The 72089-nt window shown below is 43.4% G+C and overlaps 1 protein-coding gene across 1 annotated transcript; it reads right to left on the reverse strand.

Moving 5' to 3' along the window:
* Positions 1-12374: 12374 nt before the first annotated feature.
* Slc26a4 (solute carrier family 26 member 4) lies at positions 12375-56383 on the reverse strand. The gene is made up of 21 exons (XM_051144651.1): positions 55975-56383; positions 55197-55386; positions 53020-53159; positions 46734-46844; positions 44701-44885; positions 43940-44104; positions 41042-41194; positions 40848-40930; positions 35620-35767; positions 34311-34424; positions 31174-31251; positions 30949-31044; positions 30593-30699; positions 26485-26554; positions 24468-24560; positions 21977-22072; positions 20925-21155; positions 18945-18999; positions 17805-17950; positions 14593-14676; positions 12375-12456 (listed from the first exon to the last, which is right to left on the reverse strand). The coding sequence occupies exons 2-21, from the start codon at positions 55358-55360 to the stop codon at positions 12433-12435; spliced, it is 2343 nt and encodes a 780-aa protein (XP_051000608.1). The 5' UTR covers positions 55361-55386; positions 55975-56383; the 3' UTR covers positions 12375-12432.
* Positions 56384-72089: the final 15706 nt, after the last annotated feature.

Here is a 72089-nt window from a genome sequence, read left to right on the forward strand (position 1 = left end):
GCTTGAATTAGGAGATGCCTGCTGCTGTAATTAGGATAAACTAGAACAACACCGCAGCTACCCTCCAATGTGTAGATATGAAGACGAGGGTATAGGTAAGGCCAACACGGCCATGTGTTCATAGTGGCCGTACTAGTGTCCTGTTCTCTCAAGTTTTCTGCTGTCTAAAATACTGTGTAATAAAACCATCTCAAGCCGGGCGTGGTGGCGCATGCCTTTAATCCCAGCACTTGGGAGGCAGAGGCAGGCGGATTGCTGTGAGTTCGAGGCCAGCCTGGTCTACAAAGTGAGTCTGGGACGGTCAAGGCTACACAGAGAAACTCTGTCTCAAAAAGCCATAAAAAAAAAAAAAATAAAAAAATAAAACTTTCTCATATTAAAGACTGAATTTATATGTTTTCCCCAAATCTGAATGTTGACATCGTCACCTCCAGTTTAAAAAGGTTACTATTAAATGTGTGCATGAGCCACGGGTCACGTGTGGAGGCTGGAGAACCTTGGAGTAAGTTGGCTCTCTTTCCACCCTAATGTGGCTTCTAGGGATCAAAGCCTGGTCCCCAGGGTTGAAAGGCTAGTAAGTGCCTTTATCCACCAAGCCACCATGCTGTCCTCCAGTGCTCATGGTGTCAGGAGCGAGGGCCTTCGGTGGGTGACTAGAATTAGATGAGGGCATTCATGTGGAGATAATCAAGTGGCTTCCTATAAACCTGTTGACATTTGAGTCTCATTATCTCCAGGGCACAGCACCGTCTGCTCACATCCCATACACAGACACACAGCACTGATTTCTTTAATTGCTCAGGTGGCTTCGCGTTTTGGAACTAGTTACAGGGTAACGCACCAAATGATTGGCGCTGCAGTTTCTCTATGACTGGCCTTGGAAACTTTCCCAGCCTCTCCTTGTCTTAGTCTCCTTAGTTTTCAAATAGGGATGCTTGTCCAGCGAAACTAACTAACCTCTAACTCAGCACTTTTAACAACCACCCTCACCATCCTGTCCAGGTAGGTAAAAAAAATCCTAGACTCAAGCCTGTTTAAGGAGACAATGTCCACTAGGGGGCAGCAGTCAACGGGTAAATGAAATACCCCAAGTATCCTTAGAAAAATTGAAGTTGGCCGGGCATGGCAGGGCCTTTAATCCCACCACTCCGGGAGGCAGAGGCAGGCCTGGTTTACAGCTAAGGCTACACAGAGAGACCCTGTCTCGAAAACAAACCAATGAGCTTTAATTTTGCAGAAATCTTCTTGGGGTTTGGTTTAGGGTTTTTTGTTTGTTTTGTGTGGGGGTAGGGTTTGTTGTTTTGTTTTTTGCTGATAGGATGTGATTTGGAAAAGTGCCCTCTTGAAAACCAAAGGTTTTGTACAACCATTGTCTTCATCAGACTGTTCCTTTGTGCAGCCTGTCTTTCAGTCAGTAATTACTGAGTATCTGCTGTGTGTCTGACACTGTTGTGGGCGCTGGGATAGTACTCTGTATAGGTGAGTGGCTGCTCCAGATGGATAGACAGGTTGTAACAACAGTTCCCAGGCCTCTTCCACCAGGACAAGTGGGTGGGGGGAGAAGTCATAAAAGCACCCCCTTTGACTATGCTGTTTGTGTCACAGACCCTTGCCTGCTTACTCAAATGGTATTTTTATCATGGTGTCCACAACCCTTCTGCCAACATACCACCTCAGAACTGCTGAAATGGAGACACCCACCCCACCTCCCATCCTGCTGGGAGAAAACGACTACTCACATTCCCCCTCTACCCACAATTAAGCTTTACAGCCTCTTGGAACTTGCTTTCGTTTTTGTTTCTGTTTGAGACAGGATCTCATTGTGTAGCCCCAAAGCTGACCTCAGACTCACGGTTCTCCTGCCTTCACCTGCCTCGTTTTGAGATTGCGGGTATACAGTAGCATACCTACCTTGGAACTTGCTTTATAATGGGGTAAAACTGACAGTACACACAGAGCAGTTTAACAGTCATTTCAGACAGTTGCAATGCTCTGAAGTGCTTAGAGCAGGCATGTGGTATAAAGCACCGTGTTAGGGCAGGCATTGGTATAAAGCACCGTGTTAGGGCAGGCATTGGTATAAAGCACCGTGTTAGGGCAGGCATGGGTATAAAGCACCGTGTTAGGGTAGGCATTGGTATAAAGTACCATGTTAGGGCAGGCATTGGTATAAAGCACTGTGTTAGGGCAGGCATGGGTATAAAGTACCATGTGACGGCAGGCATTGGTATAAAGTACTGTGTTAGGGCAGGCATGTGGTATAAAGCACCCGTGGGCCCAGGAGGAAAGAGAGGGGACTACAATCAAGATATAAAGCGAACAATTATTTTTTTAAAAACTTGGGAAGGTTAGGCAAGAAAAAGAGCTGAGTGCAAAGCTGCTGAAGAACGTGGGATGGTGAAAGGATTGATTGGCCCCCATGTGCTTAGAGTTGTTTGATTTGCTGATGCTTAGCAGGGAAATATGGGCCTTGTTTTACAGGAGGAGAGAGATACCTAAATACTAAGAGATTGATTCAATAGAGTAGAATGAGTTGAGACAGGAAAGGAGGAAGTCCTCTTAGACAGACGGGTCCTTTCACAGAACTAAAACACACCTGTTCCTGTCCCTCGGTTTTAATTCTTTTCTTGATCCTCTCATTGCATCTGATCCTTCCTTCCTCTCCTTCTCTCACCACCCTTTAGTTAACTTGTCTGCAGGGCTCTGTGCAGCGTACTCTTCTAATTACCTGCTGCATGTTTCCCCGTAGCAGCCTTATTCAGCCTAGAGCACTAAACTTCACACCCTGCTCTCCAACTCCAGATAGATTTTTAGTCTCCTGAATTCGTATCTCCACTGCCTTTTTTATCTAGCTGCTGTGATAGTTTGAATAGGTTTGAATGCTGGGCCCATAGGGAGCAGCACTATCGGGAGGTGTGGCCTTGCTGGAGGAAGTATGTCACCATGGGGGTGGAGTTTGAGGTCTCCTATGCTGGAGCTCTGACCGGTGTGACACACAGTCTCCTTCTGCTTCCTGTGGCTCAAGATGCCATAGTACCCACTCCCAGCTCTGCCTCCAGCAGGAGTCTGCCTGCATACTGCCATGCTTACTGCCATGATGCTGACGGACTAGAGCTCTGAACTGTAAGGCAGCCCCAGTGAAATGTTTTCCTATGTAAGTGTTGCCATGGTCATGGTGTCTCCTCACAGCAATGGAAACCCTAACTAAGGCAGGTGCTTTTTTTGTTTGTTTTTGTTTTTCAAGACAAGGTTTTTTCTGTTAGCCCCGGCCGTCCTGGACCTTACTTTGTAAACCAGGTTAGTCTTGAGCTCAGAGATCCACCTGCCTGTGCATTCTGAGTGTTGGGATTATGGCACGCGACACCATTACCCAGGTCTTTTAGCTGCTTATTTGACACTTCATTTGTATAAATGCATCTTAACACATCCAAAGTTGCAATTTAGGGTTTTGGTTCCCCGAGCCCCTCTGTAACACACAGGTTGAAGCATGGGGCTCTGCAGAGATGATCATAATCTCTGCTTTGTTCCTCAATAATAAAGTATCATGGCTCACATTATCTGTGCTCACTAAGATTAAAATAGTCTGGAGTGCTGAGGCATGACATGAGGAAACCCACCCCAACAGTCACTTGTATACACCAGCTGTGAACTTGCAGCAAGGATACAACAAATCTCTCTGTGTCTCTGATGTCGCTGTCTCTTCTCTCTCTCTCTCTCTCTCTCTCTCTCTCTCTCTCTCTCTCTCTCTCTCTCTCTCTCTCTCTCTCTCTGTGTGTGTGTGTGTTCAATGCTGCAACCTAATCAAACCCATTCTGACTGCTACAGTTGCCATGTGACAACATATTTAAGACAACTCTCTTTCAGCTTTTATTTCTAACTAACTGGCCATTCATGCATCTCCCTAAAGAGAAAGTCTGGAACTGCAGTGTCCCACGCCGTCCTTCCCCAATGTCCTCATTTCAGTAATTATCATCATGCATTTTGTTACTGAGTCAGAATCCCAAAACAAGGAGCAATTATCCTAATTCCTCTTTCTCAACATTAAGCTGATCAGTAAGAACTTCTGAGTGTGCCTCTCATACATCCTGAACCTCTGCAATAGTCTCTTCCTGTTCCTGCCTTCAGACTTGATCCACAGGAATCCAGTCCCCTTCCCTTTCCCCTTGCCATCTAGTTTCGTCTTCTGTTAATTAAAATGATAGGTTCTTTTGTAGCCTTGGGGGGAAATGCCCTATACATAAAAATAAACAAACCCCATTTCTCAGAAAAACCTTTTTTAAATGTAAATGTGGCCAGATGTGATGGCCCCAGCACTCAGGAGGTGCTCCGAGTTCAAGGCCAGACTGGTCTACAGAATGAATGTCAGGCCAGCCAGGGCCACGCAGAGATACCTTGTCTCAAAAAACAAAAATAAATAAATTGGAAATATGATTGTATTTTTTTCCTTTTTAAAGCACTTCCTGTAGCCAAGGGTGGTGGTGCTCAGCTGTAATCCCTGCACTTGAGCAGCAGAGATAGACAGAATTCATGAGTTCAAGGCCAGCCTGCTCTACAGAGTGAGACCCAAGACAGCCAAGGCTACACAGAGAAACCCTATCTTTAAAAATATGCCTTTGGGTGTTATGAGCCCTATTCTGGCAACCTTCTTGACTTCCTTGTCTCTGGCTACACACCAGTTAGACAGCACCCACCTGTCCCAAATTGAGTTATTTCACGCCTTCAAAGCCCATGCTATTTGCTCTGCTTAAAATACTGTGTACATCAACTCTCCTCATTAATCTCTTCTCTGAGGTGTGTGACCAGCTTTGATACTTCATACTTTTGGGGGTTGGTCTGGTGCTATGTATTCTGATGTTGGTTATTGTCCACTAAGATCTGGCTGCTGCCCAAAGGAGCAGACACTCACCCCAAAATGATGTTTGTAACCTTGACCAATAAAAACCTGATTACTGGGCAGGGCCAGAAGAAGGTAGGCATGACACATGACAAAGGTTCACAGGCTGGGGCAGTGAAGGATCTTGGGAAGGAGAAGGAGAGACAGAAAGGAAGAGGAGAAGAAAGGCCGCCACCATGGATAAGGTGGAGAAGAAACACATGGCTGGCATGGATAGAGGAGTTGGCCCAGATGAAGAACATTAGCAAGGATTATATATGGGAGGTAGCTCACTAGAAACTATTGAGGCAGATGGCATGGGATTGGGGCAGGGAGATACGGGAGGTAGTTTACCTGCCCTGCCTCAGGTGAACCAAGGCTATTTTAAAATATAACAGGTATCTGTGTTTTCATTGATTGCTAGTGGGTTAGAAAATGGCACCGTAATAATAATTAGCCTAATACAAACATTTATTAGGCTATACTTCTAAATTAACCATAACATTTTATCGTTGCCCACATATATCAGCATCAAAAGCACTTTCACAAATAACCACTCTGACCTCCACGTCCATGGCTTCTGCAGCTACGGATTCACTGAACCACAGGTGTAAAATATTTGAAAACTTGACATTGCATGGAAGTATCACTGACAACAATTAATTCATTATATTACCTCAGGGGGTTTATATTTCTTTTGTTTTTTACTATGCTGGAGATCCAACCCAGGGCCTTATATATGCATAGCATTTGCTGAGTCAACCCCTAGCCTGTCCAGAGAGGAATTTGAACATTTTCAACACAAAGAAACTGTGTTTGAAGTGATTGTATATGCCATGTGCCATGATCTGATTGCTATATATTCTTTACACATATTAAAATATACTTTATCTTCTAAACATGTACAATTATGTCAATTAAACATTTTTAATGTTTGAAAAGTGTTGTATCTGCATTCAACCTGAAGACTTGTCAGTATTTCTTTAAAATGTAGTGTAAATTAATCTCACAATATATACACTGTGTTGGGTACTGTCATTAACACAGAGATATCCTGAAAGATATCGGACTTCCAGGTATGGTGGTACACACCTGTAATTTCTGGGACCGATCCCCTGTGGCTACAGAAGATTCTCTGTTAATCATTTTCCACATTAAACTATGAATTTCATTAGAACAGAGAGTGTATCTTTCTTGTTTACCGTTCGCTGGATGTCCTGTCCCTAGTCTTTGTGCCAACTATAAAATAGGTGTACAATGAAGGTTTGATGAATAAACAAATGAGGAACAGATGGAAAATCTAGTGCCTTGCCCTAAGGGTGGGGAGAAGCTGATGAAACAAGAAGGAAAGTAGCCTGGACTTCTTCAGCAGACAAAGTAGCTCTCCACATTTCCCCTGCATTGCTCTGAGTTTCCTCCTACCATGTGACTAGCTGTCTGGATACCCGGGCACCCAATGTGGAGGAGAGCAGAGACACCACACTCCCATAGTTCCAAGGGCTTTAACTCCTGGGGAGGAGGTGGCAGAAGCATAGAGCCCTCATTTACTAAAGCTTGTTATTTTGCCACAGACATTTAATAACTGGTTTAAACAAAAATATTAAGCAATGTCTTCTTTGTTTTAGAGACTGAATGTTCCCTTTTTTACGAGCAAATAAAACCACAAAAAGTCAGTAAAATCCAAGCTCACATATTTATAAAAGAATAACCTTATGATCTAAACTCAGTATCTACTCTCTTCCATGTCTTAAAATAACACATATTTCTTTTCTTGATCATAGAAGTAAGGCTTCCTATAATCATATATAATACTGAAATCCTGAAAGGATAAGCTATGGAAACAATCACATCAATGGAACTGGCTTTTATTTCTAAATCACAAAAGCTACTATGTCTCCTTTCATCTCTTACTCTCTCCTTGGGGAGGAAAAAAAAAAAAAAGAAGAAACAAAAACAAAAGCTTCATTCATCTCTACTTTAATTTCCTCTGAGTCTATTTCTAGGTACTTAGGTCAGCTGATTGGATTAGCCAGGTAATGTAACCTACCATTTTGCCTTTATCTCTTACCAGATAGGATTAAAATCCAAGCTCCTTAATACAGTCTGTGAGGCCCTTCATTACCTGGCCCCTGTCCACCTTCCAGCCTTTCTCACCACTTCCTTCCCTGACTCATCTGAGAGCTTACAGGAAAAGGCCACGGACTCAGAAGTCCTGAATGTGTCTAGACCTTTCCTACTCTAACCAGAAACTTTGGAGTGCCGCGTGCTACCAGTCGTGTTGAGAGCCTCTCTCAGGATTCCTAGTCTTGCTAATGAAAGAATGTAAGAGTTGACTCTGAAGAAGGTTTAAGGACACTTCTGCTAGAGTTTAAAAGAAAAACCCTGAGGCAGGCAAGCTTAAATGTCAGCAGCTGTCCCAAGGAGGAAGATGAGGAAGAGAAAGAGAGAAAAGTATACAAATTGAATTAGCAATGAAGTAATTAGTAGTGACTAAGGGAGGTCAAGCCACAGGGTGGGCAGGAGGCCACCTGACAAATGGTTGTGGGATGCTTCAGCAAAGAAGCAAGGAAGCCCACAATGCCATCCTTAGAAAGAAAAAAGAAGTTTGCTTTTCAGACTAAGTACTTAGAAAAGCAGATATGCTCCATAAGCAACTACACCAGGTATAGAATTTCTGTGAAAGAAAAGTACATTATTTCAAAACAAACAACAACAACAACAAAATCTCATTAAAGTGATAATTTTTCCTCCCATGTCTTTAGCTTTAGCATTAAGTAACTTGATCTTCCCAAGGAATGGTCCCTTAGTCCAGTGATTAACTAGTCCAGCTGGATTAACCTTTATATTTGTGGTAGCAACACACAGTTACACACACACACACACACACACACACTTCAGGAAACCTTTCATGCTTTATACTCTTAACACCTCACACAATCAGGGCCTCTTAGAATTAAGTGCAGAATTACATCAAAGTGAACAAAAATTCAGGTGAGGGTCCAATAATCTTCCCTACCCTCTTCTGTGTGGAAACATCAACATGTAACACCCAATCTCGAGGGTCAAGTGGTCAAGCTGTTCTGACAAAGATGGATGTTATGCTGAAGATGTTCTACAGCAAAGGCCAGCGCCACTGTCATCTACAGCAAAGGCCAGCGCCACTGTCATCTACAGCAAAGGCCAGCGCCACTGTCATCTACAGCAAAGGCCAGTGCCACTGTCATCTACAGCAAAGGCCAGTGCCACTGTCATCTACAGCAAAGGCCAGCGCCACTGTCATCTACAGCAAAGCCCAGCGCCACTGTCATCTACAGCAAAGGCCAGTGCCACTGTCATCTACAGCAAAGGCCAGCGCCACTGTCATCTACAGCAAAGGCCAGCCTCACTGGTAAGGCTCCTTGGCTAAGGATTCACAATATTCTTTCAGATTAAAGAGCACTGTAGATGCTCCTGCTGTGTGGTGTAGAGCCCCTTATGCCCAGGATGATACTAGGTAGAAATGAAGCTGCAGAAGAAAAGTATTTTCTCTTTGGAGGCTCCCTGAAAGTCAATGCAAACAAGACTAAGCGTTCGACTCATCATGATGACTAAAGGTTAACATCAGCTGTGCCCCTCCAACTCCAGAAGTCCGAGGGTGATGCCATGTAGTAATGGTTACCTAAACCCAGAGCACCTTTTCCAAGGGACTGTATTGGTCTCAATCTCATGCTATGGCAAAACTGACCCAAAGCACCTTGGGGAGAAAGGAGATTTGGTTTATACTTCTTAGTAGCAGTCCATCATCAAGGGAAGCCAGGGCGGGAGCGCAGGGAGGCAGGAACTGAAGCAGAGGCCATGGAGGAACACTGCTTGGTTGTGTGTCCCCAGGCTCACATTCTGCTGCCTTTCTCACAGGTCCACAGACCACAGTGGGCCAGGCCTTCCCACATTAATCACTAGTTAAGAAAGCACCACGTAGGCATACCCATAGCCCACTCTAGTGGAGGCATTTCCTCAACCGAGTTTTCTTTCTCCCAGGTGACTCTCATTTGCTGTCAAGTTGACAAAACTAACCAACCCGGGGACCGACCATCAGAAGGAGTCTTAGGTTGAGGGGATAATTAAGCTTGATTTTGGTGGGGTTTATATGAATCTGTACACGAGACAAAACTGTATAGAGCTGTATGTACACATGAGCGTGCACGTGCAGCCGCGACTGGTGAAGTGTGAACACGCTCAATGCTCTGTTAGCACTACTTGTACTGTAGTTGTGTAAGATGCTCACGTTTGGGGACACTGGATGATGGGCGCTTGAGACTATTTCTTCACAAATTCCTGTGAATTTATGATCATTCCAATATAAATGCTTTAAATGAAGGTTAAAAAGAGCTCCAAGGAGCACTCAGTTTCCAACAGTGCATTGTGATTGGCTTCAAGCTACAAGAGCTTACACAAAAACAGTGAGGCCAACCGTACCCCCAAATGCAGGCTGCCTCAGCTGCTATACTCAAGAGTACAGAAGCTGGGATCCTCAGCTACTGGAACAGAAGGAGTGCTCGATTAGCATCAAAGTCAGTCTCCTGCTATTTTCCTGGAGACCAGGTAAGCAAGCAGTTGAGTTGTGGTAGAACTTACCTATAGTCCTGACAGTTCAGAAAACACTGTCTTGGAAGACTGCTGTTTCTCTACTCAGGTTAGCCTTAGTCGGCGTTACTAACTGCCACTTCACTGAGTCATCTAGAAATACTTACTGAATATCTACAGTGTGTGAGCCCTCATTCTCCTGGGTGCCGGAAAGGTGTGCAGGAACAAAAGAGAGAACCCTGCTATGGTAGGCTTTATATCCTAGCATGGCCGAAGGAGAAAACAAACAGTGTATGTGAATTATATTACATACTCTTCCAGGAAAAGAACATGGGGCCAAGGAAGGAGGCCCAAGACCTCAGGAGATGTCACAGTGTGTAGTACAGGAGCGACTCTGGCTGAGATCGGAGTTCTAAAGGATGTGCATAGAGATCAATCCTTGGTTGGCTCTCAGCTGCCGATGCTCCCAGTTTCACATTATCCCAGCATTTCTCTCTGCTCTCCTATCTCTGTCTTCTTCCCTCCAGCCTTCTTTTAGCTTTTCCCTTTGCTCCTGCCTGTCGGTTCTCTGCCATTTCTCTCCATCAGTGCCATTTTCTCCATTGTGGTTCTGTCACTTTTTAAACTATCTCTTTTGTTCCTTCCTCCCCTAACTATACCTATTTCTGTCTCTTTATAGACATTTTTTATTATCTTTATGCGGCTTGCTGGTGGGTGAAGTTCATATAATTAAACGAAAGTGCCTGGGATTTTACTGTTTATGTGATATCTGCACGGTAAGTGTGTCCTGAAACCACACACTTCGTGCAGCTTGCCTGACACAGATGTAGAATAACTTTAATTTTATTGACTGTCACCTTGGAGACCTAAGTCCCCAATAGAACACCCCAATATTTATGAAAGATGGATAAATACTTCATAGGAATATCCATAGCACAGCATTATTCATGAAAACCAAAACTGCAAACAGCACAAATCATCAAAGCCAGTTAAGGAGACTTTATATTTGAACAGCAGCACATTACATGCCAGGAGAACCAGTGAGTGGCTGCTGATGCAAAGACAGACGGATCCTCATGATTCTAGCAATCAAGTAAGACAAATACAAAAGGGAAATGAAATGTTAGTTATATTTATTGCAGTTCAAACACAACAGGCTTTAGCAGGCATCGTGGTAAACACCCATAATCCCAGCACTCAAAAGAGTGAGATGGGAAACTCTAGTTCGAAGACAGCCTTTGGGACACCAAGCACATTTAGGAATCCCAGGCATCTCTGCCAGAGCGCACTGTGGTTCTGAAGCTCAATGCCTCGGCCAAGGCTGAGACTTGTTTTTCTCTAGATATGAAGTACAATATGAACTAGGTAGTTAGTGCAGAAGACAAAAATCCACATATTACATGGATTTCTAAAAGTTGTTGGTACTCAGAAAATGTGAAGTTTTAAAAAAAAGTGGCAAATATTCTGGCTTAATATTTTTTTTTGAGACAGGGTTTCTCTGTGTAGCTTTGGTTATCCTGGATTGCCTTTGTAGACTAGGCTGGCCTGGAACTCACAGCTATCTGCCTGCCTCTGCCTCCCTAGTGCTGGGATTAAAGGCACCTGACTGCATATTTTTTCATACACATTTCCAATGTATATATTCCAAACCAATTTTTTTGTATTGACTCTATTTAGAATGCTTTGTCTCCAAAATCTTACTTTATAAACAGGCTACTATGAATAGTTTACTTTTTAGATTGTTTTAAAAGTGGTTAGAATTCCATTTCTGACTGTTTTCCCCAGTACTATTAAACAGAAAAGAGCTCATTCTCATCACTCTGGTCCTCTGTCAAAAAGGATTTGGTCAAAACTGTGTTTTTATTTTTAAAAATATGGTCTCACTATGTTGCCCAACAGACCACGAACCCTTGCTCCTCCTGCCTTAGCCTCTCGTGGGCTAAGAACACAGTAGGAGTACAGGCAAGTGCCACCATGCCTGACTTTCATGTCAAAAGAGAGCTTATCTGCCATTACACACAGAACACTTGCACACAAAAAGGTAAACTAATGGTGCATTTTAAAAATAGAGATCATAGCAGGGCAATGGTGCTGCAGGCCATGAATGGCAGCACTTGTCTGAGGCCAGCCTGGTTTACAGAGCAAATTCCAGGGCAGCCAGGGCTACACAGAGAAACCCTGCCCTGAAGAAAACAAAAGCAAACAAACAGAAACAGGCAGATTATAGGGACTGGAGAGATGGCTCAGTGATTAAGAGCATGTGTTGCTTTTGCAGAGGACCCAAGTTCGATTCCCAGCACCTATCTGGCAGCCTGCAGCCATCTATCACTCCACTTCTAGGAAATCTGATGCCCTTTTCTCACATCTTGGGTACTAGCCACACATATTCTTATATATGGCACAGACATATGTAAGAAACACTCATACACAAAATAAATCTAAACAAAAATGTTTTTAAAAAGATTGGTTTTATTTTTTTAAGCTCATTAAGGAGTGCACAGTAACTCTGTTTTACCTTTCTCACTGTGATCAAGACAACGCATAGATTTCCAGGTCAGTCGGGAATCTCTGTGACTAGTCCTTCCAAACTCACCTGCCCATGGAGGCTGTTGGGCCAACACTTACTGCAGCTTAACAGAAATAGATGCCCTTGTGAACCCAGACAGCACACCCGCCATGGCATCCGCAGCCCATGCTGAGGAACTGAGGAACATCAGCACATCTCGGACATGGCTGCTTCTCGGGGATAATTCTCGGGGGGGGGGCGGTATTTTAGAGCGGAGCTGTTTGTGTCTGCATTAAAACGTAGAGAAATGACAACTGTTTCTTGTGCAATGCCTAAGGAGTTTTAAAATGTATATATTTTTAACATAGCAGTAAAAGGATGGCTGTGTAAGTGCAAAGAACTAGTCAGTGCAGAGAACACTTGCGGAGAATGGCCTCCTGGCCAGCTTCCGTCTAGCGGTCCTTGCCGATAGCGACACCTGAACCCACTCTCAGGAAGCAAGTCTGCGCATGGCCTGTGGAAGAAAGGGGGAAGCAAAACACTGGTCAGCTTAGTTCTTAGAGTTATGTTGTCTTTTTTAAAAACATGTTTTTCTAGCATTGGTTGCTTACTTTTACTCAGGTGTGTGTCATCAAATAAAGGAAAGACAAATTTCAACACTCACCATGCTTCTAATTGGATTTATGTAAAGCAGTGATTACTGGTCATTGGGCACTAACTACACAATGCTGCTTTTCACATACATCCTTGAATTGTCACCACTCTGTGTATTGTCGCCTCTACTTTACACGCAGATACCAAAACAAAACAAGATTGTGCTGGCTGAACAGTAAGTACCAGATTCAGGAGTAGCTCAGAGATCTGTCTGGTCTCAAATCTCAAACTGCTACAATGCTTCATGACCCTAGAGGCCACCGCAGAATGATCATTTTATGTGGATATTAGTAGCTATTCCGGGGTGACAGCGACTCGAGTTCCTTTGCATTTCTTTGTTTGTTGTGGGTAAGATCTCTAGCCCAGGTAGCATAGAGCCCCAGATGTACCTGAGGATACCCTTCAACCTTTGCTCTTCCTTGCCTCCACCTCCAAAGTGCTGGGGTCACAGGTGCACATGATTCTGTGCTGGGAATTGAACCCAGGACCCCAGAGGGTCATAAATTACCAAAGCCTTCAGGACTTGCTGGTTTAATAATGACTTTCACAGGCTCATTAATCTGGTGGTCCAAGACACCAGGCTTGTGGTTTTTATTCTGACATTTCTTTCCTCCACAAAAGTCTCTGCCTGATTTTATTTACTACAGGGGTTTGAATGCTACCTAGTGCTTTTCTCATCAGGACCTGGAAAGTCATAGCTTTCTTGTCAGACTTGTCTGCCCACAGCTTAGAAAGTAAACAGGAGAGATGACAGAGTCAACCCAAAACTGTTAACACGCTAGAACTAAGATGCAATCTAGCCAAGCTGCATGTGACCTTGCATTTGAGGCAGAAGCCAATTGCCTATGCATGAAAAGAGAACCCAGAATCATCATAGTTTGTGTGAATATACACATGTCTTTTTTTTACTCCTGTTCAGTAGAGCCCAAGATTTTTATATAGCAATAATAAAAACAGACAGACATCTTTTAAATATCTTGATGAGCTCAGAATGGTTTCCATGGCACCCTCACTACTTCTAGGCCCCCTTTTGGTCCTGCAAAACAGTGATAGGCTGCATGTCTGTAAAGAATTACAGAAAGAATTGAAGGAGCTGCTCTTAGAGTCTGGTGGAGACAGAGCTGCTATCAATAACTGATGGCCTGGCCCAAGGGAAGGCCTGTGTTGCTAGGGAAAGCATAGCTGGGTGCTACCAAACAAAGGCCAAGTCCACGTTTATAGTCATAATTAGCAGGGATTTCTTTGCATGGAACATTTTCTTGATAAGTCACTGGTTGCTAGTGTCTGGAAATGTTCACAGAAAAGCTAAATTAAATGGATTGCGTTGGTATAGGAGGGATTTCTCTGCATGGCCAGTGATATCACATTGTCAGTTCCTAAGAAATCTTTCAACCTATGATTCTTTGAATTACTCTTCAGCCTTTTGGTTAAGATCAAGTATAACATTTTCTTATTTACATCTTTTGGTAATTTCATGATGAAATTTCTGATCATCCATTGTTTCTCTCATTTCTCTTAGAAGTAATGCTCTAAAGTTTACTCAGATTTTCCGAGTTCAGTTGACTTTCCTAGGAATAGTCTCATGTGGGGAGAGCACCTGAAACAGCCTCCCCCTGGTAAGGAGGGAGTGTGTAAGCCATCGTCAGTCAGGTGAAGAAAGGACCTGTGGCCCTGAGTCAGGAATCCCATGGTTCCTTTCCCTACCACATAGCCTTAGATCTCTAGAAAGAGTGCTTTTGAGTTCAATATAAAATCAGAACTAGCCTATGGCTGCCAGTCACTGGTTATCTCTGTGTGCCTGAGACTAAAGTTCCCCAAGTCCTGTCATCCTCAAGGGAGTTTCCTGTTTCCATTTCCCTCCCTCTTCCTGGGAAGCTATACCTTTCAGATGTTTTTGAATTTTCTTCAGGTGGGTCTTAAACCTATTCACTGCTTGTTATTCGTTTGCTCCAGATTAAATCCAATTATTTTCCACAGAAGAAAATAATGACCATACCTCATCCTGAACGTCAAGTTCTTCCTCGTTCATCTCTGCTCCCATCAGTTCAAGAGGGTCTTTACAGTCTTGAATGAGGGTGATCTTGACAAAGAACATACACAGTGTTTATTGAAAATACTGTAGCATCAAAATATAGCAAATACCACTGAAAATGATGTGAAGCTTTGATAGTACTCATCTGTGATCTATATACTTCAGAATGCTCTTCTAATTTCTTGTTCTTTCATGTTTCTCACCTTAGGATTTTCCCTCTGCTATTTGTTTCAACCCAAATGTGAATTGGCCCAGTTTTCCTATTGTATAAACTCCTTTAACTGTTCCCTTTTTTGATTTCTCAAGTGTGTGCCTCTTAGCAAGACACCCCACTGCCTTCAATCAGGCAGTCAATAGTGCTTGTCTTTTGACAGCTAAGAACACTTAATAGAGCTTTGAACACATTGTGATTACACCATGGTAGGCTGGTGACTGAGGACAATATAGAGTCCCAAATTGAACTGAATGGAATTTATTTTTTTTTGGAGGCGGAGTTGACTGTTTAGGACATTTCTACTTTTTAGGGATAACATATAATTTAATTCTCCCCTCAGAGGTTATCAATGTAACTTACATTTATCTTGTGAATAGAGAATAGCATTTCTAAAGCAATAGCAAATACATATCAAAGCTGAAATGGCATCCTATCATACTGGTTTTCTACTTTTCATCTCACAAATAGCCCAGTGCCCTTTATTGGTGTGAAAATCAGTTAGATGGCTAAGTACACAGGGTCTATGTGGTGGGAATGGTAGGAGTGGGGTAACCATAGCCTATAGCTAATCTGGCATAAATCTTCTAACAGACCAAAGGGTGGAAGAGGTTCTTATCTCTGCATCTACAATACCCTTCCCCAAGCAACTTCTACAAGTGACTCTGAAGACATGGAAACCTCTGGGTGAGGATGGATCAGGTTTCATGCTCAACCCAGTGGAGACAGGCAAGCTTTCCAACCTCACTGGAACCAGGGATGCTCTGCCCACCTTGCAATCATTTATACTCCAGCAAACATCGAATGAAAGAGAAACTCTAGCCCCTTCACTCACAGCACCTCACTGACTGTGGAGAAGGCAAGGCTGACACAGTGGGCGCTCTGTTCCTTAGTCATAGCTTTGTCACGCTGTGGCCTAGGATTTTACATCGGGATGGGTACTAACAAATTACGTAACTCATCTCCTGTTGAAAGAGGACTTGGTGCCTTGCTTTGGGTTTGGCTTGGTTTTTTGAGATAGGGTTTCTCTGTGTAGCCTTGGCTGCCCCAGACTCACTTTGTAGAGCAGGCTGGCCTCAAACTTACAGTGATCGGCCTGCCTCTGCCTCCCTGAGTGCCGGGATTAAAGGCGTGCACCACCATGCCCAGCTTTTGTTTTTTACTCTTAATGTGGGATCTCCAAAGCTATATGAGCCAGCTTTGCTTTTACTCTACAGTTAGAAAAAATTTCTAAAGGATAGGAAACAAAGGTGGTGAGTCTTCAAAGCTTAGCATCTTATACTTAGCTTTTATTTTTTAAAGAAAAAAGTTTGACTTATTTTATGTGTATGAGTGTTTTGTCTACATCTATGTATGTGTGCTATGTGTGCTTGTCGCCCACAAAGGCCAGAAGAGAGTACCAGAATCCCTGTGACTGGAGTTAGAGATGGTTTTGAGCCACTGTGTGGGTACGGAAACTGAACCTGGGTCCTCTGGAGAAGCATCCAGGACATTTAACCACTGACCCTTTCTTCAGCCCCTAGCCTTTCTTGTTACTAGGTGTGGGTTTAGGACTTTCTCTTTTGCATCTGATGGACACATTTAATGGCAGGCTGCTCTTTTTACCAGGAGCACTGACAATTAAAGCTGAAAATAAAAATGTAACTGTGTCTAGATCAGTTTACTCCGAACACCAACTTCTAATCTGTAATAAAAAATCTGCTCATCCTAATCTCAGAAAGCATCAGATATGATTGTTACAAGGACAATTACTTTTCATAGGTGTTGATGGTCATTTGAATGGAAGATGTCCACCACAGTTCCCAGTTGGTAGCACTCTTTGGAGAGCTTATGGACCATGTAGGTGGTGGAGCCTTGCTAGTCACTTGGGCAGACTTTGAGGTTTCCTAGCCTTGCCCCACTTCCTGTCCTCTCCTGTGTGTGGATAAAGTGAGATCAGCCAGCTTCCTTCTCCTGCTTCTGTTCCACGCCTTCCTGCCTTTGTGGACTTTAACCCTGTGGAACCATAAGCTAAAGTAAACTCAATCACGGTATTTCCCTCACAGCAGCAGGAAAGAAACTACGACAGTGCCCCAAATTCACTGTGAAAGGGTCCTAAGAGCTGATCTCCTCATTTAGGCTGACCAGTAGACCAGACACCGAGTCCAGCAGGTTTGCCACTTCTGGATATTTGAAAGGAGAATTGACAAAATAAGCCTCATAGGGAATTGTAGTGTTTTCCGTTTTGTGAGAGAAAATGAACCTGGATTTGTATGTGGTTGGTTTGAGAAGAAGTGTGTCTTTGCCTGAGAAGGTACATGTAAGATCAGAGGTTGGTGTCAGGGTAGTTTCCCTTGTCATTCCATTGATTTTTTTTTTGAGATAGGATCTCTCGAAACATGGAGACATTTTGGCTATACTGTCTGGCCAGAGAACTGTGGAGATTCACCTACCTCCACATGCCAAGAGTGGGGTAACAGGTCCATACCTGTGTTTTTCTGGTGTTTTGTTTGTGTTTGTTTGATTCACATGGGTGCTGAGGGCCTGGTTCAGATCCTTACCTTGCACAGCATAAAAGCCTTTACCTGCTGATCAGTCTTTCCAGCCCCTCTTTTTTGACAGTTTTTTTTTCAAAGATCTCTTATGAATTAAATTTTTACTTTGTAAATTAAGGAGTCCCCCATTGATATAATATATACTACATTTATGCATATATATCACAGAAAATTCAAGATTCAGAGCTGTCTTCTAAAAAAGCATTACAGCTAAGGCCACATTTGCCCGTGAACATGCACACTGTAGAACTGTTATGTCTTGGGTGCTAGTAGGAACCTTTCTAGAAACGACCGTAGGCCCGAGTCTTCCAAGAAGTAAGTAGTTTTTCCCCCCTTTTCACCGATGAGAAATGGGCTTTTAGAAGTTCAGTAGGTGGTCTAAAGCCAGAAGCTGGGCTGAGTTTCAGACTAGAGTTAGGTGAGGTGTTTACCGTGTCTAGAAGGGAGTCCTGACCCTCCCTGGATTTCGCCTGGTTCTGCAGATAAAGTATGGCATCATGAACCGTCAGAAAGAATCTGTCCTTTCTAATGTTGTCATCAAAGAACCCACACTGCTCCATCTTTTCTAGAACATCATCTGCAAGGGAAAAAGATGTTTAGTTGCTAGGGGGGTTAAAAAGGTTTTTATAATATCATGTTTTTGTAGTGCTTTCTTTTTGTTGCTTTCTTCTTTCTAAGCTGTGACCCTGCTCTAGCAGAGCTGGCTTTCTCTGCCAGCGGCACACAGAATGATCATCCCACAGTTGCTTGCAGTCTGCCTTGGTGACTTTCTTGCCAAACCAGTATTTCCATGCCCCAGTTGCTGTGAGCTTGGCTGCTGGTTCACAGCTGTGCCCGTCAATAGGCTCTGTCTGACTCGAAGAGGCCTAGGAGGCTCCATACATGCACGGCTGGCCAGAATCCACTGACTGGCAGATAAGAGTATGAGGTGGGCCTTGCATAACCACCCCTGTGTAGAGCCACTTATATAATCAAACTTTTGACATCAGGAGCCTGGCCAGCTTCGTCTCATGCCCTGTTCCTCCTTCCCTTACTTCCTCAACCACTTGTGCATGAATCCACACCTCGGCTGAGCTTCAGAGAACTCAGCCTAAGACTGGTACCTTCGCCCACTTACAGACAAGCCACAGAGACACTCTTGGCATTCCTCCCCTCCCAAGAGATCTTAGTCACCTCACCTCTGCTCTCCCTGAAACAATGGCCCCATATTCACTTAACACCACTATCAAGAAACAAGTTTCTATACTTTGCCAGCTCTGTGGCACACATTGGAGGAAATCTCTTGCAAAGCTCAAAAATGTCCAGAAATACTGTAAGTGGTATAGAGTTGCTGTGGTGATGAAAAGTTTTGGAAATGGCACATGGTTACTTAGTATTGTGATTAACTATATACTTAAAGGTGACTAAGATGACACATTTTCTTAGACATTCTATACAGTACAAATTAGTTTTCTTCTAATTTTGTTTGTTTTTTTTGTTTTTTTTTTTAACAAGGCCTTCAGACCTCATATATCTGCACCCAAGGGAGGAGACATGAAACAAGCTTGATAGGGACGCACATAGGCACTTACCTTGAAGCAAAGCAAAGTACACATTCACATCAATTCTCTGAAATTCTTTGACAATCTAAAAATAGAAAAAAAATTCAGTCATATTTAAACATTTGCTCAGGAGAACTGTCAACATTTCTGTGGCTAATCAAGACTTTCAGGAGAGCTTCTTACTGGAAAACCATAGATATTTTCAGTGCACTGTGGCACTGTATATAAAGATAAAAAGGCAGTATCTAAGGAGAAAATGGGAGAGAGGAAGGAATGGAAGGATACAAGGGATGGGATAACAATTGAGATGTAATATGATTAAATTAATAAAATATATTAAAAAATAAAATAAATAAAATAAAAAGGCAGTATCTTAAGTCAGCACAGGTAGCTCACACAGGTAATGCTAGCACTCAGAAGGCAAGGGGATTTTAATTCAAAGCCCTAGATTACATAGCAAGACCAGGCTTTTTAAAAGACAGGAAGAACAATATTCAGTGTTGGGTAGCATAGCAGTTCATAACCCAGAGGTGCTCAATAAATGCTTGTAGAAGTAATTAGGATTCCAAATAGGTCTTTCTTGCTGTAACAAAAAGTGAATATTGTACTTAAAAGTACAAACGGACTAAGCATGCAGGTCTTTGTTATAAATGCACCAATGCCAATTATCTTGGTTGTACTTTTGTACTATAGTTTTTATACCCTATAATTGTTGGGAGAAATTAGGAAGGGGAAACAAAGAATTTATCTACTATCCCTTAAAACTACAGGTGAATTTACAATGACCATTAAGTGTTTGATTTTTAAGTATCCAGACACTAGGCCTGTGAGCAATAGTACTTGTCACTACAACACAAGCAGCTATTGAAGTGTGGGACATCCTCTGGCATTGAGACTCCACAAAGTCATGAAACCACGGGCCAGTATAATCTGTAATGAGTCTGAGTCACTACACAGAGTAAAATAAACAACAAAGAGCCCGCATGTGTTCTCAAATGAGCTAACAAGACCTGCGGAGAGAACAGAACCTCACAGCATAGCCTCAGTCTTTTGCCAAGTGTACTTACTTACCTATGTAGCACCCAGACCCTGGCATCAGTTTCTGCTCCTGCAGTGGTAGCCCTCAGCTAAGCTAAACCTAGACAGGAGCCGGTTTACTAGCATTATATCTATTGTTGGTGCCTTACCCTGCTGATCTCTCTGTCTGACCCTCTTGATACCTACCTGAAGCTTCATGTAAATTTGACACTTGGGATAACACCTAGTTGAAGCACCTACTGCAGTTGTTTATTTGATAATTTAATATTTGCCCTTCTCTCTCATAGGGAAGCCATGGCTGCCTCATCACGTGCATCTTCCAGGTACACTGGCACACACTGAAGCCTCGAATGGATGAACTTGACTTTCGGCAACTGCTGGGAATGCTTCTGTCCTGCATGTTGCTCAGCTCTGGCCCTGACTTCCTGGGTCCAACCTGAGGCCTGCCCTTGCTTCTTTCCAGTGCTGCACTTCTAGTCCTGTCCTGCTGCTGTTTCCATAACATGGAGAATACAATACTTAACACAAACTTTGCCACTTTTCCTTGTCTTCATGGTTCGTTTACATTGTCAGGAAAAATCAAACATACTAAGTGTTAACATCTTCTAAGAGATGCCCATATGCCAGCTACTCTTCTGTACTCCTTATATGTCCTGATCGTTTGGTCTCCGTGATACATATGCAGTAAACACCATCATCACGCCTATATTACAAAAGAAGAGGCCAAGATGAAGGCAGATTAAGAAGCTTGTTCTTGGTAGTGGAGGCAGGATTCACCTCACAGACCCTGAGCTGACTTAAGAGCTTATGCAGTGTTGCTGAGGAGGAGGAGGAGGACGAGGAGGATGAGGAGGGGGAAAGAAATTTCACTTAGACAAATTGCAGAGCCTTTTTACAAGGCTGAGTAACCCATTCCATCACTTTACTATTGCCAAAGCCCCAAGTCTACAGTACAAACAGCCAGAACCTCACCATTCGCAATGACTTCACTCCGACCACATCCAGGAAGGATACAGCTCCGCAGTCCAGCACCAGGCTGTGGATCGGCACCTTCGGGACATTCACTTTCACCGGGAGTTCAGAGTTCCAGTCCACTTGAATCTCAATTTCTTTGGTTGGGATATTAAGTTCCTCTGGCTCTTCAACATCTTCATCAGGCTCAAAAGCATTGTTTGATGAGCCGACATCACTTATAATCCCGTTCTAACAACAACAAAAAAAGCCACCTCCAACTTAATTGCCAATAATACAAAATGCCCTTCAGCAATTTACTGCAAAACGTCCTGCACAGACTATTCTTGGGAAAACAAAACAGCCAGAGGATACAGTCTTGTGGAACAAATTTTACTACCATCTACACCTTGATGCTCTCTAAGAGGAAAATGGAAGAACAAGGAGCCAAAAAAAAACCAAAACAAAAACAAAAAAACAGAGCTGGAGAGATGGTTCAGAGGTTAAGAGCACTGGCTGTTCTTCCAAAGGTCATGAGTTCAATTCCTATCAACCTCATGGTGGCTCACAACCATCTATAATAAGTTCTGGTACCCTCTTCTGGCCTGCTGGCTCACGTGCACACAAAATACTGTATATATAATAAATACATCTTTTAAAACAAAACAAAAACAAAAACCTACATTTATGGATGATTGTGGGGGTTTTCCAAGAGATAAGGTCACAGAAAAAGTTGCAAAAGTTCATGAGATTACTATTGTGGTTTTCTATTATTTTCAAGTACTATTGGCACTGAATTTGTACCTTGTTCTTTTCATTAAAAACATTTAAAAATTAGTACAGAGGCTCATTTTTAGTGAGGAGGGGGCAGACTGTTCCCAGGGAGTTTTACTGGTTTCATTTATTCCCCACCCTTTTCCTGTAGCCTACAGAACAAATGTGCTGTTCTCTGATACACGTTTGTCATATGCTAGTGTGCATCCGGATACCAAGGTGGGTGAGTTTAGCTGTAGACCATTTAACTGCTTTCATCAGAGAAAGAACCTAGAGGGGAAAGAAAGATGTTGACTCACCTTCGTTGCCCTTAATTGTCCTTTTTTGATGAGTTTCTGTATTCTCCTCAGTGCTTTCAGCCTCTTGTTGTATACTCTAATGGCATCAAATCCAACCTTTGGAAATAAATGTCAGTTACTTAAGATGTCTGGTTCTTAATGTTCCATGGCATTTACTTTCTGAGTGGTTGTTGCATTCTTAATCTTAATTATGTGTCGCTATGTGGGTATGTGCACATGTGAGTGCAGATGTCCAAGGAGTCCTGAGGAGGGTAATAAGAGCTAAAATGTGCACTCCCCACATAGGTGCTGGGGAGGCAGTACACTCTCCTAAAGGGTGAGTCAGCTCTCCAACACCCAGAATGGCTATTTCTTAAAAGAAACTATTTTGAAAGAACCCCTTCCAGAAAAGAAGTTGTGAGGTCTACTAAGTCTACTAAGGAAGTAGACTCCTCTTCATTGCCAGCCACCCCACCCCATGAGAGACCAGGAGGGAAGGCTAGCAGATTAAAGGCTCCAAGCCAAGCCAGTCACAGTGGCACACACCTGTAATCCCAGCACTCGGGGGAGGCAGAGGCAGGCAGGTCTCCGTGAGTTCAAGGCCAGTCTGGTCTACAGAGTGAGTCCAGGACAGCCAAGGCTACAAAAGTTATAAAGGCCAAAAGCCAATAAAATTCTTGATGTCACAAAGCCACTTTGTTATTGGTGGGGTGGGGTGGGGGGTCAGGGTGGGGAGGCTGTTGGCTTCCGTTTGAACTAGTTTACTCTGGAAACAGGAAACCAGCACTCAGAGGGAAAACTCCAAGTTCCAGGCATAGCGTGGCACTGGGGACAAATTTTGCCACATTGGTGCTTTTTTGGTAACTCTTCCTCCCCACTGTACTATCACCTTCCCTCAGTTAACACACTTCCCAAACACCCAGCACACCACCTTCTTCACACTATTTGTTGGTGAATTTGACGTCAACTTGACACAGGCTAGAGTCATTTGAGAAGAGGAGTTCTCAACTGAGAAAATGCCTCTGAAGATTTTCCTGTCAGAAATCGGTCAGAAACCTTCCTGATTCATGTGGGAGGAGGCCCAGTCCACTTTGGGCAGTGTCACCTCTGCCCAGGAGGTCCTGAGGTGTGTAAGAAAACAGACTGAGCAAACCCTGAGGAACAAGCCAGTAAGCAGCATTCCTCCATGGCTTCTGTTTCACTTCCTGCCCTGATTTCACTCCGTGATCATCCTGACCTGAGAGTTCTAGGATGGCATAAACCCTCTCTTCCCCAAGTTGTCTTTGGCCATGGTGTTTTATCCCAGCAACAAAAACCTATGCGATTCCCAATGTCTGCAACTTTTTTTTTTTTTTTTTTTTTTGAGACAGGGTTTCTCTGCGTAGGCTTGGCTGTCCTGGACTCACTATGTAGACCAGGTTGGCCTGGAACACACAGCAATCCACCTGCCTCTGCCTCCTGAGTGCTGGGATTTAAGGTGTATGCCACCACGCTCAGCTTAAAACTTCTTTTATTTACATGTGGGCGGGTGGATGTGCACCTGTGCTGTGTGCAGGTGCCCATGGGGGCCAGAAGGGATGCCAGATCCCTTGAAGCTGTATTTGTAGTCATTATGAGCCACTTGATGTGGGCGCAGGATCCGAACCCTCTGACAGATCAGGAAGTATTCTTAACAGCTGAGCCATTATCTTTCCGCCCCTTTCCTAATTTTTTTTTTTAATATTTAAAACTATTTCTTCTTCCTCCTCCTCCTCCTCCTCCTCTTCTTCTTCTTCTTCTTCTTCTTCTGCTTCTGCTTTTGCTTTTCTTCTTCTTTTTCCGCAACAGGGTTTCTCTGTGTATCCTTGGCTGTCATGGACTGGCTTTGTAGACCAGGCTGGCCTTGAATTCACATCAATCCACTTGCCTCTGCCTCCCTGAGTGCTGGGATTAAAGGAATGCACCACCACAGCCAGCTTTAAAACTATATCTTAAAGTAATAAACCTAATACATGTTAGCAAAAATACATTTTATGAATGAACCTATTTTTTCCAAATAAAAATTTCAATTTGTGGCACTGTTTTGAGTCTGTTCACACAGCCCTGGAACCAAGCAATCCCAGCCTTCTGCCTCAACTCAACTCCAAATCCCTGTTTGTCCCCCTCCCCTCCTCTCTCATCCCCTCCTCCCTTTCCCCCTTCCCTTGCTCATATTGTAAGTTATTTAGACCACAGATGCTATGATATATAGTTGCTCATTCATTATGTATTTTGTTTTGTGAGACTAGGTCTAAGTCTATAGCCATGGCTAGCCTAAAACTCGTTATGTAAACCAGGCTGGTCCTCAAGTTTACAGCACTCCTCCTGCCTCAGCTCTCCAATATTGGGATTACCAGTGTGCATTACCACACCATGCCACAATATAGTTTTAATGCCCCACATAAAGAGAGCCAAGCATAAGGCCTGATTCCTAGTTGGTGCCCAATAAATGAGTGAAATCAGAAAAATTAAAAATCAAACTAGGAATACTTACTGTTGACTTGACACATTTTTTAAAGCCATCGACATTGCCATAAAAAATGGGACTAGAAAATCTCAGAATCTTCACTCCTTCAGGCTCTTCAAGCTAGCATTTGAGAGGAAGGAAATAAAATAAAATAAAAAAGAAAGGAAGAGGGGGGAGGGAGGGAGGGGAAGAGGAGAGAGAAAGGAGAGAAGGAAATGGAGGTTAAACAACTCCACACCTCAAATCGGCACCTCAAACTCTGCCTGTTCTGGCAACATGGCCACTCAGAGGAGCTGGACCGCGACACCCCAGGCTCCTCTGAGCTGTGGAGAGTTCAAGGGTAAGATGCACAGAATCAGAGGCTATAGGATCGGAACCTGAGCAGAACGCGGTAGGCCACATCTTACAGGCTGCTGCTACTCAAGTGAAGAAAGAGGCTCTAGGGGCAACGTGATTGGTCTCCAGCCTCCACCACTGACTGTTTTGATTTGGTTTAAGATGCTTTGGTGTGAGGGACAAAAGCGATCTGTGAGTTCAGAAACTTTGCCCTAAGGTGGGGTGGTTTTTGTTTGTACCCTAACCGAGTGGCTGCTCCAAGACTGAATCACACAGCACCATTGCATCTTCTAGTCCTAAGCAATTGGAGCCATGTCAGCCTGTCCCTTTCATGTGAGAACACCTGGGCCTGCGCAGCAAAGTCCCACCAAGACAGAGCTTCGAATCCGGATCTCATGTTAGCCCGTAAAACTGAGCAGTGCTACTGTTGGGTGAAGCTGCGTATCTTGGTTTCTAGAAAGCAACGGGATTCTTACGTGAATTTCTAGAGGCGAGCCATCCTGTTACCGTAAGGTATTTTCTACGGCCTCTGGATCTCCAGCCGCTGAACTAGTTTTTCTCTGTTCTTGATGAGACTTGGCTCAACATCACAGAATTATTATGGAAATAAACTAACTAACGGCTGCTAGACTCCAGGTTGGCAGTATAGTAATCTTTGTTGTTGTTGTTTTGGTTTGGTTTTCAAGACAGGGTCTCTCTGCATAGCCCTGGCTGTCCTGGAGCTCACTATGTAGACCAGGAATTCAGAGGTCCTCCTGTCTCTGCCTCCAGATTGCTAGGATTAAAGGCAGGAGCCACCACCACTTAGCCCTTCTAGTAATATCTTTTTAATATTAAGGTAAAAAATCATATTATAACTTCTTAGAGTTCACATTAAAAACATACTTCTTTATTTTATTAATTAACATATACCCACTTTTCTTAAAGCTAAATTTGTGTTTTCTTAGCTTTCTTTGCTTTTTTATCTTTGTTTCCTCTAGCAGCCACTAAGAGTTTTACTTGTAACATCTGATCATCAGTGTGATACAGAGTTTGTGTTTTTCTTCCAATTCCAGTGGTTTTATAAATATATATTATATGTATATATATGTATGTATCAAATAAAGCTTTGGTGATGAGAACTGGAAAGATCTCTTGTTAAAGATGAATAAAGAAATCTGGGAGCTGGAGAGATGACTCAGAGGTCTTCTAGAAGACCCTTGTTCAATTCCTAGCACCCACATGGCAGCTCACAACTGCCTGTAATTCCAGTTCCAGAGGATCTGGCACCTTCACACAGACATATCTGCAGGCAAAACACCAATGTACATTAAAAAAAAAAAAAAAGCTTTAAAAAAAATACCCTTATAAAGAAAAAAAGAAATGTTACAGAGATATCAGGCAATTTCAGAAAGGCTATGGATTACAGACAGAAATATAATTTTTATTAAATGCCTGGAAGTAATCTAACTGCCTATTATATTTAATCCCTCATTATGATTTTCACACCAAAATAACATCCAACTAGCATGGGCAGAATTCCTGTAATCGATTTATGATGAAAGGCACACCAAATTCAAAGTTCTGAAGATACTCCTGGTCTACTGGTGGACTTTCCCAACAGAAGTCCTCTTGGCTTGTACCTAACAGGCTGAAAGAGAAATCTGTGGCTTATTGAATTCCAGGCTAGCAAGCCCTCGTGTGACAAGCATCTCACAAAGGCACTTACATTTTTGTAATGTGTGATACTTTTGTAGATGTCTGTGCTGGGGACACTTCCTAGACCATTCCACGACGGGCTGCAAGAAGAAAAATGAACATCAGGATTTTTCCCCCCAACAGTCACTTTTTCAACTAAAAAGTTAAAAAGGAAATAACAGCTATGACAGAGAACACCATTCTGGTATTTTGGACTCGGTCTTTATTGCAGATGACGTTTTCCTGTATCTAACTCTGAAATGAACAGCTGGTGTTTGCGTGGAACTGAAGAGAGAGGAACTGTGAGTCTCTTCTGATGGCTGAGGGAAAGAATGAGCGCTCTCGCACACATAACAACTTACAGGAGAAGTGGTAAGCTTTCTCACATGCTGAGTCTTCTGGAAGCACATCCCCATAGCTCTGGATGGCCAGCACTAGTATCCTTGTTTTTATTAGCTCATAAAATGGCGTTCAGGGGAGGTAGCAATGCTGCGGAGTGAAGACAAGCAGCCTCCATCTTTAACTTATGGGGCTTTGGTTCCTTTCCACATCTTTGAACCTTATGGCAACCTGCTGATGCAGTATGGTGTCCGCAAGTGACCATATTAGTCTCTAGTTTTAGAAACAGCAGCCTGGGTGAAGTGAGTCCTGCCTGGAGACCAGGCCACTCATTTCCTGTTCTGAGGCAATCAGAGAAATTCCATGTTTCTCCAACTGTGACTGGTGACATATGCTGAATGCGGCCACTGGAGAAGGACAATCTGTCTGGGGTCCTTTCAGTATTGTACTCTCTGGATCAATGTTATAATTACTGGAAATTAAATACGTAAAGGGCACTGCTTTTTGTTGGCTAAGAGCCTGGTTACCAAACCAGCAACTAAATCGTACCAAGTTTTCCCTTAGCTCATACCACTGTGCTCATTTTTTAGGTTAAATCATAAGCTAGTCTTTCTCTTAAAAACAAAACAAAACAAAACAAAAAACCTTCCTTCTTAAGCAGAACTCACACACACACAAAAGCAGCCACTGAGCACCCTCAGCCCAGGAGGCAATGTTATCTACAAACAGTTTCTTCACTGTTCCCTCATAGCACACTGGGCTCTCAGGAAGCCAGTGAACCATCTCAGGACCCTATGCTCCTGGGGAGGGTACTGAGGGAGACAGCCACAGACCTGTCAAGGAAGCACCACCATGCTAACAAAGGGAGGGAAGGCAGAGAACTGGTTGGTGAGATAAGAGAAGTGAGTTCCATACTAAGCTGAAGATATCTACGTTGGTGTTTTTCCAGGTATCTTCTTCCATCACTGCCCAGGCAGAGAAGAGCATCTATATTAATTAATCCATATGTATAATATAATTCATATGTATAATTTACTTCAGCCAAACTAAAATGAGGGCATAAAAGGCGAACTGCCCAGCCGGGCAGTGGTGGCGCACGCCTTTAATCCCAGCACTCAGGAGGCAGAGGCAGGCAGATCACTGTGAATTCGAGGCCAGCCTGGCCTACAAAGTGAGTCCAGGACAGCCAAGGCTACACAAAGAAACCCTGTCTCAAAAAAAGAAAAAAAGAAAAAAAAAAAAAAAGGTGAACTGTCCATACAGAGAATGAAGGCATTATTTGAGAGCCAGTGAGCCCTGGATATTGAGTGGAAACTGTTTGCAAATGAGAGACACCTGCAGCTTTCAGAAAGTGAAAATATGAAACTGAGAGCTAAGCTGGATGAATTAAAGCTGAGGTATGAACCCAAAGAGAAAACGGAAGCACCTGTACTGAAAGAGAGACGTGAGGTGCTGCCGTTGAATATAACCACCCAAGAAGAAACAGCTGCTGCCTGTGCCATTGGGGAAGACGTTTCCAGACTTCCACTTCAGAGGGAGGAGGGGGCAGAGGAGTCCTGTCCTAATAACTTAAAGATAACACTGTGCAGTGGGAACAGGCAGCCTTTTCAGGCCTTCAGCCAGCCAGTCTCCCCACAAGAGCCTGCCTCTGGATACACAGCCAAAGAAAGAGAAGAAAAGTGTGGAGCTTGCAAAGGGTCCAGCACTGAGACCTTACGTGAACAAAGTGGGAACACCCCCAGTTCTCCCAGGCTTAGTGCAGAATCAAGGCTTCCAACAGAAGTGAAGGGAAGGAAAGAAATTACAAGTGAATGGGACAAAGGAGCCTGTAAGAAATCACACACTATCATCTATATGTCCTTGTAGTTAGCCCACAGCAGTAGTGAGGGGCTGCGTGGTGGGCCTTGCTAATGATCTAATGATTATTCCTTTGCACTGGGACACCCCTGTGGAGCATTTGCATAACCCAGTACTAAAACCTGGTGTGCTCTGCCTCTGTGACCAAGTATTCAGGGAACAAACCATTAACAGAGAAAATGCTATAATTTAAACCTATATGCTGTGTTGGATGTGGATTTTGACAGTTATATAATAAATAATCTACCTAAGAACAAAAATTGGAAAATAGAACACTAAAGTTATTATATTTTTCTTTGTACGTCTTTACAGACTTAAGAGTTTCCCTGTCATGTGAAAATAGTGAATATGGCTTGAAAATATATTATTACAAAATGTTTTATTAGAGCTGTAAAGCACCTATATGAATTCATATTTATAATTTAGATTTTTGTGACTCAAACATAATAAATAAATAATTTTGAAAAACAGAAGTTTGGGGCCATACAAGTGGGGCCTTGGGCATCCCTTGTAGACATATTTTTTAGCTATTTTGTTGTGTTCTTATACCTACCACCCTTCCAACTCTTATTTCACCCTAAATTCTTCTAACCCTACAACACTAGGTAGAAAAAAAAGAAGGCTGAGGGGAAGCGCGGCGGGGGGGGGGGGGGCGGTTGGCAGACACAGACTTCTATAAACTACTTCCTGCTGATTAGGAATGCAGTGTTCCCTGAGGCAAGCATTGTCAGAATATTTAGCAGTCCAACAAAACAGCAATCCAACAACAGCAAACGCAGTAGCAGGCTGGACCAGTGGGGCTTGGAGGGCGGGGTGGATGCGCACAGCTCCGGGTGCTGCAGCAGCTGCCTTCTTCTTTGCAAGTGCCCCATGGGGCTTGCAAATTTATGTCCTCCCAAGAGTGCCCAGAAGTCCAAATGTAAACTATCTGCAGCTAGCAAAACCATGCCCCTGCTAGTGCAGGGCCTGAGGCAAATCAAAATCACCTGCTATGAAGCAGCCTCTCATCCCACACTGGGACTAAAACAGAAACTTATCCACATAACTAGGTTTCTAAAGAAACCAAAACTCTTACTACAGGCAGACATGGGAAAGGCAAGGAGAAAACTAAAAGGGGTGGAGGCTGTGCTCCCCAAGCCCAGGAAGACACATAACTAAAACCAAGTCAAAACAAAGCCATCACCAACCAGACATTCTGCCTTCAGCTCGCCCTGCCTGCCCTCATAGGCTGTTGGCACCGTATGACTCAGAGCTCTGCTGCTTCCGCCGCCGAGCATGTGAACTAATCTTATTTACTTCACATAATTGGGTATGAGCCTCGTTTGTCAGATTTGAATGAATCCTGACTGTAATGAGTCTTTTAAAGTTCCCAGTTGTGTAATGAGTTACTAGTTTTAAAAAGTAAAACGAGTGAGGCTCTATTGAGGGGCTGACTTGTTCTGTGCCTGGTGCCCAGAGCCTCTAATGCTTAGCAGACATAACCATGATTTAAACAAAGTAAGTTCAGACACTGGCTGATCCGAGCAGCTATCCTTCACTTTACCACAACCAATGGAGGGCAGAGTGGAGCACTGAGTAAGAGCCTAGGCTGGGAGTGAGCTGCACCAGGACTTAAGTCCTAGCTCTGCCAATTAGTAACTGGAAGCGTTAAGAGAGAGCTTTAGCCTTGCTGAGCTTACTTGTTCTCATCTGCAGTGAGACTAATCAGACCAGAGTCAACAGCGTGAGCTCTGTGTGTGTGTGTGCGCGCACCTCATCGGCCCAGTCAATATATACTGCTATAAAGAAAGGTAGTGTCTGCATTTAATGAAAGCAGCCTAGGAAACTCCAGATTGTGCTGTCTTTGGGTTTGGGTGCTTTTTGTTTTTCTTTTTGTTTTGAGGTGTCCGGGGTGGGAGGGGGTTGGGGGTGGTGGTGGTGTGTTTGTTTGTTTTAGTACTTACAACTGAACTCTCAGGACCACAGTCAGTAGTCCAAATAAAAGGCCAGCCAGCAAGCCCAGGTCCAGGCCCAGAATGATGGACATTATGCATGTAAACACCCAGATAACCTAGAGGGGAAAGGAATCGAAAAGATTGGCATTAGTTCACCAGATACCAATCAAGTGATTTGAAGCGAATCTTCCCCGAGATCCAGCCCACACAGAAAACATCAAGGCGTTGGCTTCTCCAGACTGATCTAGTTCTGCTCTGGAATTCCCAAAGTTCAGGCTATACTCCCGGAAACAGACACAGTGATGTGACTGGTGCATCAGAGAACGGAGCCTCACTTAGGGAAACATGTGTGGTAGGCGACTTACGGCGTCAGTCTTATTCTGCTTCCACAGACGAGGCACATCGCACACCTGCATAAACATCCCTTTCAGGTTGGCAATGACAACAGCTGCCAAGACGGACTGCACAGAGACAGGGAAGGCTGTGTCATTTAAGGCAATGGTTTTCACATGTTGACTCCTAATCTCCTGTTATTTCTCTGGCTACAGTCTGATGAGGAGAGGTTGGTGCACAGGAAAGTAGGGTTTTACCTTCTGCAACGGTTCCAGAAGCTTCCCCAGGGCAAGGATGGCGACCATCACAATTCCAGCAGAGATGATGCCAGCAACCTGAAAGACACTTTCCATGAGATGGGCACACCCCACTTGGCACAGGTGTGCAAAGGAACCTGCACACAGACACATTTACTATTTCCTCCTCTCTCCCTTTCTGCTCAGTGTTTAGAGAAATGAGCATTATTTGCTAAGCCCGTGCAAAACAGAGAAATTAAGAAAATATGAAAATGAAACCCATTAGAGTACAACTAGTTCTGAATTTCATTAGAGAACGTCATTTGCTTGGCTAATGCCTACTGATGTCGATATAGGAGGTCAACTTCCTGGTTGGTTGCCCTGCCGAGAGACATAGACCCTCCCGATTTCCCCTACTAACAGAGCTGACTGTTAACGTCCCTGGGAAGGAATCCTTATAGCTTTTATTAGACTCTTCTGCACTATAATGGTTACTCTAATAAGAGTTGTACCTGTAGCTCATAATTGCCATGAGCAACCCAGAGAAATTAAATTAACCCATCTTATTACAAATGCACGGTGCCACACTGGCACACCAAGGCCACAGCCCCAGTCTCCCTCCAACAGTTATCGGCGCGGGTCCCAAACACTTGCGGCAAGCTGTGGAGCTGCCCTAGGGTAAGGGAAGCGCAGAAACTTTACCTTCGCTGGCAAGAAAAGTTCTGCTAAGATCCATAAATAGTTAGGAGAGAGGCTGTGGGGGTGGGGACTAGTCCTGGATTGATCAGTTCGCTTGGCCAAAGTATTCTCTGCTGAGACAGGGTAAGGCATGGCTGAGCTGAAGATTAGAAACTCTGAAACAAAGGAGAAAAGACAGGGAACCGGAAGCAGGCTGGTCAGAGGAAGGACCCGAAGATGGATTGAATGTAAGCACAGCTCCATGAGCGGTGTCCAAGCTAAAGAAGCAGGCACAGCAAATGTCAGAGGAAATTTTGGAAACGTAGGCAAAAACATTCATTCCATCCAACATACTGGTTATTTATGTTTAGGCATGGGTCAGTCTGGCCAATATTATGAATATATAGACGTTAAAAATCTCACATTGTATGTCTAACTGCCCTGCCTCTTTGGGCGCCATGGCCCAGGTTCCTAGCACCATGGTAAGCAGTTTTCTCTTCCATCTAGGAAGCTAATGTCCTCCTCTCTCCCTGCCCTCCCCCCTTCATGTCTCCTCCTGCCACTTGCTCAGTATTTATTGAGCCGCTTGTATTTACTAAGGTTAAGGGGCTTATGAACTGGTAAGAGGTATATCTGTAGACAGGGACAGCTCTCTGCACAACTTGGAGCAGGAGCTTGGCCGCCCATTCACCAAGGATGTGTAAGTCTCTAATTATAGAGTCAAGGCTAATTTTGATCACAATATTAAAACCTTTAAAGGATTAATTACCCGAATTTATTGTATAAGCCTGGTTTGGGGGGAAAACATAGACTTTAATATCTTTAAGAAGATTCAGTTACTGGCAAATGAATTATTGTTAAGTGAGAGGGCAATGGGAGCTATGGAGTAACTTGTATTGAGAATTCTGAGCCAGCAGAAGTCAGTGTAGCAGTAAGAGAAAGAACAGGAAGGAAAGTTTAGCTCTTCTACATCCCGCAGTACAGAAAACAGTTAAAGTCCACCAGCACTCGTTCTTCTGTTTGTTCCTCAACAACTGTATGTTTGGTACGCGTTAGGTGCCAGCCGCAGCACGTGTGCCGTGCCACAGAGGCAGAAGCCATTCCTCCCTCACGGTGTAGAATAACCAGCACTTAGTAGCCAGCATACGCCACCCGGACTTTACATTGTCTCATTTAATCCTTATGGCGGCAACCCTTCGACGTGGATATAGTTAGTATTCCCTGTCTTGCTAAAGAGGAGCTGTGGCATAAAATATGAGGACTCCGTAGTTTGTTTGGTCACGGGTCCCTGGATTTCAGTCCAAGGTCTTAGACTTTCAGCCCTAGAACTTAATACACTTTCCAGTAATTAAATATCAAGCCATTCCTGCCTTGTTTCCTTCTTCAACGCTGAACTCCTGGCATCACTCCTTCCTAAATATAATACAGGCCAGTGTGTGGCAGGGGATATTAACTTACTAGTACACCCATTATCCCCGAGCCCTTTGCCAAGGGGTCACTTTACATGGACATTATTATTGGGGCAGCCAGCCCATGCCTTGTTTGTGCCTGGAGATAACAGCAGGAGAGCAGCCAGCAGAAGTTCGGGACTCAGCTGCACCCATGCAGGAGCGTGTGTCCTGGGGAGCTTGACAGCGCCCACCACTGACATGAGCTGCTGAGCTCCAGATGCTGACAGCTGTGACATACTACAGGAGTAGCTGTGGGGCTGAGCTCTGACCACACTTCCTCTTGGCAACACACCTCTGCTTTTGTCTGTTGGTGTGTACTGGGATTCTTTACCTGTTCTATGGTGACACCATCTGCACTGTAGTCATCCATGTGTTGTGAGAACAGTTAGAGGTCTCCCCTCCCTCACCCCCAGGCAAACCACTGCTGAAGTGGATGTTTTCTCAGTATTTTCTCTCATTCTTATGTCTGCCTCTGCCTTAACAAAACCCTGGAAAATTGTGTGTGTTTTACAGCAGTTGGGGTTTATTCTCTTTTATAGTCTTGGGCTTCGCGGGGAGGGGGGGTGGGGGGAGGCTCTAAATAATGTTCTACCCTATGTCAGGAAGCTAAAGCCTTCTGATGATTGACAGAAACCCACTTCTAGTCCAGGGCTCGGCTTTGGTCTGTGTGGCGCTGAGTCTGGTTTGAAATTGTCTTTGAGAGCACTTCCGAAGCTTTTTTGACCACCCACAGGATGAATTACACAGAGGTTAACCCCAGCTACTTGGGAGACTGAGGCAGGACTGATCCCAAGTACAAGAGACCTCTGCTTGGGTTACAGAATGAATGAGAGGACAGCTGGGACAACGCTGTGTTGAAGCCTTGTCTCAAAAGAAGAGACAAATAAGGGTTGGTCAAATGAAAGAGATGAGGCCCAAGTTGATCAGATGAGGAAACACAAGTCTCTCTCCAAAGGCTAAGAAGTGTCCCCGAGTCACCATTTCCTTCCTGTTCCCTGCTGTCAGTGTGGTCCCACTGTCACTGCATACCTGTGTCTTTCCCCCGGTGCTCTCCTGAACCGCTGTTCGAGACAGGGCAGTCGTAGCCACAAAACAGGAGAAAAATCCAGAGAAGACGTTGCTTATCCCAAAGGCAATGAACTCCTAAGGGAGAGACTGGATGACAGTGATGCTGCAAAGAGAACTCTTGCCAGACCCTCATCAAGTATCCGTCAGGATGACTCAGGGGGTATAGGACTTGCCATGCAAACCTGGTGACACGAGTTCAGGTCTCAGAGACATGACTCCACAGAGCTGTCCTCTGACCTTCACACATGTTCTACATGCCCACAACATCATATGCACACACATGATAATAACTTAAAATGGAAATAAATTACTGAATTACTTGGCCATATGAAAAATTCTTCATCTAAACTAATAGCTAATTTTTATGTTGGTTTTTACCTAACTAAATTAGATCTTTTCTGTTTTTTAATTATTAGTGCTTGTGCTAGTGAGTTTTATGTCAACTTGACACAAACTAGAGTCATTTTGGAAGAAGAAACCTCAATTGAAAAAATAACCAGATTTGACCAGTGGCCAAACCTATAAGGCTTTTTTATCTCTTTTCCTTCTTTTATTATTTTTGGGTTATTTTATTTTGTTTATTTATTTATTGTTGTGTTTGTTTGGTTGGTTGGGTTTTTTCTAGACAAGGTTTATTTGTGTATCTCTGACTATTTTAGAATTTGCTCTGGAGACAAGGCTGACCTCAAACTCAGAGATTAGCCTGTCTTTACCTCCCTCCTGAGTGATGGGATTAAAGGCATGCAGCCCTGCTGCCTGGCTTGAAGGGCATTTTTATATTATTATTAATGATTAATTGGAGGGCCTAGCTCACTGTGCAGTGACACCCCTGGGCTGGTGATCATAGGTGCTAAAAGGAAGCAGGCTGAGCAAGCCATAGGGAGCAAGTCAGTAAGAAACACTTCTCTATCACCTCTGCCTCAGTTCCTGTATTCAAGTTCCTGCCTTGAGTTCCTGCTCTGACTTCCCTGGATGATGGACCACAAGCTGAAATAAACCCTTTCCTCCCCAGGTTGCTTTTGGTCGTAGTGTTTTATCCCAGCAATAGAAACCCTGACCAAGACAGTGTTACTTTACCTTATTTCTTAAGAAGCAAGGTAATTTAGCATACATTTTTCAAAATAATTTTTAATTAGCAAGTTCAAGAGAGAAATCAAGTCAATAAAAGCCAGTGACAGAAACCAACACTTCCCTGAAGTGAAACCAAAATCTCCCCCAGTTGCGTTTTCTTTACTTGTTTTCAGCCTTATAAGTTCAGATCAACAAATACCTGGTTCCCATCGATGACGTAGTCATGCTTGGTGGCGTAGACTTTTCCTACAGACACAGCAATGGCATAAGCCACCACAGCAATGGAAAAGGATGCAGCCAGCATGTCAGAAAACTGACCCACAGATGGGAGCATGGGAGGCAAGAACCTGGGTAGTGAAAAAATGTGTTAAGATCTGGCAGCCAAACTGGGCGCAATGACGCACACCTGTAATCCCAGTACTCTGGGAGGTAGAAGCAGGCAGATGGCTGTGAGTTAGAGGCCAGCCTGGTCTACAGACTGAGTCCAGTACAGCCAAGCCTACACAGAGAAACCCTGTATCAAAGAAAAAATAAAAACAAAAACAAAATCTTAATTCCAAGAAGGCAAAACCATCACCCCACATTAAATGTATGTGACTATAACTACCTTGTACTCACAAGAATAACCCATGATTGTGTTTTTATAGACTAACAAAGCCAGAGCTCTTCTATAAACTATTAAAAATTAAACATTAAGAGGAAGAGCTTCATTTACCTATAGAACGTCCATAGTGTGCAATCCCAGAAGTCTCCAGCCATTAAAACCAATCCCCTGCCCGTGACACTGACAACTGAACAAAGTGGGAATGGGAGTCTTAGAGACAAACCGTAGAGATGTTTTGCGCTGGTGAGCATCCCAGGGTCCTATGAACCTGTCTCTCTCATTTTGATATGACAGCTGAAACTCAAAGAGGGAAGTGAGTGGCGTGAGGTTTTAGTTGATCCATGTCTGGAGATTTAGTAATTGGGTAGCAAAAACTACCAGACTTCTCCCCATTCCTCCTCCTATCCCATGTGTAGGCTCCGGAAGGAACCCCAGCTGTAGATCGCATGATAGAAACAGCCCATCTCAGTGTCACATCACCTGACTTTAGGTCTCACTTAATAGGACACTTTCAAGCCCCAGTCAAGACCACTTCAGATAACCAGGTCTCTGTCAAAGGTAAACCCTGAAAAGGTCTGAGTGTTGATAATAGCATGGTGCTCACTGCCTCCATGGTCAAAGCGTTCTCTAAATATCACTCAGTCCTTGATCACTGAGGTTAAAAAAAATGGTGAGGTATAAAATCAAAGGATTTCAGTCAGTCAGTGACTTTATGACTTTGGGCATGGTTAAACCTACTGAAGCTGCTTCATTGGCTGTCATAGCAGGACTGGGCCCCCTCTTCTTAGGACATTTAACGAGCTATTATTGTGTAGCTGCTAGTGCTGCTCAGGCTGGAAGGACCTAAACCCAATGCATTCCCATCACTACTTGTAATTTCTCACAGGACTTCAGTGGTGTCAAACATTTGTCCAAAGTCAATTAGTGGAGGTCCTGTCTGGACATCTTCTAATGACCCATTGAAGAATATCTTCTATTACCTGACGCCACCCTTCCTAAACTACATCATCACCCTATGGGACTGTTAGCTGTAGCCAACCCAGTCTGACCCAGTGAGGGGAAGGGGGGCCGTGTGAGCACACATCCTGAAGACACGAGGATGGGGAACAGTGGGAGTCACAGGTGGCAAACATGCTAATTGGATGTTTTGCTTCAGATTGGATGTGAATGCTTGGCACATGTTTCCCTAATCCAGCCAAAGAGCCATGGCAATCCACAGGAAACAGCTATCCGTGTCCTATTATGCTGTCTGTCCTAGGCCACACTTCCAAGTTCACTGCAAAGGACTTCAGTTGAAAACAGTGGCAATAAATATGACAAAGAGCACCTCTGATACCAACTAGCAAGAGAGGAATCAGTCACCAAGAGAGGGGACAAAATAGGTTAGTATTGTTAGCACACAAACACACACACACACACACACACACACACACACACACATCATGGAGACAGGGTAGGAGAGAAACACTTATTGAAATAAATGAGAAGCTGGGCACACTGGGAACTGTGGGAAGAGGATCAGCTGCATCAGGAGAGAGGCAGGCTGTGATTAATGGGAGAGAAAAGGTTTGGGTCAATCCCCGTGGGGACACTAAGACACTAACTAGACAAAGATAGGTTGTGTTTTTTAACCAAGGAGGGGAGAGGAGGAGAGAGCCACCCTAGCGATCAGCAGCCCTCTCCACCTCACAGCCATCTGTTGCTAAGGGTTGCCCAGTTCACTTCCTTTTCACCTGTCCAAGCTCTACATTCTAGTCCATGGCTGGCTGTGTCTACTCTCCTTATCTCTTACATCACTGGAATGGATTCCTCATCTACTTGCTTGGCAGATTTAATTCACTGTCTGCAGTGATAACAAAAGGTCACACTCATGCTTTAAAACCCCCCAGTAGAGCCTCAAAAATGTTACTATAAACACAAAGAGATTTGGCTTTTCTTGGTGGTGCCCAGGAGGCTGCTCACCTCTTTTTGCTGCCTCAACCTTATTTTATGCTCCAGTTGTAATGAACTCCTTGTTGTGCCTCCAAAATGCCACATTACGTTATAAGCTGTGTGTTTTATTCAAGCATCCTAACCCTTTCCCTGTTACCACCCTGCCTTACTTACTATTTCCAATTTTATTTGGCTGATGAATATCATCCTTAAAATATCAGGAAATTGTCCTCCTCCTAATGCATAGCAAGCCTACCTTCCACAGGCACTTCCCCCTGGAGGGTGACCATGTCCTCACTAGACTGGGAACTACCCACTGGGCAGCACACTGCCTACCATGGGGTAAGTGTTTACAGACAGATGAGTGATGAGTATAAGCATCTCAACATTGTTTTGTGGGAAAATTTCATTTGTATAAATGGTAAATGTCATGTAGATAATATGATGTAATACTTCATAGTCATCTGATGGGAATCTTGGTCTCTAAAAGATAAGCAGAAGTATATCTTCAATCAAAAATCCAAGACATTCAACATAGCTGGAGAGCTACAAGGCAAATAAATATTCAAAATATTTTGATGAAAACATACTGAGGCAAGAAAAAATTTACTATCTTTGCATGTCAGTGTATATAAAGTAAGGAAGTGCTCTAAAAACCAAATCAAACCACATAACCTGTCATAACTGAAACACACACACACACAGAGTGGGGCATAGTAGCTAATCAAAAGAGTATTAAGTGGCCCCAAATAGACAGCTTGATGAACACAAATGTAGCATTAGTCAGATGGCAGTGGCATATACCTTTGATCCCAGCACTCAGGAGGCAGAAGCACGTGGATCGCTGTGACTTTACAAATTCACTAAATTCATACAGTCCAGCCTGATCTATAAATCAAGTTATAGGACAGCCAAGGCTACCCAGAGAATCTCTGTCTTGGGGCGGGGGTGGGGGGAAGTAGCATTAAGGTAGAACTCAGAGTATGTCATGAGTTCATACTGACATAAAAAAAATAAATGTGGGAAACAGACAAACCTGAGTGCAAGGGACAGAGTCACTATTTGGGCTATGCAGTGGGAGATTGTCCCAGGGAGACTGAATATCAGGAAGCTGCCAGCTGCAATCTGACTGGAGAAGCAAGGAGGAGGATCGGTTCCCTTTTCTGGTGCTAGAACATTCACATCCCCACTCTGGCTCCTCATCTTTCCATGCCACCCTTTCCTTTGCAGATGTGTTAATACCATTAGAATTGCTTCTGGGCCACCAAGTAATATTAGATAGCCAGGACCTTTCTTGTGGCTTCTTTGTAATGACACGGGCGTAAGGACTTGATTCCTCCAACAAATGTTTGCAGAGAGACCACTCTAAGGTAAATGCTGTGCTGGGGAGACAGAGCTGAATGTCACAGATAGGGCTGCTACCATGAAGGGTCCCCCAGAACTAAGTTAGCAATCAGGGGACTAAGCTTGAGTAAACCCAAGGGCAGGAGAGTAGAGCTCCTGCAAAGGGGAGTGGACGTGAGAGTTCTTAGGAGCAGGAGAAAAGATGAGATTAAGGGAAGTGAGTCCCCACAGCAAGCACCGGAGCAGAGGAGCACAGCGCAGGCGTGTCCTGAAGAGCACCTCTGGCCTGTGCAGAAGAAATGAGATCCGCATTTACACATTTCTACGCAGGGATTTATAACTATAGAACAATCCAGTCTTTAGGGTGGAGACTGAGAAACTCACGGTACATTGCAATTTTCATCATTACATTTCTTCTAGCCTTAGCCTTTACAACCCAACGCTGATCTTCTAGTATAGAATTTCTCAAATTTACCCAATCAGAAGATTCACTTGGGACACTTTCTGGACAGCCTGACTCTGCAGGTTTGAGGTGGGAAGCAGGAATTTGTGTTAAACTGGATCAAGGATGTTACCAAAGGGTACACTTGTAACACTGGAATGGGTGATATGTAATGTAAGCTTCATGTACCAGTTCTTTTAAAAATATATTTAAATTTATAATTTAAAAATTGTAAGATATTGACTTACTCAAATGAGAGTATCATTTGCTGTGGAAGCACTGGGTAGTTTCTGTTACCAGCATAGAAAAGCCAGGACAATTTGGGGCCCTCCATTAATTGAAAGGAGAAAATACTGCTTGTTGGTTGGCCCCCAAGTCTACTGTCAAACACTGTTGTTAATATTGCAGATGTGGTAAACGTGGGCTTCCTCTTGACTGCAGTGGAAGCCACTTGGTCTACTCTGCATTTTTATGAGAGCTCTCACTGGCATTTCACAAGCTTCAGCTGTGTAATTAGCCACGTCTTACAGAAGAACTTTCCCAGGCCATACAAGTTGACAGTGACAGAGATAGGTGAAGGATCTCGGCCGCTTACTCTTCTAATTCACAAAATGTCTAAATATCTATGAAATATACACGGAAATAGTGCAACTTATCTATACAGGTGAAAGAAAGCATTTTCATCTGTAGTTGATAACATGGTAGAGAATTTAAGTCAGACATCCTAGAAACAAACTGTTCACAATGCAACCAATGCTAACTGTAAATAAGCTCATATTATATTGCAAGTGTGTGTGTGTGTGTGTGTGTGTGTGTGTGTGTGTGTGTGTGTGTGTGTGTGTTTTCTAACCAGGTGCCCAGTACAAAATGTACACGTCCTGCCACACTTCAGGAAAATGGAGCACTTAAAGTCTGCTTTAAGAACTGGCCTGAACTTGATCTCCATATGCACTGTTTGTCTAATGTTTGGTGCACACGACATTTCTTCAGGATCACATGCAAGTAAGACTATCAATGGTGAAGTGAAACTAGTAATAAAAAGTTTCATTGAAACCAAGTACTGCCTTAGTTTATTGGCTCTATCTGAGAGGAAGGCCGCACTCACCCACTTGGGATGGACTTAACAATGCCAGCATTGTAATTTTTTTCCAAGTTGGCCCCATAGGAAATGGCAGTGGCAATTATTGTCTGAAAGAAAAGGAAAAAAAAAAAAGTGGAAAAAAACAACTCCACTGTTTAACAATCCCTTGCTTGTCAACCTACTTAACACTGAGTTTTCTAAGCATGTATTCCACTTACCACAATCACTTCTATAGGAATAGGAATTGGGATTTTGTGTTTAAATCGGTCATTTAGTTCCTTAACTGCCATACAGATGATGATGGTAAGTAAGCCAGCAGTGAAATCTGCAATGTTGGTGTCACCGATATTTTGAAAAATCTCAATTAGTGTCTGTAAAGAGAAAATGGGTTCATATTTCGTATGCTACTTTATACACACATAAAATCAATCCTCCAGCATGAACACTCGTGTCACATCAAACAGCACATATGCGTCTTATGCAAAAATCTTAAACCTGGGCCTGGCAAGATGGCTCAGTGGGTTCAGGCTCTCACTGCCATGGCTGATGGCCTATGCTTCATCTTCAGATCCATAGGATCTGAGGGAGAAAACTGACTCCTGAGCATTGTTCTCTGACCTCCACACATGAACACACATACATGTACACACACATACATGTACACACACATACATGTACACACACATACATGTACACAAATAAGGTTGTTGTTAAAAATCATAAAAAATGTATTGTTACTACAAGAACCATTAAGTACATAAAAATTTAAAATACACATGTGCATAAATAAATAATATGAAGCTATTATTAAAATCATAAAAATATACTGACTAACATAAGGAACATTAAATTAAGTACATGCAATCTCTAAAACACACACACATAAAGCTAGTGATGGTGATTAACATGGAGAGGTAAAACAATGGGTCACTTTTACATTCTTGTGTTTGCTTATCTGTATTTCTTAGTATAAAACGGAGATTTTTTTTTTCAAGGAAAGCTGTGGAATGCTATCTTTTACTTATAGAAAAATAAATAAAATTTGTGTCTTACAAAGGTCATACAGGTGCTATTCAGTGGTCTCTATGTAGATAGGAGTGTTAATGAAACCAAAGTCTGCCTACCCCAAAAAGTCCAATTACTTTTCTTTGGTCCCAGCCAGCATCCTAAGTAATGTTCTTCTCCCAACCTGAATGATGCAGGAAATAACAAAAACTCCCCAAAAAGGTGCCATATGGATATCTAAATGGTGTTGATCAACTCTTTATAGCAAATTAAAGGCACCAAATGAATACATAGTCCAAATATATATTGTCTAGAAATTAGGGTATCGCTAACAGCTATTTTCTCCAGGTGTGCAGAGATGCTGGCTCAAGGAAAACTCATTTTGTTTCTGGGACAGCAGAGTCTTCTTCAAAGGAATCAGTAAGGGACAATCCTGGGCAGAAAATTGGCATCTTTGTTCTGTCGTGTGGTCTGTCTTAGGTAAGTCATGCCCCCAGGAGGCATTCCTTAGAGGTAGAATTACAAATGGTCGGGAATCATCAGGTGGGTGCTGGGAAATGAACCCAGGTCTTCTTCAAGAACGAGTGCTCTTAAGTGCCGAGCCATCTCTCCAGCCCCCAGGAATTAATGTTAAACATATTCAAGGCCCACAAGTAGGAAGTGGTCGGACCAAGACTCTAACTCCAGTCTGTTGATGTCTAAGTGTCTTGACCTTTAGCCACGGTGCTACTCCTCCACATCTGTTCTAACTGCTAGCCTTGCACCTGGCTTGCAGTGAACACTTAGCAACATTTGCTGAAACCTGGAGTAGTGTGGGATTATGGCACTGAGGCTGAGAACGTTTGTGACAACGCAGCTCCTGTATATGTGTGCCTGGCTGTATATTGTCTTCAGATGCTAACTTTTAAAATCTTAGCTCAAGCCGGCTTCAAACTCACAAAGAACATGAAGACACCTCAGAACATCTGATCTTCCTGCCTTCACCTCTCAAGTGTTAGGGTTATTGACATGTGTCCAGTGATGGGAACTGACTTAGGGCCTCATGTATGTTTGGCAAGCACTCTGTCAACTGAGCTACATCTCCAGCTGCTGTTTTCTGAATGCACTTTTGCATGGCTTCATTCTCCCAAGCCAGAATGACATCAAGTTCCTATTACCACCATGTCCCAAGCATCAGCAACATACTTTATATAGAACATATACTTAGATCTAAGAACTTCAAACCCACTTCCGATGCTCTAGATCCTTCTTTTGCATCTCTTTTGCACGTTGAATCAGCTCTGAATGGAATGTTCCTTTTCATTTATAACTGCTGAGACATTTACATTATGCATTTTATGGATGCTCCTAATTAGAAAGGGCTTTAGAGACACATCTCCAATCATTTCATTTTAAAAGTGAGAAAGAAAAAGAAAGGCTCGAAATAATAATTTCATAATAATAACTTTTCTGGAATTTGCTACAACCCTCCCCTGAGCCAGTTACCCACCTACACTCTTCTAGCAATCCAGGGAATTAGATGCTATTTGCAACCACATTTGACAGAGAAGGAAACTGAGGCATGGTGATTTGCTCATAAGACTTGTAAGTAGTGCAGGGCAGTGGTGGTGCATGCCTGTAATCCAGCACTCAGGAGGCAGAGGCATGTGGATTGCTGTGAATTCAAGGCCAGCCTGGTCTACAAAGGGAGTCTAGGACAGCCAAGGCTACACAGAGAAACCCTGTCTCGAAAAACCAAAAAAAAAAAAAAAAAAAAAAAAAAAAGACTAATAAGTAGCAAAGTCAGAATTTGAACCCAGGCCCACTCAGCTCCAAACCTGAACCTTCAGCCACTACCCTCTACAACTTGCCTAGGAGGCACTGAGCTTCTCAGATCAGAATGCAGATCTGTGGCAGCTCAGTCCTTTCTTTAGTTGCTACGCTACTTCAGATTCCTTAATATTTTTGAGGGCCGTAGCATCTGAGGAAAGCTTTAGAGCAGTTGAAAAATGGTTTTCAAAATGTCATCCTGTTTGTTTCTTTCAGAAACTGTGTTTCGGTGACTCTGAGTGTACACACACACACACACACACACACACACACACACAGCAGGAGAGAGATGCATCACTTACATAGATAATAGAGAGGACGCCATTGTAGTTTCTGGTTGACACATTGAGCACGATCTTTAGCTGTGAGACCAGCACTTGAAAGGCTGCTGCGGTTGTAAATCCACCGACCAAAGGGTCTGCCAGGTACCTCACTATGAATCCAATCTGCAAACCTCCAAATACCAGCTAGGGTAAGAAGAAAGAAAAAAAGTTAGGCATTTGTCTCAGAGAAGGGCTAGTGCTCTGGAAATACTGACAAATTAAACTTTGTGACAGCGAAAACAGATAGGCTGCCAGTGGGGCTTAAAGACTTGTGAGAAAAAAGTGGGAATTTCCTGCCCCGCCCTCCCATCCACCGCCTTAAAACATATGTGATGTAAAATTTAGTATTTCCATCTATGAACTATGAAAAGCAAAAGCCACATCACTTCTTTCTGTGACTTTCGGACCTCATGGCTCCGCTCTTTGAACACTTTTCTCCTTTATGTTTGCTGCACCCATCCTGTGCTTAAGCTCAACTGAATCACTTGTGTTCTGTTTGCTATCTTTTCTCTGACTTTGATGACAAGTGGTTCTGATTTTTGTTGGTTGGTTAATTTTTTTTTTTTAAGGTTTAAAACCTATTTGAGCATCTGATCTAAAACAATTTTATTTAGATAATTTTTTTTTTTAGTTCAAGCGATTTGTTTTACTGTCAGATGCACCTTTGAGTCTCCATGTTTTCAAACTAACTCTTTCACAAAGGAATTGCACATATCTGTGTTTACATGTAAGTCTGTTACCTGTATGATTCCAACTAGCAGAGTGAGGGTGCTTGCAATCAGTACCCTTGCTGCATCTCTGGCTCCGGTGTCTAACGTGGTCGTGTTCAATGCACTTCCGTTACCACTGGGCACAAGAAAGCGGTCATCTGGAGCCATGCTCAGCACAACAGATCCCACCATTAAACTGACCACAGGGAAAGGGCCTGGGGAGAAAGGCTCAGTCAACTAACCGACCACGAATCACAGACATTTAGACTCAACATGTCTATGCACAATTAGAAAGGTGTGTGAGAGGTGGCTGTAATGAAGGAACACTGTTTGAAGTCACTGAAAGTAGATATCTCAAGGCATTCCCGGCTCAGAGAGGGCAAGAGAGATACGTAGGTAGGTAATAGTAAAGCAGTATTCAGTGTACTTCGTGAGTCATGGGAAGGGGGCTAGCTCCTCCTGTGTGGGGTCCCTATGGCACAGGTGTGGGAGTTATCGGGAAAGGCTTCCTGGGAAAGACACATATAAACTGAACTGAATTTACTTGTTCAATTTAATATTTATCCTCTATGATCCCATCTCTTAGAGTGTTTAAAATCCTGGTCTCTGGACATGAGTACTTACATCAATATTACAGTGTCCAAATTGACAAGGGATTGGAATCAATTTTCTTTTTTATCATATGCTAGTTACTAAAATCCTTTTTTTTTTTTTTTTTTTTTTTGAGGCAAGGTTTCTCTGTGTAGCCTTGGCTGTCCTAGACTCACTTTGTAGACCAGGCTGGCCTCAAACTCACAGCAATCCACCTGCCTCTGCCTCCCGAATGCTGGGATTAAAGGTGTGCGCCACCACGCCTGGCCTAAAATCCAATTTTTTTTTAAAGTTGTAATTTCTTCTATTTACTATTCATGTTTTCCCCCCATGACAATGATGATGATGATGATGATACCCTTTGATTATAAGAGGCGTTATGGTTTAGAAGCCTCAATACCCAAATCTAGTAACCAGGAAGATCTAAATGTAGAGAATTGGAGAGGCAAATACACTTGCCTCTTCCTGATTGGTTCTCTAAAGAAGGAAAGTTGATTCAGCCAATAAGTTCCCCATGACCTGCTTCTGCAGACAGGTCAGAGGCTAAATCTCTGAGAGACACTGGCATGCACAAGAGCATGGTATAGGGTAGAGGACATGACTACAGTTGCCTCAAGAGGGACAACCAGGCAACACATCTCACCAGCACGTGGGCACAGCAGCAAATGGAGCCTTCTTTTGCTGATGTCAAAGTCTCACAAAATCATATCAAAACATTTGTTTGCTGGACAAGTCCAGAAAAAACAGACAAACACAAACAAAGCCTACCCTGAATGTGGGGAATGAGAGGAAAGCCCAGTATAAGGCATGCCAAGAAGGAGTGCGAAGCTTTTTCTCTAAACCATCTTGGCAGGAGTTTTCTAGTCTTCCAATATTACCTTATTGAAATAAGTATGTTCTTTAATGAAATAACAAATATGTACTTAGTAACCATAACTCACTAGATACAAAATTAACCTAGTGATGCAAGTGGATTTAGAGACTATAAAGATGTTTTTTCCTCTGTCATATGTTGGAAGAGAACAGTTTTAAGTACAGAATCAATTTATTACACCTGAATCATTGTTATTATTATTTTTTTGTCTTTCAAGACAGGGTTTCTTGGGGAGCCTTGGCTGTCCTGGAACTTACTCTGTAGACCAGGCTAGCCTCGAACTCAGAGATCCACCTGCCTCTGCCTTCAGAGTGCTGGGATTTAAGGTGTGCACCACCACTGTCCTGCTGCATTTAAAATTTTTAAGCTGTGATAAAATTCAAAAGTGTACTTTAATTTCCAGCCTTTCAATTTCATTTTCAATAAAGCTAACAGTTCTAGATAAAGCTAACAACACCAATTAATAAAGAAAGCAGTGAGACACTGAAGTTTGATTCCTCTGGGACTCATTGACAAGGGTCTACAGGCATTGTGCACATAATATGGCAGAAACACTTTACAAATGAAAAGTACAGCTGCAGAATAAGCTTGTAATTACCAACTGAGATGTGTCTTGAGGTTCCAAAGACAAAATATGTCAGGATAGGGAAAAAGGCTGAGTAGAGACCGTATTCAACAGGAACAGCAGCTAGCAGCGCATAAGCCATCCCTACAAGTACAAACAACACAAAAAAAGTCACCAACGAAAACGACCGCATGTTTACCACACAGAGAAAGGCTTTCTCATAAATGTTCTCAGTTTATGGATTCAAAACATCAGCCAGTCCTGAGTGGTTTTCTTATTTTGCATACAGACCCTGCCTTTGCTAGGCTATGGGCTATGACTTGGCTAGGATAGTGGGTGTTTCTACACCTATCCCTTGCTCAAATGAACTGACTCCTTTGCTCAGTGGCTCAGCCACTGGCTGATGTTGTCGGTTGGAAAATAATCAAATCAGTTCCTGTAGAATTTGTTAATCTAGTCCAAAGGCCCAGACCAGCTTATGTGAGTAGTTCTGCTTGAACCCGTTCCGCTCTGTGTTCTAAAGTATGTAGGCACTACTGCACTTTCTCCTTCCTTGCTAAAAAACACATGTTAGATAAAAAGCAAGACACCTCTACCCTGATGAGGGAAGCCAAGCCACCAGTGGGCTGTGCCACACCCTGGGCCATGACTCTTAAGCTATGGAGAAACAACATCTCAGTGGACAGGGGAGTTGGGAACAGATAATGACATATTCTTTCCCTTAGTTAAATATTATGGCAGACAACATCTCTCCTACTTCACACTTTAGGGGTGAGCATTCAGAACTTTGACTCTTGCGTCATTAATAAAGAACTGTTTATAATGTTTATAATGACTTGTAAAACTTACTAATAACCTAAATAACCCAACCCCTTTGCACTTAAGTTTATTTACTGGATGAATATCTTCCAATAAAGAATGATTAGCTAAATTATACTTTTACATGGTAGTTCTGTGTTGTAAAGGGAAAAGGAGAGTCCAGCGAGTGGTGTATGAAATTCAATGGAAGGGAACTGATGTAATGTAGAAATATTGTCCATAAGATAACCAAATGTAAAGTAAAACTTTTAAAAAGTCACATTTTAATCTGTGTGTGTGTGTGTGTGTGTGTGCGTGCGTGCATCCGTGTATGTGTTGTGGAAGCAGTAGGGAAGCAGGTGTGCATCGCACAGCACGCATGTGCACGCATGTGAACTTTCGAGCATCAGTTCTCTCTACAGTGTGTGTCCTGTGTCCTAGGAATCAAACTGAGGTCCTTACGTTATTGATGCATTTACTTTTTGAGAATTTTGTATGCGTGTATGGATGTGTGGTATGCGTGCATGATGTATGCACACGTGTGTGTTCGGGACACTAGAGGCTAAGGAAAGCATCAGGTGTTCTGCTCTGTAGCTCTCTATTGTATTCCTGTAAGACATCGTCTCTCACTGAACCAAGCTAGGCTATCAGTGAGCTGCAGCAGTCTTCCTGTCTCTGCTCCTTCACAGTGCCAGTTTTAGAGGCAAATGACTGCACACCCTACCTTTACATACATGCTGGGGATTTGAACTCAGATCCTCATGCTTGAGCAGCAAATGCTCTTAATTGCTGAGCTGACTCCCCAACCCCTTGGGGCACTTATTTAATACTCTAGTTACTACAAGGAAGTGATAATCAGCTGTCCCAGGAACACAGAACAGAAAGAGAGCAGGTCCACAGAGAAAAGAGAGAGAAAGGAGCAGGGAGGAAGAAGGCACAGCTTGCTTGCTTCCTATGGACAGTTTTCAAGTCCTCAAATGAAGAGTTCCCTGAACAAGGTGCAGCATCTCTTCTTCATTCCTCTTCTTTGCCCCTCCTCCTACACGTCTTAATATGCCTAGGAAACAGGGATGCTTTCACTTTGCATACACAGTGTCTATTTAGGGGTAACCCTTATTCATGTACGACATAGTTATCCTTATCACAAAGGAATTTGGTACATTTTTGAAATAATATGGTTTGCAATGAAACAGACTATTGATCGAAAGTGTGAACTCTGGCTGGGCAGTGGCACACACCTGTAATCCCAGCACTCGGGGAGGCAGAGGCAGGCGGATCTCTGTGAGTTCGAGACCAACCTAGTCTACAAAGTGAGTCCAGGACAGCCAAGTCTACACAGAGAGACCCTGTCTTGAAAAGAAAGGAAGAAAGCGTGAACTCCATGCTGGGGCACAGACTGGATAGGATGGTGGCAGCATGGTAAACTGAAGCCATCTGAAAGGAGAGACCTTCCACCATGTAAGGATGCAACACGACAGGCTGTTTGGACTCCTTAGCTCCAAAAGCTATGAGAAATAAGTTCCTATTACGTACTAAGCAAGTTAATAAATGTCAAAGAAAAAACCCAGACAGGAAACTCCCCATAGCTATGGAAAAAGATAGCAATAAATAGGTTTGTAGGTCATATGACAATAGAAATTTCCTTTTGGTTTTCTTTGTTTCTTTGTTTGTTTCTTTCTCTTTTTTTCTTTTTCTTTTTCTCTTTCTTTTTCTTTTTGGAGAGGTGGTTTTCCTGTGTGGCCCTGGCTATCCTGGAACTTCCTCTGTAAACCAGGCTGGCCTTGAACTCAGAGATTTGCTGCCTCTGCTGGCATTAAAGATGTGTTGCACCACTGCCAGGCTATGATTTTACTTTCTAATACTAAGACCCAAAGGACCCCACTACCCTGGGCAAACCCCAGATGCCTCTCCCAGCACTTCCAGGGCCCAGCTAGCTAACAAGTCATAGAATTTGCCATCACTGCAGCTACAAGATGCCCTCCCTCCCCCCTCAAGCTGTGGCCTGAAGCCACCCACCCACCTTCTCTGGAACCTTCCTTGGGCATCGCTCTATCTTCCTTCCAAAGACTTCTACTAGGAACTAACTACTCTGTCTGCATCACTGTAGCATCTGGCCTCCCTTCCAACCTAGGTCAGCTCAGTCCATTCACAAATGTTCTCGTGTTTTCTCTTCACCTCCCCCTTTCACCTGGAACCCCCTCCCCAAACATTCATGTGCTCCAGAACAACTTTCAAGCAAGCACAAGCACACAACTTAGACTTTGCACCAAGACTAACCAGTCCTCCCCAGCACTGACCCCTCAGACAACAACCGGCAACTTTCCTTTGAAAACCAAGGAGATCTTGTCTTTGAGGAGTAACCCTTCCACTCTATCCCAGAGCTCCTCCACATTCTCAGGAGTTCCCTCCTTGAAGTTCCTCCGCTACCCCTTAGACAGGCCTCTTCACTTCTGCCAGGCAATTCCTGACAGCTCAGTAATACACTCTAGTAGCTCCTGCATTTACAAACAAACAAACAAACAAACAAACAAACAAAGCCTCCTTCCTGCCACTTTTATCCAATGTCTTTTTCCAATTCTCAGTGAAACCTCCTAAAGGCAGTATGCATTCACCATTGTCTACTGTTACCAGCCCTTCAGTGTTTCTTACCCCCTTCCCCCTTCCCCCTGCCCTCTGGCCCCCGCCCCCTGGCCCCTTCCTCCTGCCCCCTGCCCCTCTGCCCCTGCCCCTCTGCCCCTGCCCCCTGCCCCCTGGCCCCTGCCCCCTGCTCCCTGGCCCCTTCCCCCTACCCCCTGCCCCCTGCCCTTGCCCCTTGCCCCTTGCCCCCTGCCTCCTGCCCCCTGCCCTTGCCCCCTTCCCCCTGCCCCCTGCCCCCTGCCCCCTACCCCCTGCAGCCATCCTTCTGGCGAGGCATTGAATCTCATTCCTCTACTTATCTTTTTTCCCCCAACTTCATGAGTCAAACCTCAAGTTCTTAATTGCTCTTTCCTCTTCCTTGTCAGCTTTCTCTTTCCTTCCTCTGGGTGATTAGGGGTATCCTCATTCTTTTCTTTCAGTACACATTTTTATTCTGACATTGTAATGCTGATGTAGTGCTTGGCAAGAGGTCTATCCCTGAGCTGTGTCCCCAGCCCTTGTGCTTTTGACTTGAAGTTGTGCTGCACAGAGTAGCTTCACCTGCCACCATAACTGTCCTGCCTCTTGAAGAGTGTGCTTAGACTGGATGACAAGGTATGAGAGTCGCCTGATTTTCTTCTGCGCTCACCAGTACATAGTAGTGATCATTGCTGCAGAACGTATTTCCTGTCTCGCTGCGCTCTCTAAGTCTTGCCTGATCCAGCTCAAGGTAACAAGCCTTATCCTCAGGGCTGGGGCTGGAGTGAAGCAGTGAGGTGCCTTGGGGGACATTATTTACTCAGGCCCTTAAGGAGGTGTCTACTTGCTTCACTCAAAGCCTGCCCTTGCCGGGTCTTTTCTCAGATCTCATCCTCAGGACGGCCCTCCCATACATGCTGCACCACACCAGAATTCTCCTTTTCTTCCATTTGTCCTCAGGTCCCTTGCATCTTTACCTGGTACACAGTCATCTTTCTGCTATCTCATAGATGGCTCCCAGTCATCCCCTGGGATCTGTCTAGCTTGCTCCTCTTTGGTTAGGAGCCTTCATCAACTATCATATGTAAAATAGACCTCCCTCCCCAAATTAGTCCCTATCATGTTATATTCCCACTTCTACCACTGGGCTTGAGCTCCACAAGGTCTGTGACTGTTAGCAATGGCTGAATACCTGACGTATGAAATTAGCCCGCAATAGTTTACTATGTTCATGAGTGATAAGCAACTGTGTGTGTGAGAGCCAAATTAATGTTCCAGAAACATAGCTAGCAAAGATAACTTCATAGTATTATTTCTGGAAAACAAGCTACTCATAAAATGAAGACCTAAGCCAGGCAGTTATGGCTCGTGCCTTTAGTCCCAGCACTCAGGAGGCAGAGGCAGGTGGATGTACAAAGCTAGCTCCAGGACAGCCAAGACTACACAGAAAAACCCTGTCTCAGAAAGCAAAAATGAAACAAGCAAACCAACAACCCAAAAAGCTACAGTGTACAAGTTATGAATATAGGAATTAGAAAAACTTCAAATCCCAGTGCTATCACTCACTCACTCCAAGATCTGGGGCAAGCATTAATAGATTTCTCATTTGTGGAAGGGGCTGTAATAATAGTCCGTATCTTGAAGAGTTCATGTAAGAATGAAATGAAATGTATCTGATACATATTAAGAAAAATTTATCTCTTTTCCCCCAGGGTCCCATGCATGGCAGCTGAGCACTGAACCACTGAACTCCATCCCCAGATGGTAAAGTAGATCCTTATCACACACTTGTCTATAACAACTGACAATGCCTACTTCCAGGGAGCCCCAGGGTGCTGCCACTTTACAGCATTTATTTATTTATTATTTATTGGCCCACACAAGGTTTCTCTGTGTAGAGCAGGCTGATTTCAAACTCAGAGCTCCACCTGCCTCTGCTTCCCCAGTCCATGGATCAAAGGCATGCACCACCATGCCCGCTCACTTTCCAGACAGAGCACCTTATAGACCACACCCAACCCCTCACCTCTGTGATCTAGGACATACTGGCTTTAACCGAGGCTCCCCACTGGGGCTGCAGAACCTCTTCCTTCTCTGTGGGTGTGCCCTGCCTGCTCTGAGTAATCTGAAGAGCTCCATAGCCAGATTTAATGCACAATATTGCCTAGCCTTTATCACAAGCTTCTGTTTCCAAGCTCTTTCTCCACAGTCCCACACCCTGCATCAGTTCCCCATCACTTGGCACGCTCAGATGTCACCTTCAAGAGAACCACTCTACATCCAGGAAGGAACCCGTCCCCAGTCCCCTAAGAGTGGGTGAAACACACCTCATCGACGACGCCGTCCTCGTAGAGGACATCCCTCCTGCCACAGCTTTAGCACACTGACCTATGAGCATTCGTTTTTCTCCCCTGGGCTATGAGTGCCTTCAACACATCTTAGTCTTGATAACTTACCTAGTGTCTGCAAATTATACCAGATAAATGAGTTCTGTTGTCACAATTGGGAGGCTTTGTGGAGGCTGAAAGAACTGGCTTTTAAAGACCATTAGAAGAGCATAGAGACTATCAGAGCACATTATTTGTAGTGAGAAAGATTACTTTACAGAACTTTAGCTATGTGCATACAGATCACCATGCCATGCTCATGTCTTACTGTTACTGTGGTGGTCAGCAGCTTTGGGGGGCTCCGGCTTGGGGCATGCCTCTAATCTGGAGCCCCACAGCCAGAGACACATCAGGAAGATATCTTTATGGAAGAGAAGACAGATACACACGCCTCTTTCTATCTGAGGTTCCCTGGGGAAAGCTGAAGGCCTTGAAAGGAGAATGATTGCTGGTCAGTGGTGAAAGGAGTGGGGGAATCAGGAATATTTGTAGGAGACAGTAATGGCCAATCACCTGAGACCTATCCATCAGCATCTTACCTTGCAGGGTACCCACTAGCCCAGTGCTCACTCCAGAGATGATGTCACTGAGCAGCCATTCCTTGACTCTGTATTTGGGGAGCCAGTGCAGAATGGGCAGGACAGCCTTCAGCACACCAAAGGCTCTCTTTCTTGAGCAACTGTCAAAAAGCACAAAGGCAGGCTGTCTTGATTCAGTTTGGACAATAGCCAGTCACAAATCACAGTCATAAACCAAATTCTGCTGTCTTTTAAAAATAACTAGTCAGGAAAATAATGAGTTCTGTGAGGAAAATCCTGACATTTGTCATCTTGTGTGTGTGTGTGTGTGTGTGTGTGTGTGTGTGTGTGTGCGCGCGCGTGCCAAAAATTGTATCTATCTTTTTAAATGCGCTGCTCTAGGAAACACAGGATTAAATGCCTCCTCCCCTTGTCCACCTTTTTAATCCTCTGAGAAAATATCCCTACACAAGAACTCATTTTCTGAGCCGGCCAGAAAATGATCAGTGTGGAGTCTCTGTGTGAGATTAATTTTTAGGCTTCTCACACTGGCATTGCCTTCTTTAAAGAAAAATAAACACAGGACTATTTTGGCAATACAAGCTTAGAGCCACTTCTTAACAAAACTTTCAGTGGGATGAATTCATACGTTTGTGCCTTGTTGCTTTGCAACAACCTCTAGATAAAAAGAAAAATACCAATAGATAGGACCTGCACTTTTTTAAAGGTATTTTTAGGAAATTATATTTATAAAATAATTGCAGAGTTAATCAGGTAACCCAAGTTTTATATTAAGGAATTATTTTATGTGGATAATAAGACAAAGTTACATATTTTTAAGTCCTTGGAGATACACACTACAAATATATATTCGTCATTTTTATATGCCACGTGATTTTGTGGATTTAACAGTTGCAGATTAAAAATAAGAAAACTATACTGAACATATGAAGGGCTCCCACCCTTACTTCCTAAACTTTACAGTGTGACAGTGGCTAACAACAGTTATATGGCTTTAGTATTATAACTTTATAATTTAACTAGAGAGTTAAAACTATGCAGGAGGATGTATGGGTTATACGCAAACATTAACCTGTTATAAGTAAGAGACTTGGGAACTTGGAGGGGGTGCTCCCTGAGGGGTGGGGTCCTAAAACCAATCCCCTATAGATACTAAGGGATAGCAGTAATAGGTCAAAATCCAATATATGTGATTAGACTAGAGAGCCGGACATATTGTGTATAAAAATCTAAAAAGAAGTAAAAACTAAAGAAATAAAAACAAAAAATCCCCTCTAAACAAAATACATTGTAGGAATGTATTAAAATCTCAAAGAACTGTGGGGCGGTGGTGGTACCCTAACTTTAGTCCCAGCACTCAGGAGGTAGGAAGTGGTTTTTGTTATATTTTTGTTTGTTTGGGGTTTTATTTTTTTATTTTATTTTATTTTTTTTTTCCGAGACTGAGTTTCTCCATGTAGCCCTGGCTGTTCTGGACTCCCTTTGTAGATCAGGCTGGGCTCATATTCACATCACAGAGATCTGCCTTGTCTCTGCCTCCCAAGTGCTGGGATTAAAGGCGTGTGCCACCATGCCAGGCTAGAAGTGATTTTTTTGTTTGTTTTTGTTTTTTGAAAAGAAAATCTGGCAATTGAGTGACTGCCACGTCTTTTAAGTTTGTGGTGTCTGGTTCTGGGGCTTCTTGAGGCTTGGGGACGTGGCGGTTATGCCCAGGGATCACATTGCCTCCTGAAGCACTTGGAACACCTGTCTCCTAGCTTTACTCCTAGGTGTCTGAAAGCGATCTCGACGTTCATTTGGCCAGGCTTGGCCATCATCGGTTGCGATGAGATCTTTTCCTACCGTTTTTCCCCTAGGTTGGCCTTCACAAGAAGGAAGCAAGGAGCCACTGGACCCCAAGGTACACTCCAGGTTTTATTTTAAAGGGATTGGGGGCGAGGAGGGGGGAGAAAAAAGTGAAACTGGAGTAGTGTCGTGACCAGACTCCCACTTCTCCACTGAGGAGTTCCTGCAGACAAAGTTGCAGTAATTCCAGCTCCCAGATTACTGGGGCCACCTCTTGTCCTGGAACCACGGGAGAAGCGCGAGCCCGGCCGGTCCACCGCATCTGGCCGCAGGGCGCGCGCTTCTTCCCCGGACCGGGTCGCCCCGGCACCTGCCAGCTGCCCCCGCGGTACCTGCAGCTCCGCGCCAGGCTGTCCCGTAGCGTCCTGCGCTCCTGCAGGCGCCGCTCACGCTGCTGCTGGAAGGCGAGCTCGTTGTACACCGGCCGCGACACCGCGTAGCTGCAGCTGTACTCGGCGAGCTGCGGCGGCTCCGACCTACCGCCCGGCGCTGCCATGGCCTGCGAACCCGAGGACCGCCGGCCTGGAGGGGACGCGACGAGGGAAAGCACACAGAGGCACGAAGCGAGCCAGCAGCGGGCACCTGGGAGAAGCCTCGACTGCCACCTGTGGCAGGGGCTCTGGAAAGCCGGTTTGAGTCCCGCAGTCCTTGGAACTGGCAACAAACAGCCCTTATGGCCAGCCACCTGCAGGACAGCAACCGAGGTCTTCAGAGTCACCCACACAAGATACTCGGGAATCCCGCTGTCCCGGGACTGTGCCTCACTTTGAGGGCTTGGGTGTTGCACTGGGTGGCCTCCCTGAGCAATCAGGGCGCTGTCCGCGTACTGAAATCTCCCCCGGATCTGACTGGGGGCCTGTGCGACGAGGAAAGGGTCCGGTATTCCACGCACTCGTTTGGAGACGTAGCTCCACGCACACTCTGGGCTGCAACAGTACAGTCCCCCTTGGGGACAGGTGCAGTGAGTTTCCCGGTCCGACCCCTCGCTTCCTTTTGTCTCGCCTGTTCTAGTGTCTATCCTGCCTTGCCCACCAGTGCCAGACAGTCCCATCCCTAGAGAGTTACGACAGGGCGGGGTGCAACAGACTGCATCTTCTGTGATGAACTCACCTGTTTGGGCTCCGGAGCTCTGCCTGACAAGAATGCCTTGGGGACAGTTTTCCTGCTGCCTTTATAGCGCTCACCAAAAGCGGTGGGACGTTTTATTTATGGAGCAACAGAGACACCTTAGTCTAACGGAAGGACACCGACTACAACCAGGAAAAAAAAAAAAAAATCCTGCCTGTCCTGCGTTCTTTCCCTTTCCCAAACCCAGACAGCCGTGACTCTTAACAGTTGTTTCTCAGGGGCCACCGGATCTTCCCTCATACCACGACTACTATGACTGTGAGATCAGAGCTTGGGAGACTGGTTTTTGGGAGCAACTCCCAGCTTCCGTGTTGGGGAACGAGGTTGAACGCATAACCCGGTCTAGGCGCACTTACACCTAGTGGGAAGAGAGAATAGAGGTTAATGTGGTTTGCATGCCACATTTTCACAATGCTGAAAAGTCTTTTAGGAGAATTCAGTGGATATGAAGAGATTATCGTTCACTGACTGGTCTTAGATACAATATCTTTTCACTTTTGTGCTCGTGTCTAATTCACAAGCTCAGGTGTAGAGGTGGCCCCTTTCTCAGCTGCCTCTTTGAGTTTTTAATTTCTTCTTCTCCAGCTAGACCGTCAGGAGGTGATGCATGGGGGGATAAGCAAGCATCAGGACAGGAGTAGGGGATTCTGACCTATACTCTTTTATATTCCTTTGGGATAAATCTTGGGGAGACTAATACATGGTTTAAAAAAAGGGGCAGAAGGGCTTGGAACTTCAGGTAATTCATGCCTGGTTAGTGTTCTGAAACAAATGTGGAAGAGTCTCAAAAAAAAAAAAAAAAGAAACCAAAAAACAACAAACAAACAAAACAAAACAACAAAAGTAAAGAAAAAAAGAAAAGAAGAGCTGGTTTCCATGGACCAGACTCTGGACACCAACTTTCAGTCACCCACTTGAGAAATACAAACTAAGACAATTTTATAAGTTCCCGGAAACGAAAGCTCAGGAGAACTCTGGTGTAAATCCCCTAGTCAATATGTTGCAAGCTTGAGTCCTCGTCTCCCCCTCCCCCATTTCTAAGGAATGAATGAGTCACCAGCTTTCAACAGATTTTCAAAGGATTACTTGACCCAAAGAGGTCAAGAACCAGCCAAGCATGGTGGAACGCACCTATTGTCTCAAGAGACTTGGGAAACTGAGACTAGAGAATCACTTGAGTCCACGAGTTTGAGACCAGGTTGTGAAAGGAAGGAAGGGGGGGGTGGGGGGGGGAGTCACAGAGAGAGACAGAGAGACAGAGACAGAGACAGAGAGACAGAGACAGAGACAGAGAGACAGAAAGAAACAGAGACAGACAGAGACAGACACACACAGAGAGACACAGAGACAGACAGACAGGCACAAAGAGAGACAGAGAGATTTTGCAACTGTTAAAGATGGAAGAGACCTTGTCTCACTTCCAAACTACTGTCTGCTGCCTATAAACAGTCAAATGTGACTATGCAGCTCCCTACCTGTTGTCATACCTCCCCACCATTATGGATTTAAACCTTCTAGAACCATAAGCCAAAACCAAACTGCTTCCTTTCTAAATAGCGTTTGGTCATAGAAACAGAGAAGTACCAGTAACTGATAGACTGTAAGAATTTGGTTGCTATAACGATGCATATGTTGTTAAAATGTATTGATGGAAGGTACTATTTTATATACTATCTTAGAAAATTAATAGTACTAAGAAAGAATTTGGGGGTGGTGGTAAGATAGCTCAGTGGGTAAAGGAGCTTGCCACCAAGTCCTGAGTTCAATTCTCAGGATCTACTCTTGCAAGTTGTTTTCTTACTTCAATAGCATGCTAAGCTGCTTGCATTAAACACAAGAAATAAGTAAATAAAATTTAATAAAACTTTGTTTTCAGAATGTGGTTTAGTCATCACTCTGTAATATGTCCTGTATTACATGTTAATATGTCTGGTACTGCTTTTCCTATATCTTTCTTATAGCAAATATCTTTCCTATAGCAAAAGTAAACATCCACAAACAGAATAGCATCTGCACTATAGGGTTTGCTAAGACTATAGAATTACTCTTCTCATAGCTAACAGACAGACCCTTTGACTTTGGCTATCTTTTAAACAGATAAGTGGGCCAGCTAGACGGCCCAATTGGCAAAGGCACCTGCTGCCAAGCCTGCTGACATGAATTTGATCCTTGGGATCTAAAAGAAAGGAAAAGCTGGCTCCTGCAAGTTGTCATATGATCTCCACATGCCCCTACACAAAATAAATAGGTAAATATAAAAATAAATGAATAAATAAAAGAAAACCAGAGAAGAGTGGGAGGTAAACACAGGTTACATGAACACCTGAGATCACTCACATTGGCTTTATAAATCAAGTCTCATCTAGTTCACAGACAAGTGGGTGCTTCTTATTTGCCAGAATCTAGTCACATCCAGAGTTTTCCCCAAAGAAGTGAATGTGTCACTTCAAACTATACTTCAGAGGGCAACATTGCTACTTCATGTGATGCTTCACCGTCGTTGCTGTTTTAAGGGCTAGATGACATGGTACACCACTGTCATCCCAGCACTTAGGAGGCAGAGGCAGGATCAGAGTCAGAATTTCAAGGTCAGCCTGGTCTACATAGAAAGTTCCAGGACAACGGGGCCTGTATGATGAGATTCTGAATCCTGTCTCACGAATAAACACACAGCAACTCTAAAAACCAAACAAAAAAGCATTGCCGCTTAGGCTTTTGGAGTGTAGGACCATCCCGCTGTTAGATCTATGTATCATTCACTCAAGAGCTTATTAAGAATTCATTTGTGCTCCCTCCCCCTGCCCGCACCAAGAACCAGGCCCATGGCTGCCCACAGCCTGAGGCCCACAAGGGCCCACTTGGACTTCTGCAATTGGAGATGGCAGCAATGACATAAAAATGGAGAGCTACAGCATCTTGGTGCGCTCATCCTGTATAGCAACATTGTCACCACGCAGTGGTTTGGATTAGAAGCTGATAGGATGCCTACAGACAGTCCATGGATCCCGTTTTACTTCCCCATGGTGCGTGGGGCTCTTCCCTGGGGAGCCTGAGGTTGGGCATCCTTCAACCTTCCAAACTCAGCACCCGGCCTGGCAGGAGCCTCCTGGGCAGCCTGTGCATGACAGCAGGGCCCCAGGCATCCACAGGAGACGATGAAGGACTACATGAAGAGAAAGAGCTGGAGTGGGATTCAGACAGGGGGAATGCTGCCTGAGCTCTGTGGAGATCACCAAGGAGTGCTGCCAGTGCTTTGCAGAGACCAAGAGAAGAGCGACACTGACAGCAGCAGTTGGATGACCGTGGATGATGACCATGGCCTGTACTACAACCATCACTGGTCGGTGGAGCCCCCATCCCAAGAAGCCCAAGGATCAACTCAAGCCAAGGTGGAGCGCTTGTATGGGGACAGCAGTCAAGGGACTGGCCTGTCACTCCCCTGAAGTTCTGCGGCCTGGGCACGGGAACCCTAGGGAGTATCTCCTGAACACAGTTCCTGGCCTCTCCCTCTTAATTTTAGATGTGTTCTCTTCATCTCTCCTGGACATTTTTCAGAGAAAGAGGCCTGCATACCCATATGGTGGATGCAATCTATCAGACACTTAGAATTCTGTCAGCAGGAGGTATAATGTGGCTAACACAAGAAATACCCGCTTGGCATAAAGTGATACTCGTGTGTGTGTGTGTGTGTGTGTGTGTGTTGCATTGACTCTTGATTTTCTTTGTAACAGAGTCTAGTTCATTGAAATGCCTAGTGTTTTGCATTTTTAATTTCCTTCTTTAAACCTTTCTGAATGTCACAAAAGCCTTAAGGCAAATGTCAGTTTCTTTCTCTTTTTTTGAGATCAGTTCTCATATAGCCCAAGCTAACCTCAAACTCTTAAATTCTCTTGCTTCCACCTCCCAAATGCTAGCTTACAGGAATGCATCCCACACGGGGCTCTAGTCTGCATATTCTTTCTGACTGTAACCCTTTGAATCCCTTTGAAATAATGCACTTTCACTCAGCTGAGTGACAGCCTGCATGCTCTAGAAAAGACTGGAGAATAAATACTTTGGGCTTAGCAGATCATGTGGTCTGCATCATAACTGCCTAACCCTATCTTTATAACATAAAAGCATTCATAGATACTAAGTAAACAAATGGATGTGACTGTGTTCTAATAAAACTTTATTTATTTAAAAAAAAAAAAAAAAGCACAGTACCCCTGCCAATAAAAAAGAATTCATTTGTGTTGACCATGGACATATAAGGTACAGAATTTGCACACTGGCTATATACACTCAATAGATAGTGGGTATAGCAAATATTCATTCAGTGATCACAAAATGTCTATTTTATTTAATTTAAAAATGCAGATATTTTCTATTTTATTAGGATTCATCTCATAATTGCCAATTGACAACGTTTCCTGTCTTAGTAGTTCATAAAAATAATTGGGTTTTTTTGTTTTGTTTTGTTTTGCTTTGCTTTCCAAGGCAGGATTTCTCTGTCTAGTGTTGGCTATCTGTAGACCAGGCTGGCCTTGAAGTCATATAGATTGGCCCCTGTCTCTTGACTGCTGGGATTAAAGGTATGCACCACCACCGCAAGGCCACAAAATAATTGTTTTGTAATTAAAGGCATCCTAGAAATAATGACACACTTTTTTTATAAATTCATAATTATGTTTATGTTCTTAAGTGGCTTGCTATAAAAAAAAACAGCTTGAAGGTTGCTGAGGTGATGGCTCAGCAGCTGGGAGCATTCAAGGAGGAGCTTGTTCAGTTCCTAGTACCTTCCTGACGGCTCATAACCATCTGAAACACCCAAATCCAGCAGGTTTAACACCGGCTTCTGACTTCTGTAGCATGGCACAAATGTGATATACAGACGTACGTGCAGGCAGAACACTCACACACAAAATAAAATAAATATATCTTTTAAAAAGTGATTCTAGAAGGAATAAACTTGATTACCTGAGTATGCCGGGAGTGTAGGTTAGTAGCTTTCTAAATGAGAAGATGACAGAGACAGTTTTCTACCTGAATAGTCACCAAAAACTCTATAACATTGGAGCATCTTCTTCAGCCTTCTGGCCCAGTATATCTGACAGACATATTTGAGAGACAGGAACTATTGAGGACTTGCTTAACCTGTCTTGGTAGAATTTCACTGTTGACTCTGCCTGCATCCAAGCTTGTCCTTTTTTAAGCAAAATTCTATCTGTGGTAGAAACGAGGACATTTTTCCCAGCGGCTTGTTTGCCACATTTGAAGCCATCTCCATAAGGAGGTTCTTTGATGTTCATGTGTAATAATATAAATGTATACATAAAAATAAAAAATATTTAAAAAAATAAAAATAAATATGAACAAATGACAACAAACCAGGAAGAACTTAGAAGGCCAGGGGTTTTGTTTGTCTGTTTTTGTTTTCAGTTTTTGCTTCTTTTGTGTTACTATGTAGCATTCCTTTCCATCATGGACATGATGTAATTTTTATGAAACAAGGCCTCACAATGTTCTTTCAGAAGAGATAAGTCAGAGGTTGACATCTGTAAGTCGTATCATTTTCTGGAGAGTGGAATTATGCATCCTACTTTGGAAAGAAAAGATAGGTGGAGAAGGGTAAAGGTCACAGCTTATTTCTTTTGAAGACTTCCAATCTCCTTGAGTATGCAATGTGACACGATGTAGGATTCTATATTCTGAACCCGAAATGAATCTATATCTCTGAATCTTACAGCCATGTTAATTTCTTATTCAAAAATATTTATTTAAAAATATACTTATCCTTTTACAATTAAACTTCTCTTTTAAAAAAGTAAAAAGTGATTCTAGTCTTCTGATAACAGCAATGCATCTGGCACATTTTTGTCTAAAGAAAAACACCATGATGTAAATTATTTTAGTTTATGCTTGAAATTTAAATCATATTTAATCAGAAGTCTTTTTAAAAATGAAAATGCTAATAATTGCAAGAGTCCTGACTATTGTCCCCACTCCCAAGAGAGGGTTTCTCTATGTAGCCCTGGCTGTCCTGGACTTGCTTTGAAGACCAGGCTGGCCTCGAACTCACAGAGATCTGCCCGCTTCTGCCTCCCCAAGTGCTGAGATTACAGGCGTGTGCCACCGTGCCCCGCTAAGAGTAGTGTTTTTAACAGAAACCTGATTCTTACAACTGTCCGTGTTTGAAGTGTTTGGACTTCAGTTGAATCCTTTCTCTTAATCCTTTCCACATTTGGAAACCCTGGTGGCTGGCACTTGCTAGGCCCATGTCTCAGATGGGCACTGGTGATCAACAGATGCCCTGAAGAAACAATGACCAGGAAGGACAACTCTCATTCTGGGCTTCTGCTTTTTAATTCATGTTCATTTTCCCAATGGATGTTAAATTCTGCCGTTTTTATATAAGAAGAAAACTTAAACTTTCAGCTTTTCTGGTCACCTTCTCTGCATGTTTGTGTTTGTAGCCATACAGCTTTGTACTTGTCTTCAGTCTCCTGTATATCACATTTTCCCTTTGCTGCCTTTGAGCTATGTGCCCTGAGGACATATAGCTCTCATGATTTTAAAAGTAGAGGCATGGATAAGCCTGGACGATAGCTCAGTCTGTAAAAGGCCTCTAAGTGTAAAGATGGTCCCTGGGGCTCACTGGCCGGCCTAGCTCACTTTGAGTTCCAGGCCAATGAAAGAGCTTGACTCAGAAGTAAAATAAAGGCACTTGACAACACCAAAAGATGCCCTCTAGCCAAGATGCACACACAAACACATACATACACCCACATACACACACACACACACACACACAGAGACAAAACCAGATTTTTTTAAACTCTAAATTTTATAAAAGTTTACATTTTATAAAAATATAAGTCAAAAGTATAAGGCATAAATTTATTGTATTATTTATGTTACAGAATATATTAATTTATTATATATTTATAAAATATAAACTTTATAGGTTTTATATTTAAGCCCATCAACTTAAAATATTTTTAATGTCAATAGCAATATAATTCACTACATTTCTCAGACCATGCATTTACATTCCCTAGTATGAATCCAAATTTGATAAATGTTTGAGTTAATTTATATTTGTCTCTTTCTGTCATAAAACAATAAATTTTTCTAAGCAACAAACAATTTGAGAACCCTTCCAAGTTGTTTTAACCCTATTTAACTTGTATAATTGTCCCTGCCAATCTCATCTCATAAGTCCTATAGTACGTTATGGAAGGAGACAAGGGAAAGCTGCTTAAATACTGTACTAGGCTGATTAAATATTTACATATTCTGTTCATTAACTTATTCCATACATTCGTCCATCCATTCAGTGAGTATTTGTTGAGCCCTCTGCATGTATGAGACACATTTATATGAATTGCATATACAGCAATGAGCAAGTCTAACAAAGTTGATACTCTCAGGGGATTTATATTCTAATAGGGAAGTGACTGGCAGTCATTAAAAAACAAATAAAAAAACCAAAACCCTGAGAGCTGGGCATGGTGGCACATGCCTTTAGTGCCAGCATTCAGAAGGCAGAGGAAGGCAGATTTCTGAGTTCAAGGCCAGCTTGGTCTACAAATTGAGTTTCAAGACAGCCAAGGCTACACAAAGAAAGCCTGTGTCAAAAAAGCAAAACAAGAGCCCTCAGGTAATATCCTATTATGTTTTTGTGGGGGTTTTTTTGTTTTGGTTTGGTTTAGTTTGGTTTTTCGAGACAGGGTTTCTCTGTGTAGCCTTGGCCATCCTGGACTCACTTTGTAGACCCGGCTGGCCTCGAACTCACAGTGATCCGCCTGCCTCTGCCTCCCGAGTGCTGGCATTAAAGGCGTGCGCCACCACGTCCGGCTCCCTATTATGTTTTAAAATGTATTTTTTATATTGACATTGAATGGGAAAAATAAGCAGAAGAATGTCTTAAAGAATTCTTTTTGTTGTTGTTGTTAAATCTCTCTCTCTCTGTCTCTGTCTCTGTCTCTCTCTCTCTCCCCCTCCCTCTCTCTCCGTGTGTGTGTGTGTGTGTGTGTGTGTGTGTGTGTGTGTGTGTGTGTGTGTGTGAAGGGCAGAAGAAGGTGTCAGAGTTCCAGGAACTAGAGTTACAAGTGCTTGTGATTTAGGAATCAAACTTGAGTCCCATGGAAGAGCACGAGGAGCTTTTAGCCACTGAGCCAGCCCACCCCCCAGAATCCTTTTAACCACTCAGCCAGCCCACCCCCCAGAATCCTTTTAACCACTCAGCCAGCCCGCCCCCCAGAATCCTTTCTACTTTTTAAAAATTTATTTATTTATGTATGAGTGCTCTATCTGCATGTACACCTGCATTCCAGAAGAGGGCTTCGGATCCTAGTATAGGTAGTTATGAGGCACCACCTCTGAAAGAGCAGACAGTGCTCTTAACCACTGTGCCATCTCTCCAGCCCTCACATAGGATTCTTGATGAAGCAAATGTGTAATGTGAAAAGGACTGCTTTAGAACGAGGGGTCAGGGAAGGCCTTTCTTTTTGCTGAGGAGGTGACATTTGAAGAGAGATCAGAAGGATGAGGAGACAGTCCTTGTAGAAAAAGAGAAAAGCTAAAACCCTGAGGCAGGAAAGAGAAACAAGCTGAGGGACAGTATGAGCCAAATGCACAGATATCAGGCCTAGAGATGGCAACAGTGTCCTTTGGATGTCTGTAGCCAGCAAACCAGACATTGAGAGAGACAGAGAGAGGGGAGGGAGGAGACAGGTAAGCATCTACTAAGCCCTTGAGTAGTCCAGCATTTAGGTTTGGATGCCTCCCAAAGCCACATGTGTTAGATTTGGTCTTTGGGTAATGCTATTAGGCAATGCTGAAGGGGTGGGGCCTAATGGTAGTCTTTAGAATGTCAGTGGAGGTGTATTCTTTTTTTTTTTTTTTTTTTTTTTTTTTTTTTTTCTCGAGACAGGGTTTCTCTGTGTAGCCTTGACTGTTCTGGACTTGCTTTGTAGACCAGGCTGGCCTCGACTCATAGCAATCTGCCTGCCTCTGCCTTCCAAGTGCTGGGATTAAAGGTGTGTGCCACCACTGCCTGGCTGGAGGTATATTCTTGAAGGGAATTAAATATACATGGTACACAAACACACATGAAGGGAAAACACTCATATACATAAAAGAAAGACAAATATATTTTAAATTTTATTCAACTATTCCTAATTATCTCATAGGTGATTAATAGAATTAATTTGGGGATAGAATAGCACCTTACACCAATTAAGTCTTCTCCAGAGGGTAAGTCAGATAATTCATGTGCCATACTGTTCTCTATAGTTTGACTTGAAAGTTGCGTTGGAAATTAAGATGCTATTAGTCATAAATCTTGCATTGAGATAGGTGTTATTCTCAGTTTACATTTGAGGGAACAAATGCAGAAATGCTAAGTAATAGTTTGCCCATAGGTGGAATGTGAAGCCAAGTAGTTTGACTCCATAGCCCACACAACTACTGTGAAGTTATGCAGGGTGTCATGGCATCAGTCACCTCACCATCATCTCACAGAAGTTTCAGTACTATTCATCACTTCAGCTGAGAACTAATGGCTCCTCACCTACTTTCATCTTTCCATTTGCATTTTTATACAAATGTTACAAGTATATTATACACAGAAATGGGACACTCATATGGTAACCAGTATGTATAGGTAGAAAACAAACTCAAACTAGATTGAGATGGAGAAGAAGAAGAAGAAGAAGAAGAAGAAGAAGAAGAAGAAGAAGAAGAAGAAGAAGAAGAAGAAGAAGAAGAAGAAGAAGAAGAAGCAGCCAGGAATTTACACAGTATACTAATGTTTGTATAAATGGTGGGACTATATTTGCATATTATATAAAGCAGAGTTTGAAAAAAAGATGACATATTCGGATGGAGTTAACCAAAGGGTTAAGTATTGGCAGGGTCAAGGAAAATCAGTGCCAAGTGAGAAGGCAAGAGGAGGGAGGGAGCTGTCACCAGGATTCAGGAGTTATAGCAGAAGACTGCCTACCAGAGGCCACACATTCTGCAGGGAGTCCTAGCTTTAAGAGTTTCACATTTGGCAAGGAGGGTGTCCAGAGAACACTAAAAAGCTCCCTCCCTCCTCTCTTTCACCTCCTGTTCAGTTTTCCTTCCCTGCACGGGCCTTGTTCTCCTTAGAAGGGGCCTGTTGACATTGCCTGTTAGGTCAGCCTTCTAAGCAAGAGTAAGTTGAGAAAGGTGGGAGGAGATAAGGAGGAGTGAATGGAAAGATCCAGACATAAAAGCATAGAGTATTTTTCTGGAAATAGTCACATGAAACTAGTTCTGAATGAACATAACATTTTTTAAAATTCATTTTATTTTAGAACAATGTTAGGTTCATAAAGCAATCAAGAAAATTGCATTTAGGAGGCAGAGGCAGAGACAGAAACAGGCTGATCTCTTATAAGTTTTTGGTGTACATAGGCAATTCCAGGGCCAGGCTATATAGTGAGGCATAGTAAGACCCTGACTAAAAACAAAAACAAAAACATATACAGAGTTCTCAAATGCCCTTTTATCATATAATTTACATTGACATTCTAAGTCTGTATGGTACATTTGCTCCAACTCAGAACCATATGTAGACATGGTTGTTTAGATTTCTTTAGCTCTTGCCTAACAGAATGTTTCAGCTTCAGCACCTATCCAAAATACCATAGCAGGGCGATGTGGAGCATGGTTTAATTCCAGCACTTGGGAGGCAGAGGCAGGTAGACCAACTTGCTCTACGCAGTGAGTTCCAGGACAAGCAATGCTACACAGAGAAATCCTATCTCAAAAACAAAAAACAAAAAACACAACACAAAACAACAGCAGCAGCAACAACAACCACCAAACAACAATCAACAAAATACCACATTACATTTGGTCAGCACAATTTCTTAGGCTCCTCCGGACCGTTGGTTTCTCAGAATGTCCTCATTTTCAGAGACATTAGCCAATTTGAGATGTCACCAAATGACTTCTTACAGGCCATTACTCTGTTGGAAATCCATCTGAAGCTTCGTAAAGTTAGGCTGAAGTTCTGTACAATCACAGCGGTAAGGAGCCATTTTCATCACACAACACAGGGATACACAGTCACCAGGCTCATGCTTGTTGAAGCTCACCTTCATGCCTTGGCCTCGGCAAGATGTTGGAGGCTTTGTGCACATGCTCACAAGTATGCATGCTATGACATGCATGTGGAAGTTAGAGAAACGGGTTCTCTCCTTATCCCTGGGTTCTCTCCTTATCCCTTTATGGAGGTTCCAGGGATAAAGCTCAGATTTGCTCAGTGAGTGCCTTTTTCCACTGAGCCATTTCACTGTCCCCAACTATCTATTAAGCTAATTATAAACTTGTACTAATGAAGAGACATTTTATATAGTATTTTATACTGTTTATCTGCCCTCCCTGTATGTTATTCCACAATTTAAAAAGATGACCATGATACTTAAAATGGCATACTGAGAGGATAAATTGTATATATGTTTATCTTGATAGTCAGAGTGCTAAATGCAACAAAAATAATAATGCTTTGTTGAAAGGTACACACATTAAGGCTGGAGGGATGGCTCAGTAGTTAAAGAGTACATACTGCACTTGTGGTGGCCATGAGTTCAATGTCCAACACAAACATCAGGTGGCTCATAACCAACTATAACTCTAGCTTAGTGGAGGATCTGACACATCAGCTTCAACACACACCTGCACATATGTGCACAAACCTACACATAGACACATAGGCACATAATTTTAAGATAAAATAAATATTTCATAAAGGTGTGAAGATGTCAAAGTTTTGCTAATCTAATTTTTAAGAGTGGTAGGAGGAAGTGATTTAAAATAACTCACAAGTTATTCGTTCATGATGAACGAGCTCATGCAGGGAAATGGAGTTTTTTATTTTCTTACAATCACGTTCTTTAAAAACTTTAATTACATTTATTTATTTATGTACCTATGTATTTATGTATAGGTGTGCATGTGCAGAGGTCAGAGGACAACAACCCTTGGGAATTGGTTCATTCTGACAATTATGTAGCTCCCAGGGATCAGACTCAGATAGACGGGCTTAGCAGCAAGTGCCTACTTGCCTGCTGAGCCTTCTTACTGGCCCACAATCACAATCTTAAACCTTCACCCTTGTCCTGGATTTCCCAACTTACTGGATGACATCAGTACTGTCCAGGCAGAAAGAGTCATCTGGTTCCTACTTTCTTACCTAAATCAAGCATGGTATGGGGTGGTAGAGGCAGGAAAATCAGAGGTTCAAAGTCAGTGTGGGCAAATTATTTTAGACTCTGCCTTTAAAGAAACAAACAAACAAACAAACAAAGTCAGTAAAGATCACTTTTCTCATTTTTTTTAATGGTGCTGGAATACATGCCACTGAACTGCTATCCGTCCCACGCCCAGCCCTGTGCCTAGTTTACTTCTGAGTAGATCTTCCATTCCTCAGCTATTCATTTCTTCTGACACTGCCGGGATTCAGGCCAAGACCACACCAGGGCCCTGTTCACCAATTATGCTCTGAACCAGGCCCCCTAAAGTTTTAAAATACAGATGCTTATGTCATCACTCCTCAGAAGTCTGAGGCAGGAGGGCTGCTGGAGTCTGGGAGTACGCACTTGTCTCAAAAAACAGTAATAAAACAACTGTGAACATGTTCCAGTCCAGCCTCAGTTTAAAAATCTTTTTTTTTTTTTTCGAGACAGGGTTTCTCTGTGTAGCCTTGACTGTCCTGGCCTTGCTTTGTAGGCCAGGCTGGCCTTGAACTCACAAAGATCCACCTGCCTCTGCCTCCCCAGTGCTGGGATTAAAGGTGTGTGCCACCAAAAAATCTTTTTAAATGGCTCTCTATTTTCACTGGCACTCTCCTTCTATGGACTTAGGGAACTCAACTTCTTTTGTCCAGGCAACTGGTGACCCCGCCCTCTCTATCCCAAACCCTTTTCCTGTTCCATAATAGTGGTTTCCCTAATAGTCCTCCTACAGATGTACTCAGTGCTTGCCTCACACATGGGTGCTTTTCTGTCTCCAGCATCGTGAGGATGAAGACTTTGTTGGCATGTTGTAGAGTGAAAAAGCTAAAAACGAAACTACTATTTGACCTAGCTATATAGTTATTCAAAGGATTTTATATCTATCTCAGTTTGGGTTTCTATGGCTGTGATAAAGACCAGGATCAAAACAGCTCAGAGAGTGTGCTGACTAATTTATGTTAACTGGACAACATTTCAGAGGAGGGAACCTCAGTTGAGAAAATGCCTCCATAAGACTGGGCTGTAGGCAAGCCTGTAAGGCATTTTCTTAATTGATTATTGATGGGGGAGGGCCCAGCCCATCGTGCATGGTGCCATCCCTGGGCTGGTGGTCCTGGGTTCTATTAAGAAAGCAGGATGCACAGGGCCTCATAGCAGGCCTGGGCAGAAGACAGCCAGAGGCCACAGCCCCAGCCTGCCACTACGATAAGCAAAGATATGGTGGAGAGAGAGAAAGGAGTGAAGTTGTGTGTGCACTATGAAGAGAGGCAGACCTGAGGAACAAGCTGATGTGAGTGTCCTGTGCTACCACCTGAGGCTATGCTCACATCTGAAGGCCCTACAGCTGGCCTCAGGTGGTAGCACAGGTGGGTTTGGGAGAGTTGGCCCTGCCTCTCTCCTGAGCAGTGCTGGGAAGCTGGCCCCAGTGGTGTGAGTGGGGAGAGCAGGCAGGCCCAGATCCAGGGCTTTGAGCTGGCCCACCCCAACATCTACCTCATGTATGAGCGTCTAGAGTGTGTGATGGGCCTGGTTCTGCAGAACCAAAACCTCAGGATCTCCACGACTCAGGGCAACAGCAGGATATCCAATGAGTCCCCATGAGGAACCAGTATAGATAGTGTAGCAGAAGCAAGCGCCTCGAGGTAGACCAATGGCTGATTGCAATGGACATTTGCAAGTAAAGCTGTTCGAACAAAAGGGCATGGATACTGTGTGACACACCACAGCTTCCAATGTAAGATTTTTGTTTGATTTGTTGTTGTTGTTGTTGTTTTGTTCTATTTTGCCTATCTTTTTATTTTCTATTTTATTTTGGGGGGGAGATTACAAGGGTGGAGGGTAGGCATGGGTGGACTGGAAAATGAATGGGAATTGGGATGCATGATACGAAATTCATAAAGAATCAATAAAAAATTATGGAAAAAAGAACCCCCCGCAAAATAAAGCAAAGCAAAGCAAAGCAAAACAAAAAATCCAGAAAGTAGACTGAGCAAGCCATGGGAGCAAGCCAGTAAGCAGCACTCCTCAGTGGCCTCTCCATCAGCGCCTGCCTCCAGGCTCCTGCCATGTTGGAGTGTCTGTCCTAACTTCCTTCAATGATGAACAATGATGTAGAAGTGTGAACCAGACAAACTCTTTTTCCTTCCTAAGTTGCTTTGCATGGTGTTTCATCACAGCAATAGTAACTTGAACTAAGTCAGAGAGGAAAGGATTTATTTCATCTTACATTTCCAGGTAACAGTCTATCACTGAAGGGAGTTAGGGCGGAAACTCAAAGCAATTACCTGGAGGCAAAACTGAATGAGAGGCCATGGAGGAATGCTGCTTCTGGCTTGATCCCCGTGGCTTGCTCAGCCTGCTTTGCTATGAAACTCTGAGCATGGGAGAGATGGCTCATCCTTGGCGTCATCCCTTGATATTGGTAATTCAAATAAGCTAGGCTGTTCCTTGAAGTTTTAAAGCTTTCAACATAGTGTGCAGTGGTGCACACCTGTAATCCCAGCACCCAAGGAGGCAGAGGCAGGCAGATCACTGTGAGTTTAAGGCCAGCCTGTTCTACAAAGTGAGTTGAGGCCAGCCAAGGCTACACAGAGAAACCCTGTCTCGAAAAACAAAACAAAATAAAACAGATAACTTGCAATTCATGTTCATTGCATTCTGTTCACAATAGCTGGGAGATGGGATGCCCATTATGTGATGGATAATGACAAGGTGGTACATATACATAATGGAGTTTTACTTTGGACACAGAATGAAGTAACCCAGGCCACAAAAGACAGATGCCACAGGTTATCTCTCCTATGTCGATATGAGCTTCAATTTTTTAGATTTGTTTGTTTGACTTGGAGTGCTTGTGAAGGCTGGGAGCTATAATGGGCCACTGGGGATAGGGAGAGTCCTTAAGAGGAAGTAGGATAATAGAACATATGTGATATAGACAGAGAATACTGGAGGGGAAAAGGTCTAAGTGGAGATGAGAGTAGGAAGGTGAAGAGAGGGGGAAGAGTTAGCAAAACTAGAATGTATGAAAAAGACATATGAAAACCTATTGTAAGCCAATTTAAATATATTCATATATATTATATGACTTTAAGGAAAGTATCCTGCATAGGTGGATGCTGATGCTCCCAGAAGATCCAAGTTATTAAAGAAAAATTTCAGAGCTAGGTATGATACCTTCTTATGAGTTATTGGAAGGGAGTTCAGAGGTTCCCAGAATAATATGAAGGTTTGCTATTACTTCTGCTTGTCTCTCAGTGCCTACTCAATAGGTCAGTAGACCTATTGCTGAGGATATCACACATTTTTTGCTGCAAAACATAGAGAAATTGAGCTGGAACTGACCTGGAAACTTCTGTGTGTTAGCTGGCTTTCACAGCCACAGAAGGTACTATGCTGGAAAATCATTGTGGTAGTTTGAATGACAATGGCCCCCAAAGGCTCATATATTTAAATGTTTGGTCCCCCATTGGTAGAACTGTTTGGGAAGGGTGAGGAAGTGTGGCCTTGTTGGAGGAGGTGTCACTGCAGGTGGGATTTGTGATTTCAAAAGTCCTCACCACACCCAGTTATCTAGCTCTTTTTGCTCCATGCTACAGATCAGATGTGAGCTCTCATCTACTGTTCCAGTGCCTGCTGCCTACCTGCTGCCATGCTCCCCACCATGATGAACATGGACTCCAACCCTCTGAAGTTGTAAACTACAAAGTTAAATGCTTTCTTTAATAATTTGCCTTGATCACAGTGCTTTGTCTCAGCAATAGTAAAGTAACTAAGTCATCAACAATCTGACCTAGTAATGAACCCTGCAAGCAACAGTACTAACCTTCCAGGCAACATGGTCCAGGT

Source organism: Acomys russatus, chromosome 1 (genome assembly GCF_903995435.1).
Source record: "Acomys russatus chromosome 1, mAcoRus1.1, whole genome shotgun sequence".
Taxonomy (NCBI): Eukaryota; Metazoa; Chordata; class Mammalia; order Rodentia; family Muridae; genus Acomys; species Acomys russatus.

Excerpts from the sequence above, each read along its gene's own strand:
- Slc26a4 (XM_051144651.1), bottom strand. The coding sequence starts at position 55,360 with ATGGCAGCGCCGGGCGGTAGGTCGGAGCCGCCGCAGCTCGCCGAGTAC. Across the intron at positions 44,886-46,733 it reads CTCAAGACACATCTCAGTTG|GCCCTTTCCCTGTGGTCAGT; the intron begins GTAATTACAAGC and ends CTTTCTCCCCAG. Across the intron at positions 41,195-43,939 it reads GCGTCCTCTCTATTATCTAT|ACACTAATTGAGATTTTTCA; the intron begins GTAAGTGATGCA and ends TTCTCTTTACAG.